The sequence below is a fragment of the Fundulus heteroclitus genome, chromosome 4 (genome assembly GCF_011125445.2).
Source record: "Fundulus heteroclitus isolate FHET01 chromosome 4, MU-UCD_Fhet_4.1, whole genome shotgun sequence".
Classification (NCBI taxonomy): Eukaryota; Metazoa; Chordata; class Actinopteri; order Cyprinodontiformes; family Fundulidae; genus Fundulus; species Fundulus heteroclitus.
The window spans coordinates 4334619-4406707 of record NC_046364.1 but is presented as its reverse complement, the minus strand read 5'-3'; the positions used below and the strand labels follow the sequence as shown (position 1 = coordinate 4406707).

The following is a 72089-nucleotide window of genomic DNA, read 5'->3' as shown; positions in this document are numbered from 1 at the left end:
CTGACACTGATTTTATGAACCAGTATACACAATACAATTTAAGTAATTGTATAATGTTGCAGTGTATTATTTCATATTTTCATTTGAATTTAAAATATCTTTGGGTTTTTTTTAGATACAGCCAATAAATAAGGTGAACCTGTATCATAACGTAATAACCTCTAAGTAAACCTGTTGTGAATTAGGATGATTGTGGACTGGCATTTTGTTTTTTTACTCATTTTTATTCAAAAACAGAAGCTGTTTCAACGTTTTGATTTTACCTGACTTATATCATCTGTTCTGAAACCAGAAACGCTGAGCATGAGAGTGATGTAGAACTACTCAGAGTAGCAGCTTTCTACTCCGGGTAGATAAGTCGTTTTTTATGAAACGATGCTCAGAACAAAGACGCACAGCGCAACCTGCCCAACCATAAAGGCGTCTGCCCAACACATCAATCAGTGCTGAGCTCCGATTGGCACCTGGCAGCGGGGCCGTGGTACACCATCCAGGGGCGGATCCAGGATCTTTCAAAGGAGGGAGCGCACCTAAGGGTCATGGGGTCAAGGATCATGGGGTCGAGACAATGTGAGGCTAAATGACCAAAGAATGCCATCTTTACTCTTTCACACTACCCTAATTATTCATCGAAGGGTTTTTTAATTGATAATTATTTTAATTTTGCAACTCTGGTGTGATGGCATCACACCAGAGTTGCAAAATGGTTAAAAAAAACTTGGTTTATTATTATTATGTTTACAGTTCAGCTTGGATTTTATTTACTGCGCAGCATAGATTTGCTGTGCACGCTGAATCCAGATGCTGTGCGTGAATGCACACGCGTGCCGTTTAGAGGGAACAGAAACAGTTTGGCGCGTCAGTCAGTTCGAAACAGGTGCTGTATTGGTCACGTGACTTTGCCATTGAGATACGCGGTTTGACATGCATCGACACAGGTTTTGCTCTGTGAGCTAGACACATACGCCGACGCGTCGGTGTTGCCAGACCCATCACTAGTGGACAGGCAGGTAAGCTCAGGTAGAAGGGCTTAAGCAGAGAAAGGATCCGAGGCTTACACAGATTCTGGGAGGCAGGCTGGGAGCGTCTCAGACGAGTATCCAGAGTTATGCCGGTTTTGTGAAGGGATCTCAGGCTTGGGAGTTCTAGGAAGGAAGAGACAGAGAGAGGGGTGAGGTTTTGGTTTCACAGAGAGGCAAGACTAGGAATAAGATCGGTCTGTACCACGCAGAAGCTCTAACGAACTGACGCCCTCCTGGTTCCAGCTCCCTATGAAGGGCGGTAATCAGCTCCGATGTAATGCACCTGCCCATTCAGCCCTGCTGAGGAGAGAGAGAAGGAAAACCAGACCTGCACCTAGACCTCGGAGTATGACTCTGTGTGTGTGTGTGTGTGTGTGTGTGTGTGTGTGTGTGTGTGTGTGTGTGTGTGTGTGTGTGTGTGCGTGTGTGTGTGTGTGTGCGTGTGCAGTATATATATATATATATATATAATTTTTGCCTTGTGTATTTATTAGTACGTGTAAATGTCGATATTTTGATATTTTCTTCAAAAATGTTTGGTTTATTTGAACATAGATGTTTGTTATAGTACTGGTTTATTTGCTGTAAGCAGCTGAGCAAAGTTATTTTTCTTTTTTGACTAAAGATGGAAACCATAAGATTTTATTTCATTTGTGCTCCCTTTTGCTCTTGGAAAATGTATGAAAGAAAGTGACTGTTTTCATGATTTTTACCATGGAGCAATAAATAAATAAATCTGAATCATATACAAGCACACTCACAAACACCCACGGGTGCTTGGATCAAGACATAGAAATTACTGTATATTATATTATATAATTATATTTCTATACAGATAAACCCTATAATTAACTTTGGCTGTTACTAAATACATCTTGTATTAAAGAATACTTAATTTTTCAGTTGTGTAATCAAAAACATTGATTGTTTGTACCTGTGATACTTTTTGCTTGGTTTTGCTGTTCTATTTTTATCTCTTTCTGTAGGTGTAGAAGCAGACTCCGAGGATGTTATCTTGCACCCTCTTTTCTGCTGCTCTATTTTTGTCACTGTTTCTCCCCTTTGCCTCATCATTTTATTTTCCTTTCTTTCTCTTTTACCTTTCCGTTTCTGTGTCCATTGAACTTGAAATAATATCCAGTAAAGTTTTTTTGTTTTTTTTGCATATATATCAAGCTGACCGCTATGGCAAAAGCAGTAATGCTCCTCTTGTGAAAGTAAATCTGTTGGGCTTTTTTTAGCATTAAGACAGCAATTCAATTTAACAAAAAATACAAGAGAACTGACAAAGTTAACTAAATGTGTGCACTGCAAATAGTTAACAAAAGAGTCAGACTAATGAAAACAATTTTAAAGATAAGAATCTAAACTACTCGAATCAATATGTAAAGTAATATTAAGAACAGAAAACCATTACCCTTCCTGTCTCTGTGTGACAGTTGGGACAGCTGTCACAGAAACATACATGAAATATCAGAAATAAAAACAGTAGAAACATATAGAACATAAGGAAATAACTAATTAAAGCACAATCTAGGAAACTTAACAGGAAAGAAATAGTCAAAATACAAAAAAAACATGAAAAAATAGAAACTTGGAAACCCAAACATCTAAGAATAAATATATATCCCTATCCCCACAAGAGGGCAAAGTTGGACTGCTAAGACTACTAATTATACCCTGGGGTCCTTACCTGACTACCAAGAGCAATCCTCATTTCAATCTGAAAAACTCACACAGAAAGAAGAGACAATTAGAAGAATTTATTGATACAATATTTCAAGACTTTGGCGCTCAGACCTCGGCAGGAAACATTCACGCTGAATTATACTTCAATATGCATAAGCAGGTGTATGAGAATAGGAATGATCCCCCAGGCCTGAAACTGGTGGTGGAGTGGAGATAGAAGAAGTTTGTTTAGTCCATATGATGATCTGCTTGAGCTAGATGTCCAATTTGATAAACACAGGTTTGCATGATTGTCCATGATGAGCAAGCTTGAAGCGACTGTGGAGAGGAAAAACTCCCCTTTGGGAAGAAACCTCTGGCAGAACCAGGCTCAACATGGCGGTCTTCTGCCGGACCGATTGAGATATGACAGTGAATTCTGTAGAGTCCAGGAGGAATTACACTCTAATAGGAACAAGGTTGTGGGAGCACATAGGAAAGCCAGATGGAGCTGCTATGATGGTGGAGAAGGGGATGGAGGTGGGTTGAAACCGGTCATGGGTTGAGTCCAGATCAGACATCGCACAGCGACTGCTTGCTTGCTGGGTAGAAGTTGAGCTGGATTTAAAGTTCTTTTAAGACGGATCCAGGACACTGGCTTTGAGGAGGAGCAGTTCAAAGCTGATTGGCTTGCGTCGGAGGCGAATGAGTCCCTGATTGATGGAGGTAAGCAATGAGTTTCTTTAGCTCCATTTCAATCTGAAAAACTCACACAGAAAGAAGAGACAATTAGAAGAATTTATTGATACAATATTTTAAGACTTTGGCGCTCAGACCTCGGCAGGAAACATTCACGCTGAATTATACTTCAATATGCATAAGCAGGTGTATGAGAATAGGAATGATCCCCCAAAAATTGCCGAGGTCTGAGCATCTGTATGCTCATAAGCCGGGTGACTATAGCGAAGGATAATAGGATGAATAATTGAACTGCCAAGAAGGTTTGCAAACAGCTTACCAAGTCAGGCCGTGGTTATGAAGGCCTGCGAGCAGGCCGTTGCAGTGAAGGCTTACCCAAGTACAACGAGATGAATGGGAGATGATGATTGGGTGAACGATAAGGTAAAGATGAATTTATCAGGGATGCTTGATGAATGATTTCTTGCGGATGATGCACATAGATAAATGAGTGATCATGAAGAGATCCGAGACAGGTGAAAGGACACATGACAGGATGCAACAAAAATGCATAACGGATGCCTGTCGGTATGCATGAAAGGTATGTGACAGGGTGCATGATAGGAAGAACACAAATAACTGCAAATAATATGAGTGAGTTTTGAACCACCACCAGTATTTGAAGTTGAATTACCTTAAAGCTGATAGAGCAGAGAACTTGAATTGATACCAAAACAGGGCCGTTGCCATGAAGACTTACCAAAGTTCTGTGAGATGAATGGAATGTTTATGATGCGTTTCTTGCTGATGCGTTTCTTGCTGATGCGTTTCTTGCTGATGCGTTTCTTGCTGATGCGTTTCTTGCTGATGCGTTTCTTGCTGATGCGTTTCTTGCAAAGTTATGTGAGATGAATGGAATGTTTATGATGCGTAACTTGCTGATGCGTAACTTGCTGATGCGTAACTTGCTGATGCGTAACTTGCTGATGATGCACATAAATAAACGAGTGATCATGACGAGATGCAAGACAGGTGACAGGACACATCAGAGATGCATGACAGGATGCATAGGAGAATGCATAACGGAATGCATGAAGGGACGTATGACGACGCAGGACCAGACGCGACAAGACGAGTGATCATGACGAGATGCAAGACAGGTCACGGGACACATGACAGGATGCAACGGTATGCATAACAGAATGCATGACGGTATGCATAAGAGAACACATAACAAGACGCAGGACCAGACGCGACACCGAGTGATCATGACGAGGTGCAAGACAAAAGACAGGACACAGGACAGGATGCAACGGGATGCATAACAGCAAGCATATCGGTATGCATGAAAGGACGCACAAACGCAGGACCAGACGCGACACCGAGTGATCATGACGAGATGCAAGACAAAAGACAGGACACAGGACAGGATGCAACGGGATGCATAACAGCAAGCATATCGGTATGCATGAAAGGACGCACAAACGCAAGACCAGACGCGACCCCGAGTGATCATGACGAGATGCAAGACAAATGACAGGACACATGACACGATGCAACGGGATGCATAACATGATGCATGACAGAATGCATGAAGGACGCATGACATGACGCAAGACCAGACACGACCAGACGCACAAGAAATGCATGACAGAATGCATTACAAATACGAAAAGAATGCATGAAAGGGTACTTGACAGAATGCATGATAGAGCACAGGACTACAAATAATATGAATGAATTTTGAACCACCACCAGTATTTGTAGTTGAAATACTTAAAATTAGAGGGCATTGAGCAGCTAAATGAATGGATGCCCAGAATGATATGCGAGGCATGATGGTGACCATGCCCATTTGTTGAAGTGATCAGGAATCTGAGAACCAACAATTATATAGAACTCCCCCAAAACCTACAGATGGCAGCATCCGTAAAATCTTTAAACATATCTTCAACAGAACACATTATAGAAATATATATTTCCGATCCAGGCGAGAAGCAGACCAGACTAGAAGTTCAGAACACAGCTCTCAACCAGAGTATCCTGTTCAAGAAGGAAGAAACAAATTAGTTAACTTGAGCTGCCTGGAAATGAAGCATGCCTCTGGCAATGATGCATCTGCGAGACTGAGCTGAACGAGCGAGGAGGCAGCTAACGGAAACACTGATATGGAATGAGACCAATATCATGTGAATTCGAGAGCTTAAATGCAGGAAGCCATGATGAAACTAGGTTGAAATCCATACCTAGAACTCAATTTGCAGGTTAACAGGTTTAATTTGAGAGGACAACTGGGAATAGTGAAAGAAGATCTATTTGAGGAAAGTGACCATAAGATAAATGGATGAAGACGGGCAACACTTCTTAAGACATAATTATCAAATAATATTTGCTTAACTCATGAATGCGTAGAATGCCGAACACATACTAAATGCTGTCATGAATCGAATAAGCTTATTTAGCTTATTCCATGGCGTTTTAAATGAATTTAATACTTTAACTCAGATTCTGCACTGCATTCTGACAAAACTGATGATCTTCAATGTTTATTAGCTTAATTATCCTCACCAGCCTGCAGACAAGCTCCGTAATTGAAATACTATCGCCAGACAACAGCACCCGCAGTGACGCTCTCCGGATGTTCATCTTAAAATAAATTCTTGAACCTGAAAAAAGAAAATTGTCAATCCCTAAAGCATGAGCAAATGGCTGTTAAAAGATCGCCAATACTCAAATCATTCCCCAACAGCCCAGCTGACGTTCAGACAATACCTACAAGAAAAAGCATAAAATAACTTTAACATGTATAATTTCACACCTGAAGTAATTGATTGGCAAAACTTTGAAATGACCACTGAAATGACAGGAGTGACAAAAGTGGCCTAGTCAGCATAAATAAAAGTCTGAATCCAGTACAGACCGGTCCAAACAGACGCCGAATTGCACCAGAGTTGCAGCAGTTTTAACAATTGGTATTAATTACTGGATTTAAAATGCACTTCTGAAATAAAAATGGGGTAAGTATCAACTCAACCCTACTGTCCGGTTAAACAGAACATAAATAACATTGAAGGTGCTTGCAGAGGATTGCCAATAGTTAGTCTTATGATGACGAATCAGAGGTTTGAAAATGCTGAGACATTTGCTAGTACAGCCTGCAGGTTGATGATAAAGGAGAGACGTGTTACCATATCAAAAGGTAGTAAGAGAACACAGAATGGGAAATTAAATAGAAAAGAGGAGTGATAACAAGGTTAAGATTTAAGCCTACAAACTTAATTTACACTTAAAATCAAAGCATACAATGGCAAGAAATTACTGTAGAAAATATAAACAATGAGTTAAATTAAAATGATATAATTTCGAAATAAGAGAAGATATATGGAGTCCATTACGAACCATACTCCAACCAGTAGGTGGCAGTAATGTTACTACAAGCCTGTTGCCAACCGCCAAAACCAGAAGAAGAAAAACAACAACATTAGAATGGATGGGATACGTTCTGCCTAAATAGACGGACATACAGAAGCGTAATGAGCAAACGTGTGCAATATAAATTAAAACATGAGTGGATACATATTACCCTGAGCTGCTCGGAGCGGGAATGAGAGAGGAGATCCGGCTGAAAGTTGCGGCAGGACGATACGGAAAGGTGGGTCTTGCAAAGCCGATCGAAACCAGAGAGATCCCACGGTGACGCGGAGTCCTCCCCAGCGCGCTACGAAGCGGAGCGGGACCAGAGCCGAAGCAGAGCTGAGACGGCGTCTGCGCCAGGAATCGGATATTATGGGAAACAGAAGTTGGGTGACGGAATGAGATGCCACAGGCGGAAGAAGGCCAGCTAAGAGAGTGAGTCCAGGTCAGCGCTGTTTAAGATATGCTGGAGTGAATATAGCAGTCGGAGATGATGTATGCGCGGCTAGATGCGTTCCCAGAAGCAGGAGGATTTGAGGATAAGTTGTTATCGTCTTGAAACCGGTCATGGGTTGAGTCCAGATCAGACATCGCACAGCGACTGCTTGCTTGCTGGGTAGAAGTTGAGCTGGATTTAAAGTTCTTTTAAGACGGATCCAGGACACTGGCTTTGAGGAGGAGCAGTTCAAAGCTGATTGGCTTGCGTCGGAGGCGAATGAGTCCCTGATTGATGGAGGTAAGCAATGAGTTTCTTCAGACTGAATTTCCGCATTTAGCTCCATTTCTATGCTGCACAGCAAGCAAAGGATTTTGTATGCATGGTTGAGCACAGGTGTAGTGCCATTGAGCCATCATGAGAGCAACATGGGTTGCTCTCATGATAGCTCCCTCTCAGTGGGGTGCTTGCAGTAAATCACCCCCACAGACAAAAGAACAGACCTCCTTCTGACCAAGCTCACTTCTCTCAGAACTTCTCTCTCAGCCTGCTTTTCTCCTGGAGCCCTCGAGGAGAGGGGCTTCCCTGCAGGATCCACACATGGGGCTTGGAAGAGGTCACGGGCTGAGTGAGACCTGAGCCTCTCTGAAACTCAGTTCCTCCGGGCATCGGGAGAAACTGCCAGCCACTACTGATCCAGAGTCCGCTTTGACCAGCAGCCACGTGACTCAAGGACCAAAAAGCCCCAGCTGCGGGCGCTCCCGTGGCAGAGCAGTTAGCGTTTAGCCCTCGACGCGGTCGGCCCGGGAACGACTCCGACCCGTGGCCCTTTGCCGCATGTCTTTCCCCCTCTTCCACCCTCTTCGTGTCAGCTCACTGTCAATAAAACGTGTGCAACTAGAGCCGCCAAAAAAAAAAAGCTCCAGCTGCACGGAAAGTGCTGCAAAACCCATCTGCCATCTTCAATGGCGGAGCTTCCTGGCATCGGAGGAACTGCTGGAATGAAGCTAAGTTGCACTCTGACTTCTGCGCAAACCAGCCGCAAAGTACAGATTGCCAAACAGCTTTGGTTATTTTTGTCAGCCTTTACAGGGAAGCGAACCCCAGACGGAGCTGGAAAGCCGACAAAGCAACCCATTTTCGTGACTGCAAAGCCCAGGCCGCAACCAGGCCGACCCCAACCACATGTTGCTGCTGCTACGCCACTAGCCCACTGCTGAAGAACCAACGGTTCCCTTTTCCCTGCCTTCCTTGGATGACCAAAATGGACTGAACTCACACGAGACATCGACAGATTGGACAGAGAGACCCAAAGGGACAGGTTAAATGGTTAATTTGGAAATGTTGTGCTGCATCCACATGTTTTTAAACAATGAAAGAGCTAACGGAGATAGCTCATTGCTTGGCTTTGGTACCATGTCATTCGTGTGTTTTATGGTTATAACAAACATTCTCTCCACAAGGATTTCATACATTAATTGGAAATGAATGTTTATGTTATTCGGCCCACTCATTATGACAAAAAAAAAGCTGTCTTTAAAGTTAGCGCTGAAAAGTCCGCTAGCCAAAATGCTATTGGCTTCTGTTAACATCCAGTTCTGGACATCAAAAGGAGCTTGTTTTAAAGCATTAAGTTTGATCGTTTTGCTCCGCCATCATTCGATAGTGCTATGAGCCTTATTTCCACATTATTATGGAATATTAATGTTGATTTTTTGGCATTTTGATAACTTTTCGGAGTTACCCAATTTAGCGTCCGATCACTATAGCGACCCCTAGCTCCCGGAGAAAAAATTGTATAAATAAAAGTAAGCGCTCCTTAAGTAATCATTTTACTGAGCAAATCAGTCTTTAGAATGTTATCCACTCAAAATAATGTTCTGGTTAACTTGGAATTTGTATTGTGAATGAGTTGAAACACATACCAAATGTTGTTTTGAATTAATAAAGATAATTTAACCTCAACTTTAAACACGTCCCGAGGGAGGCAGGGGACATTGAGTCTGTATGGACCATGTTCCGCGCCTCTATTGTTGAGGCGGCTAGTCGGAGCTGTGGCCGCAAGGTTGTCGGTGCATGTCGCGGCGGCAACCCTCGAACCCGCTGGTGGACACCAGCGGTGAGGGAAGCCGTCAAGCTGAAGAAGGAGTCCTATCGGGCTTTTTTGGCCTGTGGGACTCCGGAAGCAGCTGATGTGTACCGGCAGTCGAAGCGGCAGGCGGCTCGGCTGGTCGCCGAGGCAAAAACTCAGTCGTGGGAAAAGTTCGGATAGGCCATGGAGAAAGACTTCCTTACGGCTTCGAAGCGATTCTGGTCCACTATCCGGCGTCTCAGGAGGGTGAAGCAGTGCAGTACCAACAGTGTTTACAGTGGGGGTAGTGTGCTGCTGACCTCGACTCGGGACGTCGTGCATCAGTGGGCGGAATACTTCGAAGACCTCCTTAATCCCACCAACACGTCTTCCATTGAGGAAGCTCTGCCTGAGGACTCTGGGTCGGGTTCTCCCATCTCTGGCGCTGAGCATGCTGAGGTTGTTAAAAAGCTCCTCGGTGGCAAAGCCCCGGGGTGGATGAGATTCTCCCTGAGTACCTAAGGCTCTGGATGTTGTGGGGCTGTGTTGGTTAACGCGGCTCTGCAATATTGCGTGGACATCGGGGGCAGTTCCCCTGGATTGGCAGACTGGGGTGGTGGTCCCCCTATTTAAAAAAGGGGGACCGGAGGGTGTGTTCCAACTACAGGGGAATCACACTCTTAAGCCTCCCTGGTAAGGTCTATTCAGGGGTTCTGGAAAGGAGTGTACGTCGGATAGTCGAATCTCGGATTCAGGAAGAGCAGTGTGGTTTTCGTCCTGGCCGTGGAACACTGGACCAGCTCTATACCCTCAGCAGGATTCTGGAGTTTGCCCAACCAGTCTACATGTGCTTTGTGGATCTGGAGAAGGCATTCGACCGTGTCCCCCGAGGGTCACGATTGAAAGAACGAGATCCTGTATACAAGCGGCTGAAATGAGTTTTCTCCGTAGTGTGTCTGGGCTCTCCCTTAGAGATAGGGTGAGGAGCTCAGTCATCCGCGGAGGACTCAGAGTAGAGCCGCTGCTCCTCCACGTCGAGAGGAGCCAGTTGAGGTGGCTCGGGCATCTGGTTAGGATGCCTCCTGGACGCCTCCCTGGTGAGGTGTTCCGGGAACGTCCCACCGGGAGGAGGCCCAGGGAAAGACCCAGGACACGCTGGAGGGACTATGTCTCCCGGCTGGCCTGGGAACGCCTTTGGATTCCTCTGGAGGAGCTGGCCCAAGTGGCCAGGGAGAGGGACGTCTGGGCCTCCCTACTGAAGCTGCTACCCCCGCGACCCGACCCCAGATAAGCGGAAGAAGACGGACGGACAGACGGACGGACAGACGGACGGAATTTAACCTCAATTCACATTCTGTAAGATGAACTCTGGTTCTTTAACTCAAACAAAATGTTATTTAATCAAATAACGTTTTGTTTACTCAGGATTTGCATTGTTATTGGATTGAAAACATGCCAAAGGTTTTTCAAAATTAGTTAAGCTAATTTGAACTCCATTCCATGCTTTTGAATCAGATCTGCAGTGAACCAGGATTTACTGATTTATTCTGATGATGACCAACACTTTTTGTCTTTTGTTTGTTTTGCATGTAAATAGTTCCTTAGCTTAGCTTTCTTTTTATCTTAATTTTGCTTTGTAGTTTAGTTAAGTTTCACTAGCCTAGTAGAGACGATTTATTAATTGAAAGATAATGTTAAGTCAGATAAACAGCATTACATAGTGATGTTCTCTGGATGTTCGTTTAATTTCTGTTAATAAATTCTTGAACTTGAAAAGAAGTTGTCACTTCTTTATTCTGTGTGTGCAGAGTTTGCTGTTAACAGATCGCTAGTGCTCGAATTCATCCCTTTCAACCATTGTCCTGATATCAGCTTAAGAGCTGATTATCACCAGACAATACTTAACAGACAGAGAGTTTTTATGAAACATTAAATAACTTTAAACAGTGTATAACTGCACAACAACGGGTTAATTCAATATTAAGTGATATGGCACATTTAATATGCTGTACTGTTTGGTTTAGGTTGCATTCCTGCACAAATGCTTTTTTACACCTGTTTTATGTACGTTTCTTGTAAAGGTATTCGTCTGATACTGGACTAAAAAAGCTAATTTAAAGGTGTCAGTACTGCATACTTGTGTTTACCCACCCTTTTAAAACACTGGAGCTCATCTAAGAAAATAATTACCCCACAGTCTTTTTTTCTTTGAAATATGCTTCTTTATTAGGCAAATTATTACATTCATGCACAAACAATGTTAATTGCAAAACAGAAATCTCTTAACCTATATTTTTAGTTGGTTTGTTGGTTATGACCAATTATTTTTGTTCCTATAATTGTCTATAATCCCTAAATGTTAAAGAAAAACAGAAAAGGCAAGAAAATAAATGTGATTATAGATGCTTGCTGTTTATATAGCAGTGCTTACCAGTACAAAGGCAGACCTCAAAAGAAAAACATGCAATACAATCCTGATCCAACTGGTGGCCAAAAACGTTCCCAAAAACAAAGAAAACCATGATTTACCCCAGTTCATTTAAAGGAAAGCACAATATGAACTCAGATGCATATTTTCTGCTTCAGGATCATATTTTCTGTTCTAGGTCAGATTTGGTGTTTGATTTCAGGCTCTGTACAGTTGCAGTCCATCTGGAGGCCACCCTCTTCAAACCTTGAAGGTCTTCTGATTGAAGAAAGGCAAAGAAAAACATGAAAATTGTCTAGGTCTAATTTACACATAGACACACTTATTAGATATACTGTAGATATACTGTAGGTTTGTTTACTAACAGCACTCATAAAGCTTGTTGACGCGGTTGATGTCATTATCATCCATTTGTATGCGTTGTCCAAACACCAGATTTGGGTCGCTTTTGGCAACAATGGTTGGTTTCCCATTTTTAGAGAAGGCTTTGCTTTAAAAAGAGAATTATAGTCAAAATAACAACAATGGAGCATTATAGGTAATAACTGCATGAGTGCTGGTGAAGACTCACTTGGCGTATTCCATGACAGAGTCAAAGTCATACGTAGTCCCCAAGTTGTTAGTTTTCTTCTTTTCAAAGTTGCCCCTCTTTCCTGCCCCCGGATTCAGAAGAGAAAATATTAATAGCTGTTTGCAAATAATGGTCAGATGCTACAGTTTAGTTGCTAAAAGTTACAAAATCTGGGATCTATGTGAAGTTGCATCCCAACAGTCTTCAAATTTTACAAAAATGGTGACAAACGTTTGGCCTGGTTAGTGGACCAAATGTTTTCATTTAAAGACATAAAAGTATAAATGTGGCACAAACAATTTTTGCAGGACAAACATAGAATCAATTACACCCTTTAAAGCAACATTACAGCATTTCTAAGATACAAAATTTGCTCAAACTAATCTTGTATATTTGTATCTATGTAAGTCAAGGACTGAACTATGAAACTAATTATTGCCTCGATAAACTTACCTGGCTTGATGTTATCAAAGAGAATTTTAACGTATTTGTCTCTGTCAGAGCGGGACTGTTCATGGTTGAAGCCCAGAGCGTGAAGTATCTCATGTTGTATTTTGCCAAGATGCAAACAGCCCTTATTCGTCAGGGAGATTTTCTGTCCTCCTTTCTGACGTCCGAGGTAGGACCAACACCTGAAAGATACACAGTGTGTGTGACCAGTGGGACCCGACCAAAGTTTAATTATTGTTATACTGGTGTTTGGTGTATATAGGAAACATTTTCTTTTAACCTTCTTTAAGTTGATTTAATTTTTGTAGGCTCTTTGTGAAATTTTGTGATGAAAGGATAGCCATTTATGGTGCAATTTCACGATCATTTCTTAACATTAAAATTTTTCGGTAAAAACGGTGATTGCATTTTAGTTTAATTATCTGTCAGTGATGTTTCCCATATCAAAACCTGGAGAGTATTTTACACAATATAATAGAATTGTGAAGGATTATTTATGGAAGGCCTAGACGACACAGACAAAACTTATATTACAATATATTTCTTCAGTCGATACAATATATTTACAATATTGATATAAACCAAATAAAAGCCCCAGAAAGCCTGCCCACAACAGATACCTCTACAAATTTTTTTGTCATTCCAAAAAAAGTAAAAAACAAAGCAACTGGACTTGTTTTCCGTAGTTGAAGACGTTTCGCTTCCTCTCCAGGAAGCTTTCTCAAATCAAAAAGTCTGGAGTAATGTGCAGTACCAAGCTTTATACTGCTGCCTAACAAAGGCCTTGTAATGGCTTAGATAACATGCAAATACAACCGAAACAGGTCCACGCCTTAGTAATGGCCGATCGTTAAGGACATAAAAGGCCTGTTTACACTACACTTTTTTAACCGAGCCGAGACCAGTCCGAGCTCGGTAACCGAGATAACTCTTATGTGTAAACGGTCAGCAGACTGAACTGGACCGCGCTAAACATAACCGGACCGCGCTAACTGCTGACCAGTTCCTGAGCAGGTCTCGGCCTGTTTTTTTTTTTTCTGGCCCGGTTATCTGATAAAGAGCGCATGAGCAGATCGCGTCATCCCGTTTCAGTCAGCTGACTGTCCGCGTTTTTTCCACCGTGTCTGGCTGCACGTCCCAAAAGCCGACTCTGTCTAACCATAATATCCTGAATATTACGGGCGCAGCCGTTTTGTTTTGCTGCTTCCGCCTTCAATCCAAGAGAGCAGTAGTACCGCAGATCGCCACTAGGAGGCGAGGAGCAACCAAGGAACCGGGATAGTGTGGTGTCTTGGCTTGGTTAACTGATCCAAGCTCGGACTGGTCTCGGCTCGGCTCGGTTAAATAAGTGTAGTGTAAACGGGCCTTAAGCCAGCAGATTGAACCGAAACTGGTCCACTCCTCTGTAACAAGGAGTCGTTAGGGTTGTTATTGGCCTGGCTTAAAGGAGCGATGTTTTAATCACCCATTTGAGGGTGAGAATTGAGGTGATGATTGGTCGGAATTAATCCTATAGCTGTATTGTAAGTTTTTGAGAGTTGGAACCTAAGGCCTCCTCCTCTAAGGCCTTCCTCTCCAAGAAGTGAAACGTCTTCAACTACGGAAAACAAGTCCAGTTGCTTTGTTTTTTACTTTTTTTGGAATGACCATGACTTAGATGACTGAGAACCTTCACCAGCAAATTATTTTGTCATGTTTATAAAACTTTTTTGATATAACATTTTAGAAATATTTTATTTAAAACATAAAACTACATAAAACCCAGTACGCCAGTCAGTGATAAATGTTGTATTCATGCAAATATCGTAAATTTCATATCACTGTTATTGAATAAAGTTATATTGCCATATATATTGATATTGAGTTATTGTCCAACCCTGCTTTATGAAATGGGAGAAGGATAAGGATTAGGCAATAAACTATTAATATAATGAGGGGGGAAGAAGGGGCTCCACTGTGTTGTAGAAAATATTGTTAGTCATTATGTTAATCAGGCATTTGTATGGTGAGTAACAAAAGATACTCCTGGACTCTAAACTGTGTCTCCCCTTTGAGGGCAAAGAAAACACACAGCTGACAGGATGTTTTGAGAGCTAGTTTATGGTTTTGGAGGTCATCTGGCTTGACCCCTGATAGGACGGTTTGACTACTAAATCAAGTTTTACTGAATGAAGACCTTGAGAAGAAAAGCCTCTTTGTTTTGAAAGCAGATAGAGCCTGGAGCCTCAATGTCTGGGCCCCCACCCCCCAAACTAACCAGGAGGGGCAGTCAGTCTTTTAAAAAGATGTGTTCAGGGTAGTGTAAAGCAGACAGAATGGCGTACCGCGAGCGAGCTATTTTTAGAAACATAATGTCACGATGACGTCACATGACGTGGTATGCAGTAGGGCAAGCTTGCATAGTCCGCCGCTGTGTCGCTGTAAAAGAAACGTGCGTTACCCTTAGTTTTACTCGGTAAACGACTGCTTTTTCCAAATCTAAGACCATGGTTTTTAAACATTGTTGCTATGGAACGTGCAACAGCGACTCGAGGTACGCTGATCGGCCGCATATGAAGGATGTTTTCTTCAAGACTGCCAAGGAGAAATGTGTGCGCTGGGTACACCGGTGCGGTCGGCCTACATATGTAGCAAGCATTTTGTTGGAGGAAAGGGCACAACTGAAGAACATCCTGACCCAATTCCAGCGACATCAAGTAGTGAACAGGTAAGAGTATTTTGGTGGTCGACATGTTAATATTGAAGCGCCTGCTACCATGATAGCATATAGGCTATCATGTTAGCAGGCGCTAACATGATACCCTGCTACCAGGATAGCTTACTCAAAAACATTTCAAATAAGACAAACATTAAACATATACCGATCCCTGGACGGTGATTACAAACAAAAGAATGGCCGACGACGCCATGACCACTGCGCAGGAAAAAAAAAAACAAAGCTTACCGTTCGATCAACTCGGCCCGTTTTCGTTTTTTTAAGCCCTCGACACTCAAGCCATCGTTTGAGCTGAAGGTTGGTGTGTTCTTCGACAGTGCGACCAGTAATCCGTGCGCCTGGAACATCGTCTTGGGAAAGTTTAATGGCTGCAAAGTCGGTCATATCGCTGGTTCTGTTGTGCGTGTAATAGCTGGTTGCTACGGGCGTTCTCTACCTGTATGCCCTACCTAAGCGGCAAAAGGGGCGTTGCTCTTGAGTCGGTGACGTCACGTGCGCGGTACGCCATTGCTTGCAGCACCATGGGGTAGGAGGCCGGGTAAATATACTGAATACGGCGAAATGATAAAGTTTTTGTCTCCTTTGGAATTCCAAATGAATTAAATATGCATATTATAAATGTTTGCCTCTGATAATTGTTTCTCCTTTGCTGCCAAATCTTAAACCGAGGTAAGACAGGCCTTCAGAAAGAAGCAGGAGCAGGCCCATATTAATATCAACAACTGCCAGATGAAGACTGATACAGTATTGCCTTTGAGAAGGTTAAACGGGCAAGATGTTGCAATGAAACCTTGGGACGGGTGCCTGGGTAACTGTTTAATCCATTGCTTACATGTGGTAACGTGTTTTTCCGAGCCGTCTTTGAATGCATCATAAGCGAACTCTGTGGTTCACAGAGCAGTTCTTCACAGTGTGTGATTTATAGAAGTGTGTGTGTGTGTGTGTGTGTGTGTGTGTGTGTGTGTGTGTGTGTGTGTGTGTGTGTGTGTGTATGTGTGTGTGTGTGTGTGTGTGTTCATACCCATCGCCTAAAAAGAAATGGATGTAATCACGATGAGATGATGTACGTTGGACAAAGCGAATGCAGGTAGACTTATTGAAGCTCTGTAGGCCATCAATGATTTGATTGCGCTCCTTCACAGCTACAGATGAGTAGAATTGATCAATTAAAACTTTTACCAATCTCAGATAAATTTATTTAATATGAAGGCAATATTGTTTGCTTAATATAAGTCATTATTTGAACTAGTTCTGCTCACAGTAGTCAGAGGAGATCTCGTACGGCACCAAGACAAAGTGTCCATATTTGGGCCACTTGCAGCCCCTGGCAGTGCATGGGTCTGCATTCCTGGTCCGTATATCAGGTATGACAATGTCATCAAGCAGCATCAGCGTTTCTGCAGCAAAACAAAAACAACCCAAAAGAAAACCAACATGAGTATTAAAACAATAATAATAATTTTGAGATTTTAGCACTGTTTTCCAGGATGGGATCTTTAAAAGTTCTGTTTCTGCCAGAACTTGTCTCCCATCAGGGAGATGTTTCCATAAAGCCTCTAAAGTAGGGTTTCTCAACAGGGCCCTTACCGCCCCCTGGGTGGCATTTAGTGGCAGATAAGGGGCACTGAAACCAAAATTTACAAAAGGGGGCACTGCGATCCTTTTGGTGGGTGTATCACTGAAGGTAAAGTTTATACCAAAGATGCACAACAATACCAGTTTAAACTCTTCTTATAGTGAAGCTCCGTGCTGGCTTTAGGAGAACGGAAAGTTTGAGTATCATCTGTGAAGTCTCACCCTCATGGCATTTACTGTGGAAACTGTGGGAAATGACCACTCTATGGAATCCACCGGTGGAAGAGTTTCTTTCTCATAAAGGGGTCAATTTCTCTGAGGGAAACACCGTAGTTACACATTTAAAAGATTGTCCATTGTCTGACTTCCCCTGAGAGCATCCAGCATACAGATCAATATATAAATATATATATATATATATATGTCTGAAAAGGTGATTATTGCGTCCCTCTCCCCAGCCACTTGGGCCAGCTCCTCCGGGGGAATCCCAAGGCGTTCCCAGGCCAGCCGGGAGACATAGTCCCTCCAGCGAGTCCTGGGTCTTCCCCTGGGCCTCCTCCCGGTGGGACGTGCCCGAAACACCTCACCAGGGAGGCATCCAGGAGGCATCCTAACCAGATGCCCGAGCCACCTCAACTGGCTCCTCTCGACGTGGAGGAGCAGCGGCTCTACTCTGAGTCCTCCCTGGATGACTGAGCTCCTCACCCTATCTCTAAGGGAGAGCCCAGACACACTACGGAGAAAACTAATTTCAGCCGCTTGTATCTGGAATCTCAAGACCTTGGGGTCTTGTTCACGAATAAAAGACAATGGGATAGAAAAGAAACATGGAAAACATGGAACAGGAAAGATGTTCCCTGGGAAACTAATGAATGTTTTTCATGCACTGATGTACTTTAACATTTTCACTAACTTCAAACACATCAATAATGATCATAAGAGCAACAGTAATAACATTATTATTATCATCATAGTCATCATAAGCATAATAATAATAATAATAACAACAACAACAACAACAACAACAACAATAATAATAATAATTATTATTATTATTATTATTATTATTATTATTATCATCATCATTATTATTATTATTATCATCATTATTATTATTGTTGTTATTATTATTATTTACAGTGCAAGTATCCGACATCTTATTTGATGGGGGCAGTAAGGGACTGGGATAATAGAAAGGGGTGCACTGGCCCAAACAAGTTGAAATCAATTGCTCTAAAGAGCGATGCCTAGGAGTCATCAGATTTGCCCCCAGTTGCCACAGTTGAGTCCTCTCAAGAGTGAGACACAACAGCTGTAATTTCCCTCTGGGATTATACCCAGAGGGTGGAGCTGCTTGTACTATCTTTAAAGTTTAGCTCTCCAGCCAAAGGAATGAGCTACTTTTATCTAGTCTCTGCCATGCCCCAAGTCTTATTTCCGTTGTATAGTTGTCAGTCAGTAAATTTGGGGACTCACACATTATCAAATTGGCTGGCCAGGTTAACAGTTTGAGGGCACTCCTCCAAATCAAACCCCTCCAAGTGACTCTGTCTTTTCTTCTGAAGTTTCCCAGGAGCACAACAGAAAAAAGCTGACGGTACCTCTTTCAGAACACCAGCTCCAAAAAGGCCAGGTTATCTAAAGCTCCTGTTTGGCTCCATTGCACAGATGTCAGTCATGACCTTAGCTTCTACAAGTTGAAACCACAAAGAAGCAACCGTCAAACTCAATAGAGAGAACTGGCACATCAAGTTTCTCAAAAGGTCTGTCTGTATGCATCCCATAGCCCCCTACTCCAGGATGGTCATCACCCGTTAAGGTCCTTCAATTGCATTTAATCTAACTCCTTCCTAGAGACCAACCTAGGGGCTAAAGCCCCAGCCAATATAGACCCGAGGATCCTCTAACCCATGCAACACAAAAATGTCTTACTTTCTGTTTTGTACATTTTGTATAATCTGGAAGCCTCACAGTGGCTTGTTAAATTTAAAGAAAAATTATGCTCTAAACTATGACGATATTCAATTAATAAGTTGAAATAAAAACTTGGAAATTTTTTAGCAAACCTAAATCATGTATAAAGACAACATTCCACTGGCAAAGCTGAAAAAATATTTTCCTTAAGAGTTTAACTTATTAAAATGTGAAATGTCTAACAGATATTTTTTGACTCACCAGATTTATTGTCATTGTCAAGTGGTGCACTCTGCAAAACATTCAAAACAGTTTTCTTGCTAAAAAATCAGAATCAGAATCAGAGATACTTTAATAATCCCACAGGGAAATTGTTGTTTCAGTATAATCGCCTAACAAACAAACATCACAAACGTTTTCAAGGCAAATAAATATATTTCTACTTTAGCTTCGTTGAGCTAAATCTAAATAAAAAAAATCCTCTAAGTGACTTGTTTATTTTAACATGGGCTATTAATGATTTTCAAGAATTGTAATACTTTTCACTGGGAATAAAGTTGATCTTAACCTTCTTGTCCCAAACTTACCAGTAAGACACTGGTCCCTGAGAGGAAGAGGAGGAAAAGAAAAGCTGGAACCATGATGAAGGTGATCTAAAATTCAAAATACAAACAGTGCTTCATTTATAAAATGCATGTTTGGAATATGATAAACATGTATCAGAAAATATGTAAAAGAGTAAATAAACTTTTAAGAACTTGCCTGATTCAAAGACCTGATGACCCGGGAGTCTGATGCAGGATGGAGTTAAAGTTCATCTCTTCTCTGTTTTTATGCAGCTCACACAGGATGTGGCTTAGCTTGACTGTTTGGTTTGTGCGCCCCTGAACGTTCAGCACATGGAATAAACATCTAAAGTGAAACCTGGACTGGACTGGAAGGTGATGTAAAGCAGACAGAAAATATATATATATATATATATATATATATATATATATATATATATATATATATATATATATATTTATATTTATTTATATATATATTTATATATATATAGATGTTTTGTTATGAGTGGAAAAATATCATTGAGTTAATTTTCAGAAGTTAAATATGTTTTACTTTTGGCTGTCAATGCAGATTCCTAAGGTGTTTCTATTTTGGTCATGTTAACGCGAGATTGCGTTGTTGAAAATGTCCTATGACTTGACCCGTAGTTAGGAAGTAAGCGCTCAACTCACGCATTTCGGCGATTTGTTTTAGATTCATGCATATCCAATCGCATCTCTCAACATCTTGTGTCTGGCATAGCATCGTCGGTATGTATACTTGGTTTTTGAGATTGTGTGGAGATACTTATTATTTTTTCGAAGTTATTTTTATGTTTGAAGAGCCTTTATCCATGTGTGGTCGAGGTTGAATAGCATGGCGTTGATTCGTCTTTGCTGTTTGTATGTTGCAGTTTCACCTTTGGAACCTGTGGAACGAACTAGAATCAATCTTCAGAGTCTTGGTGTGGGGAAAAAGTTACAATGCAGTCCCAGTTTCAACCCATCTATTGAATTTAGTGCACTAGTTTATCTTTTCTTCATAAGAGAACAGCAAGCACTGCAGCCAAAATATGGCCTTTTTAGACCTCCTGTATATTAGCCAGTCCCTAAGTTTGATGTATCATGAAACTGTTGACCTTTCGGGTTTTGTGATTTTTATTTTATTATTAAAATTAAATAATAATAATAATAATAATGTTATGTTCATAGTCTTTTTTTTTCCTAATCCACCTCTTATATCTTTCAATCCTTATTTAATTTTGTCTGTGTTGTGTGCACCTGCCTGTTGCTTTAATCCTATAATTTTCCCCGTCGTGGGACAAATAAAGGATTAGCTAATGTTATCTTATCTTAAATAACACTTTTTAATATATGTACTGGGTTCTTTCAAGGTCTGAATTACATTTTCTGTTTGGGCTCCAGTATCATATGACAGATAATATCTGCTTTGAAAGTTAACATGAACTGCTGCTGAAGATGACCACTCTGATCTACGTGGATGTTCTCTGGAGGACTGAAACGTCTCAGTCAGTGACGTCAGTCTGTTGGTCCGTCGGGGCGATGAGAGAAGTTTTGTCTCCTCTCTCCGTTTCTGTCGCTCCACGTTTTCTTGCTCATGGTTTTCCACATGCTTAGATAGATTTGTTGTGTTTCCACTGAATTTAACCGGCTTTTTACAAAACATACAGCTTGATTTCATTTACGGTATTAAAATATAGCCAAACGGCACTACTTTCCCTCTTCATGGTTTTTCGCTCCTGCGGTCTCTCTCTCTCCAAGTGTGAGCAGCGCACCACGGTTGTTTGTGTGTTGAGTGTAGAGAGAGCTGATTAGCTGGTGCCGCTGAGCCTGCGTGCTGATTGGTTGGTGCTGCTGAGCCATGTACGAGAGGGGAGGGGGAGCAGCAAAGTGCCGTGACATAGACGGGGAGACTTTGGTGAAACTGCGCGCATATATTTATATATATATATATATATATATATATATATATATATATATATAGAGAGAGAGAGAGAGAGAGAGAGAGAGAGAGAGAGAGAGAGAGAGAGAGAGAGAGAGAGAGAGAGAGAGAGAGAGAGAGAGAGAGAGAGACAGAGCGAGAGAGAGAGAGAGAGAGAGACAGAGAGAGAGAGAAAAAACTAGTGGTATGTTTTCTAATTATTAACCTCATATTTGGAGACTATTATAGCTGATCACCTGCCCACTAAAGTGGACATCATAATAACTATAGTCAGTTATTACTCTGACTATAGTTCCAGAATATGCACCATCTTTGACAAGTGATTTTGCAGTATATAAACTGTATTTCCATTAATAAAGTAATATGGCTGCCAGGAACTGAAGAACTGGCAAATGCTTGGAGTAGTGACAGTGAAGACGAGGATGATGAGGAACCTGTGATTCCTGGGGGAGGGACATGACAAAGCTGAGGGCCAAAAAAAGCATTGATTTGAAGTGTTTATCTCAAGGCAGTCATTTAAGAATGGCTGCTGATGTGGTCATGCATTTCTGTGATGATATAGCAAAAAATAGTCACAAAGTGTTTTTTGTGTCCCATACCTCTCACACAGGCACTACAGGAACAATAAATCGTATGGCACCGGCATGTTAGGAAACAGATATTAGAAACAGTGTCTTAAAGGGTACAGTGCAGCTGCCCAACAGGGCAGACGAAGACATGAACCAAGAAACACAGGGAGCTTGATGGACGACTTGACAATTGTAGGTTTAATTAGAGGGGAAGTACCAAGGAGAATTCAGGAGAGCAATCATTGACAGGTGCAAGCAAGCAATGTGACAGGCAGAACACAGAGATCTAAAGGGAACAAGATTACAAGGAATTAATAAATATGGAGGCAGAACAGAGGAAAGCTAACTGGAGACATGATCATAAAATACAAGAAACATAAATAAATAAATACACACATGGACAAAATTGTTGGTACCCTTTGTTTAATTAAATAAAACCCACAATGGTCACAGAAACAATTTCAATCTGACAAAAGTAATAATAAATATATATATTAGGGCTGGGCAACGATTAAAATCTTTAATCGCGATTAATCGTATAATTTGCTTGATTAATCATGATTAATCGCATCGTATGCGCAAACTCCAAGTATGAATTCAAAAGTAGTGTAAAGAGCACTTTTATATTAATGTTCTGCTGCCATATGAACAAAAGTGTTGTAACATTTGGAGCACTTATCAGTAACACATATTTAGTGTAAAGCTCAACTTAAACATGTAAAACAAAAAATAGCAATAATAATAAATTAAAGCTTATTGCCACTGACAGGAAATTCTCTTTATGGGGAAAAAATCTACCAAAAACAGGCAATTTCTGCGGTAACAACAGTGAGCAGCATTTTATGTTCAATACCAAGGTGTGAAGCACAAAAAAGGTCTACTGTAGCTATCCACTTCGCCATTACATTGGTTAGCTTCTCTGAGTCATTGAATTGTTTGGTGATGTCTACAGCGTGTTTGGCACTTAAGTGATATGTTAAGCTCAAGGTGCTCCGGTGAAAAGAAAGTTTAACTTGGCAGTGGTTACAACTAACTTGTTTCTATCATATTCGTTGCTGGAAGAACTTTAAACTGAAATGCTTGCTAACTCGATATGACTTATTTGACTTTAACACTTTTGTGTTGTTGCTTTCTCGCGTGCCCCCCCGCTCCGCCAGTCACAAAACTTGTTCGGGCCGCCAACTCACTGCCTCGCCTAAGCAAATTCCTGTGGGAAACACTGCCTTCCCCATGTCAGCTTTGTTTTTTTCCGAATGTCAGCTTTGTTTTTTTTTCGCGTTTTACTTTTTCCAGCCAGCACCTTTCTTCTTGTTTGAATCCGAGGCTGGGCTGACAGCGAGGTTATTGGCGCATTATCGATAAAGTAAATATCGCCGTTAATAGTCAAATGAATTAACGCGAAATTAACGCGTTAACTTGCCCAGCCCTAGTATATATATATATATATATATATATATATATATATATATATATATATATATATATATATATATATATATATATATTTATATATTTATATATATATATATATATATATATATATATATATATATATATGTGTGTGTGTATGTATATATGAAAATGAACAATTGGAAAACATTTCGTTTTAACTATGCTTCAACAGAATGATTAAAAAAATAATGAAACAGGCCTCGACAATAATGATGGTACCCTTAACTTAATATTTTGTTTCACAACCTTTTGAGGCCATCACTGCAATCACTCTCATGCACAGAAACTGAGGTCCCAGGATTCAACCAGACAGATAGGAGGCGTTTTAAGACGGTTTATTAAAAGGACAGGCAATGGGTCGGAACCGGAGTGACGGACAGGCAGAAGGATGTAAGGGAATAAACAGAGTTCGTAATCCAAAACATAGTCCAAAGACAAACGGGTAACCAGAAGTGCAGGGTAGTCCAAAGCAGAATCCGGGAGCAGAGTCAGAAAATAGATCCAGGTCCGGTAACAGGCAAGTTTGATAATCAGACAGGGGTCAGGCAGGCTCAGATATCCAGAGACAAAACAGGTCAGGCAACAGGCAGGTAATCAGGTCTGACAGGGATCAGGCTGGCAGCATAATCAGCAGGCAGAATTGGGTAAGAATCACAGGTAGGCAGGCAAACAGGAAACGCTGGATTAGACTCACCGAATGGCTCGAAATAATCTGGTACTGAAGAGTGGACTGAGGTAGGTATAAATAGAGGAGTGAACAGGTGACCAGAGTTGAAAACTAATTGCTGGCAACAGGTGGAACGATTGGTTAGTGACTGGTGGCTGAGAGGTGAACAGAACTGACTTGATTACTAGCTGGTGAAGAGGAGTGAACAGGTTCAATAAAGAGAAGTTCAAAACTAAAAACTAAACAAAACCCAAACTATAACAATCACACGATTCCTGTAACTGTCAATGGGCCTTCTGCACCTCTCAGCAGGTATATTGGCCCACTCCTCACAAGCAAACTGATCCATTTGTCTCAGGTTTCAAGGGTGCCTTTTCCAGACAGTGCGTTTCAGCTACTTCCAAAGATGCTCAGTAGGATTTAGGTCAGGGCTCATACAGGGCAACTTTAGAATAGTTCAATGTTTTCCTCTTTGCCATTCTTGAGTGTTTGAAGCTGTGGGTTTTGGGTCATTATCCTGTTGCAAGACCCATGACCTGCCACTGATACCAACCTTTCTGACACTGGGCAGCACATTTCTTTCTAAAATCTCTTTGTGAGGGACCGAGCTGGACAAGCATGAGGACACAGTGGTGATTTTCAAGAAAACTGGGTTTTATTTCGCTCCTGCTCACGAGCAGGCTTATTTCATGTAAACAGGATTAGATCGCAGCTGTATAAGCAGAGGAGATAGGGAAGTCTGTCGTAGCCATGTCCATTTTTATGACTGCAACCTGTTGCGGAAGGTGCAAGAATAATTTGCAGAGCTTTTCGAATTAATTGCGTATTGCGCAATAGACAGGATCCTTTAGCGCAGCGCGACAGTGTAATTGTAGAGAGATTTTTCTTGGTGGCTGTTTTAAACAGACAAACACATCATTTAACAGTGGCTTTTAAAGAGGAAAAAGTGGTGTTTGAGCCATAAATAGAAAATATTTAAGTTATTTGATGATTGTTTGCTTTTTATTTTTATCATATTCAGTAAGAAGATTTGTTCAGGCCATTTTATTGTGAAGTTTAGTTTTACTTTGAAAGGCTTGCTTCCTGTCGAGTCGTATATTGTAACAACAAAGTAAATATCAAATTATTAAAATGCAAAAAAACATACTGTAGAAAGTGATAGAAACATCTACCATGGACAGTATTTATGCATTAATTTGTCTGCTACTTTTTGCCAGCCCTCTCTCCTGGGTTTAACAGTTTTTGAGGTGTTCCCTGACGTTTTAATTAATGACTCAAATTCGGCATAACCTTCCATTATAAGCCCATGTTCTGCGTGGGAGAAAAACTGTGGGCGTTCTTTGGCCATGCTGAACAGCCAATACCAGCGTTGCTGATCATTGTTTCTACTATCGATACATTTCCCCTTTTAAACAAATGCATGAACGCGCAGTTATCTCAGATAACTCAATCCAGCTATACTAATCATAAACAACAGGTGTGTTCGAAGAACCCAATTAGCCGGATCACGAGTAGCCAGATGAAATCATCTTGGATGTATCATTTGATCTTGGATGTTTCAAGCAACGTACGAAGAACAGGGCCTAGGTCTGCCTAACTTTCATCACTACTTCTTAGCAAATAGGCTACAATACGTTTCAGCATGGTTTAAACATAATCCCTCATATGAAGCTTGAGACAGAAAATATGTGATAATATCAAGATCTCTGATTTGCCTATTATTAGCTCAAATAAAAAACAGCATACATGCTTTACAAATATCAACAACAGCTCTTCTCTGGCAGCATGGTGGAAGTTCCTCAAAATGATGGAGTCATCACTTATCCCACGTAGTCATACAACCATCTAGAATTATCCTGACATGCTACAAAAAAAATAATATGATAAACCTTCCATACTGGAAGAATAAAGTATTGAATACCTGGAACATGCATTTGAAGGAACTTAGTTTATCTCATTTGATAGATTAAATATATAATATAGTATTAATAAAAATGTATTCTTTGGATATCAACAAATAAAAACAAATTTAAACTCATTAAAGGTGGTTTACAAATGCCTTGAAATGTATTAGAGTTCCTTGATGTTCAGGCAATAATCCTGACAATTATATTCATGCACTATGGTTATGTACACCTGTTCAGAGGATCTGGGTCCAGATATGTAAGGACTTAAAGTGCCTGAATTGTAAAATTTCACCTTCCCCTCAGTTTCCTTAAAAAATCAGTTTGCATGGCTTTCACTGCCTTATGTATCGCAAAAAAAACATCCTCATGAACTGAAAAACTAAAACAAATCTCAGTATCAATCAGTATAGATATCTTTTGTTGGATCATATTAGTCTTGGGACAGCATCTGCCTCCACTTCAGATCCATCTTTCTGGGCTCCTTCAATCAACTCCATCACCTAGTGGGGGTGGAATTTTGTTGAATTTGTCTTGTGGGGCATTGTGGCTGGTGTGGGGTGGTGCCTGGGTCTTGGGGGCCTGGTGGGTCCCTGGAATGGGGTGTCTTGTGGGTCCGGTGATGGGGTTTTTGGCCTCTGCTGGGTTGGGGCTTTGGGCTTTGGGGACAGCCTCCAGTGGCTACTTGCGATGCTCTTGGAGGGGGTCTCTGCAGGCGGGCGTGGGTTACTGGCCTGTTAGTTGTGCTTCTCCTGGGTGGGTCTGGGGCTCATTGTTCCTGGGGTGTGCCGCCTATGGGAGGGTGTCCTGGTAGGGCCTTGGGGTCTTGGGTCCTGTGGAGTATGTCACTGGGGGTTTGAGCAGGTGCATGCCTGGGTCTCTGGTGTGCCCGCGGGCCTTGGGGCCTCTCAAAATGGAACATCACCATTTTGATGTCTTTATGATGGCTTAATGTTTTCATGATGTAAAGCACTTTCAACTGCCTTGCTGCTCAAATACATCCATCCATCCATCCATCCATCCATCCATCCATCGTCTTCCGCTTATCTGGGGTCCGGTCGCGGGGGTAGCAGCTTCAGTAGGGAGGCCCGGACGTCCCTCTCCCCAGCCACTTGGGCCGGCTCCTCCGGGTGAATCCAAAGGCGTTCCCAGGCCAGAACACCTCACCAGGGAGGCGTCCAGGAGGCATCATAACCAGATGCCCGAGCCACCTCAATTGGCTCCTCTGGACGTGGAGGAGCAGTGGCTCTACTCTGAGTCCTCCCCGATGACTGAGCTCCTCACCCTATCTCTAATGGAGAGCCCAGACACACTACGGAGAAAACTAATTTCGGCCGCTTGTATCTGGGATCTTGTTCTTTCGGTCATGACCCAAAGCTCGTGACCATAGATAATGGCAGGAATGTAGATTGACCGGTAACTCGAGAGGTTTGCCTTTTGGCTCAGCTCTCTCTTCACCACAACGGATCGGTACAGCGCCCGCTTCACAGCAGACGCTGCACCAAACCGCCTGTCGATCTCCCGCTCCATCTTCCCCTCATTCGTGAACAAGACCCCAAGATAGGCAACTAGGGGCAGCACATCCTCCCCAACCCAGAGGAGGCACTCTGCCCTTTTCTGGCTCAAGACCATGGTCTCGGATTTGGAGGCACTGATCCTCATCCCGGCCATTTCACACTCGGCTGCGATCCGCTCCAGTGAGAGCTGTAGATCACGCCCTAATCAGGGCAGTCAAAAGTAGCCGGTCAACGGCGGCAAATCGCCGTCTATAGCAGCTCTTTTTCTAACCTAGGTTATAGTTCTATTTTAGTTCCGATGAATACTGTTAATTTAGTTAATTTACAGTCTAATCGATTCTCTAATCTTTTAAATCTAATTTAGCTATTTATAGTTCTCTTTAAGGAAGTTAAGATTTTAATTTCCTGGTTTAACCATTTCTTATTTCCATTTCTACCCAACAGACAATTTCACATCCAATACACACAAAGGACATTGAATGGGTTTTGGGAAAAGAAAACAATAAAATACAATTCAACAAATTCAGCAAAAGGGCTGAATAATTTGTGTTTAGATCAATGTCTCTTTCCTCTGATGGTCCTGCAGGGTTTATCCCGTTCCCAATGCTAATTCAGCAGGAAACATGGGTAGATCATACCAGTTTGGATGATTGGGATTGTCCAGCGCAATGTGTGGCTCCTGCTAGACGGCAGTTACAGAGTTCCTGGGTTACGGCTCGCCATCTTGTTTCGCTCTCTTCAGCAGAATCCAACTTGGAGATTGACTCGAAGTTCCCTGGTCAAACCTCCAGCAACTTCAAAAAGGCCAAGTCCAGTTCTACAACGTGTACACGCGCAGGAACCAATCCGAGCTCAACTCTGAAAAACTCTTCTCGCGCGACGCTCGCGGAGAAACAGCCAAGCGAGCGCACAGCACAGCTGGTGTTGAGCATGGAATGCGCACGAGCAGAGAAGGAACTGAGGCTACTGTAAAAAAGTTTGACTGCCCTGCCTAATGAAGCCAATAGGACCATCTGCGAATAGCAGAGACGCAATCCTAAGGCCACCAAAACGGATCCCCTCAACACCTTGGCTGCGCCTAGAAATTCTGTCCATAAAAGTTATGAACAGAATTGGTGACAAAGGGCAACCTTGGCGGAGTCCAACTCTCACTGGAAACGAGTCCGACTTACAGCCCGGCAATGCGGACCAGACTCTGACACTGGTCATGCAGAGACCTGACAGCCCCTATTAAAGGGCCCATTCTCCCGGAGTAGCCCCCACAGGATCCCTCGGGGGATACGGTCGAATGCCTTCTCCAGATTCACAAAGCACATGTAGACTGGTTGGGCAAACTCCCATGCCCCCTCCAGAATCCTGCTAAGGGTGTAGAGCTGGTCCAGTGTTCCACGGCCAGGACGAAAACCACACTGCTCTTCCTGAATCCGAGATTCAATTATCCGGCGGACCCTCCTCTCCAGAACCCCTGAGTAGACCTTACCAGGGAGGCTTAAGAGTGTGATTCCTCTGTAGTTGGAACACACCCTCCGGCCCCTCTTTTTAAATAGGGGGACCACCACCTCAGTCTGCCAATCCAGGGGAACTGCCCCCTATTTCCACGCAATGTTGCAGAGCCACGTTAACCAACACAGCCCAACAACATCCAGAGCCTTAAGGTACTCAGGGCGAATCTCATCCACCCCCGGGCAGGAGCTTTTTGACCACCGAGGTGACCTCAGCACCGAGGTGAGAGAACCCGACCCAGAGTCCTCAGGCTCTGCTTCCGTAATGGAAGACGTGTTGGTGGGATTAAGGCGGTCTTCGAAGTATTCCGCCCACCAACACACAAGGTCCCGAGTCGATGTCAGCAGCACACCACCTCCACTATAAACAGTGTTGGTACTGCACTGCTTCCCCCTCCTGAGACGCTGGATACTGGACCAGAATGACTTCGAAGCCATACGGAAGTCTTTCTCCATGGCCTATCCGAACTCTCCCCACGCCTGAGTTTTTTGCCTCGGCGACCAGCCGAGCTGCCTGCCGCTTCAACTGCCGGTACATATCAGCTGCTTCCGGAGTTCCACAGGCCAATAAAGCCTGATAGGACTCCTTCTTCAGCTTAACAGCTTCCCTCACCTCTGGTGTCCACCAACGTGTTCGAGGGTTGCCGCCGCGACATGCACCAACAACCTTGCGGCCACAGCTCCAACTAGCCGCCTCACCAATAGAGGCACAGGACATGGTCCATTCAGACTCAATGTCCCCCGCCTCCCTTGGAACGTGTTCAGAGTTCTCCCGGAGGTGGGAGTTAAAGCTCCGTCTCACAGGGGACTCAGCCAGATGTTCCCAGCAAACCCTCACAATACGTTTGGGACTTCTAGGTCTGACCGCCTTCCTCCCCCGCAATCGGAGCCAGCTCACCACCAGGTAGTGATTGGTGGAGAGCTCCGCCCCTCTCTTCACCCGAGTGTCCAAGACATGCGGCCGCAGGTCATATGAAACAACAGTGAAACAACAAATGCTGCTCAAATGTGCTTAACAAATAACATTGACCTTACTTGACATCTTTGATACTGAGTGGTGATACTGATGATAACCTAATAAACGAATACATCTGATAAGCACTGTTGTAGGAAATAATAATAACTGATTCCTGAGTCACTTATTAAAAGGAAACGGAGGTATGATCAAGTTCCAGCAGTTTATTGTGAAGGAGAGCAAAAGTAAACACACCCTCTGTGTTCAGCTGCACACCATTGCTCTCCAAGTTTGGTTCTGATCTGTTCTGCACCCGCAGTGCTTTACACATTGCTTTAGCAAACTGCAGACACATAACCCGAACATTAATTGTGGTACACTCACAGAATATGCATGACCTTGGTGGTTCCAGGGGAAAGGCAGAAGGCCCTCCTTTCTACAGGGGCTCAGTTGTTTGCAGGGTGTACTGCATTGACGCAGTGGCCGTGACCACAACCCATGTACGGAGGCCTTAGTCCTTGACGTGGCTGAGCCGGGTTCGATTCCGGCCTAAGGTCCTTCGCCGCATTTCTTCCCCCTCCCTCAAAACCCCCTTTCCCGTCAGCCTACTTTGTAAAAAAACAAGTCACTAGTGCTGTTAAAAACCCACACAGAAAAAGAGCTGGTTGCAAGAAGTGGGTCAGACATGATAGGCCTTTAGAACCCAAGGTGTAATTTTCTATAAACAGCTGGATGTAGACCTTAAACAAAATTTAAGAAGTATAACATTAAAAGTATTTCTGAAAATATTTAGGTGCTTGTCAAACAGAGGGTCCATTTGGCCTGATTTTTTTATCCATACTCAAAATTTATTTAGCTTAGTCTCCCCTAATATTCATGACATAACAGGAGCTAAATACGTCATAATTAAAAATACAGGAATACACCTGTGTTTAAGAGGTAATTCAATAAAGGAGACTAATTAACAAGGGCTTGAGAATAACTGGTGGATTCCAAACCAGAAAAGGGTAACTGATAACATCTTGCAATGACAGGAAAGAAAACAAACAAGCCACTTGTGAAACAACACCTTCTGAGAACTGAAAATAAAAACCCACAGATCATAAGAGCACTGTGCTCTGTGTTGTTTTATTGGTTTAAACATGAAAACTGGAAATAAATGCGTTTCTAATTAAATATTTAATAAAATTCCTCAAGCAATCCATTATCAAGGTTCATAAAAGTCAACTAATTTTATTTCAAATGTCTATTTAAACACAAACTTTATGTTCTGATTAGGCAAATGGAAACAAGAAAGTCTAACTGAGAAGATTAGAGTTTGAACAAAAAACTAAACCACAAAGACCAAGAAACCAAAACCTTGTTTGACCCAGCAAGAACTGACTCATCTCTTGGGAAACAGTTAAAGCTCTAACATAAAAAATTAAGAATATATTTAAGTATAAATATTTAACTAAAGTGAACTCAAAACAAATATCTTAAGGCTCTTTACAGTTGATTAAGCAGATGAGGTTTCGGTCAGTTTTCAAGTCTAGTGAATGAAAGAGAGCACATAGTGGCATTAAAAACTCAGCCAATAGTTATGTCTACGAGAGAGCCAGGGCTAGACACTGAAAGACAGGCCAAAGTGTCACCTATAGAAGGAGAACAATAAGTTGTTGGAAGCAGTAGCAGTTTTGTTTTTGAGATTGTCTTATAAATTGGACACAGAATAAACACAGCATTTCAGACTTGGAAGTTATTAGAAATGATGGCGGTATAGGAATACTCATGATAAGCAACAGCAAACATTTTTCTCTGGAGATGGAGAGACATATGTGCATGCAGATCACCTGGCAGCCAAAGGTAAGAAAAATTAGCCAGGTGCAGAGCTTTTTTCAGGTTTTCGCTAGTAATCTGTACCTCCAAATCTGCCCCGACATCTCCACAGTTTATGGCTTGTAGCCTACGCTGATATAAAAAGAATACCACCACCCCACCCCCCCCACCCCCGCCAAAATAAATGAATACAAAACACTGCTTTGGCACACAACACCTGCTGAACTTTTTAACTGGATGCAGGTGTTTCAGCGTGGAGGAACACGGTCACAGCTCTGACATTGACCTGATTTAAAAAGGGCTCAAGAAGACCTAAACTGGAGCCGAGTTGAACGACAGCAGCAGCTCTCTGAACAGCCCTTCACTACACAAATAAGCAGAAGTCAGACTCCACAAGCTAGCATTAGTGCATCCAATGGAGAACCTGGTTCTGCACAAACACCTGAGGCATATTTCCAGATTAAAGGTTAAGATCAGGGCGGTGTTAACTATTTTTGGGGGCCCTGAGCATCAATATTGTGTGGTGCCCTTCACCAGGAAGTGAATAACATTCATCAGTTCATTTCTCTTTATTTCCAAAATAACTTTTGAATATTGATGTTTTGAAAACAGCTGTAATAAGAAATCAAAATCCTGACAAAAAATACTAAACCAATTTTGCATCAATAATGGTGCATATACTTCCACACAAGATAACTGTTTTATCTGTCGTGGAGGAAAAGTTTAAAAGACAACAGATTAAATGGGATTAAAAATGGGAAATAAAGTACAGTGAATGAAAATACAAAAATGGGTGGGGGGGGGATACAGAACTAGGACTCATCCTATAAAGTGCTGTTAGAATAATACTTATTTTTTTGTGCTTTTTTCACATGGTAAATTGCTTGTACTTGTAAAGCACTTTATCACGTACGACGACCCTAAAGCACTTTACACTGCAGTCGTTCACCTTATGAACACCCTCTCGTTGCACTTATGAAGATGTATTATTTTCTCTCTCTCTCTCTCTCTCTCTCTCTCTCCACCATCGTCTCGACTTACAATACACGCCCTAGTCCCCCCCATCGACTCACCCCATTCGTCAGCAGTTAAGGCTGGTTCCCTCCCTGCTTGTACAGAAATGACAGCTCCCCACCAGTCAGAGACATAGTAACAGCAGCCGCCACTCCGCCAGCGTTACAGGAAGAGTAAAATAAATGTGAGGCAGTTGAAACCCTTGTGTGAGCCTTAGAGTGCCTCTGGCTCACTAAAAGTTTATCTTTTTCATGGGAACGACTTATATCAAGAAAAGAGTCCAAAAACATGACTCTCTAAATTCTCCTTACGTGTGAGTGTGTGCGTGGATGGTTGTCTGTCTCTTTGTTGCCCTGCGATAGACTGGCGACCTGTCCAGGGTGAACCCCGCCTCTCGCCCATTGAACACTGGAGATAGACACCAACCCTCGCAACCCCATAAGGGATAAGTGTGCATAGATAATGGATGGATGGATGGATGGATGGATGGATGGATGGATGGATGGATGGATGGATGGATGGATGGATGGATGGATGGATGGATGGATGGATGGATGGATGGATGGATGGATGGATGGATATAGAAACTGCTGTCTCACCTTCCCCTCACCCCTCATACTCCTGAGCAGTCGGATGGTTCTCCATTTCCCAAGCTCAGGTCCTCTACCAGAGGCCTGGGAGCTTTAGGGTCCTTCTTAGAATCTTAGCAGTTCCTAAGCCTGCACTCTTTTGGACTGAGATGTCTGATGTTTCTCCAGGTATCTGTTGGAGCCACTTCTCCAGAGGGGGGGTTACTGCTCCGAGTGCTCCGATGACCACGGACACCACTGTTGTCTTCACCTTCCAGGCTCTTTCTAGTTCTTCCCTGAGCCCTTGGAACAAAAAATTATTGATTCAGTTTCTCGTGGTTTTTTTTTCCCCTGATGTTTCCATCACTCGGGATGGCCACATCGGTCACAACAGCTGTGCTCTGCTGCTTACATTGTAGCCACAGCTGCCCAGGGCCAGACTGACAGAAGCGAAACTGACTGATTAGATATCAGAACGTTATCGCCACCATTTGGTCATAACTTGGCATGACACTTTTTCTCTGTCCTTACAGTCTTCCTGGAGTAATCTGTCAACATCAGCAGCTGCTCTGACTTTTTCAGAAGATGATTTTACTTATTATTCATTATTAATAATATTATTATTTACAACCACGTCTTCTTCATTCTAAGAGTTAGCAAAAAACAGAGTTATTTAATATATTTAGTATGGATATAAACATTGAAACCTCTCTCCATTTAACAAAACTGCTTTTAGGTTAATGGTGTCCTACCTCCAAATGCCTAATAAATATTACATCATGCATGTGTTTTATTATGGTTGTTATAAATATGATAACTGACAAAAAAACTGTTTTCACAGAATTTCTGTTTAGGTCAGGAGTATAAAATACACACCATAATTTAAATATTTTATTCATATCTTATAACAACTGAAATCCACAGTCTCTTAAAAAATGGAATATAATCTATATTTGTACCAAACTTTATACTACGTATAAAATAAAATCTCTTTTCTCCACAGAACAATTCCTGCTTAGATCTCCAAATATCATTCAAAACATTTTTGTCAAATTTTAATGCGGAGTTTTAAAATTAATACCCAGAAAATATTATGAGATCACCTCATATCTGACACAATATTCATAAAAATAAGAAAATTGTTTCCACAAAACAATTCCTGATAACATTAAGAAAATGGAGTCTTCAAATGTTTGTCAGTTAGATCTGATGTAAGCCATCTAAAACCATCTATTAAAACCACATTAATATACCAGTATAATTTACAATTATCAGAATATTCAGAATCACATTAAAGGAGTGAGTTTTGTTTTTTAAAGACTGGATGAGACCTAATTAGGAGTATATAATGTCCAGATGTCTCTCATTCAAAAATGTTATAACACCCAATACTCACAGATCATGCAATAATAATAAATCAACTTTATTGATCTCACATTGGAGAAATTCACTTCTGCATCTTAACCCATCCCCTTGGGGAGCAGTGGGCTGCCGCTGTGCGGCGCCTGGGGAGCAATTGGGGGTTAAGGGTCTTGCTCAGGGACCCATAATGGCTGCTTGAGAGAGTTGAACTCAGAACCTCTGGGACCGAAGCTCTGTGCTCTAACCACTAGGCCATCACCAATCCATCCATCCATCCATCCAACCTTCCATCTTTCAATCCATGCATGGTCACATGGTACATATTTAAAGCAATCCATGGATAAGAACCTGGGTACACCCTGGACAGATAAATATACACTAAGAAACTATAACTTAAACAGCACATTCTGTGTCTGCCATTATTTGCTTAATTTCTGAGATTAGTTAGGTAGTCAGTTAGTCAGTCGGTCAGTTAGTCAGTTAGTTTGTTGAGTTGTTGGTGTTTGAGTTCTAACATACAGTCTTATTTAGTAAATTATAATATGCGTTCCATAGAGTTTCCTTTATCTGATTAAAAGTACCTTTTCAAAATTACCTTTAAACAGGAATTACGCATGCTTTTCACAAAGCTCACGTCTGTATTTTATTATTATTATATTATTATTATTATTATTATTATCATTATTATTATTATTGCTCTGATGTAATATTCTAATCTCAAATGTTGTGTTTTCATTAACTATAAAGGAAAAATCATCATCAACACAAGTAAAGGCTTCAAAACGTCAGTGTATGTGTAATTACTGTATATAATGTGTTTCACTTTGTGAACTGACTTTCATTGTTTGACTGAATTTAAAGCTGCATTGTATTTGTTTCACTCCTCTGCTTAAACCTCCATCTTTCTACCAAAAGGAGGCAGTACAGTTCTACTGTTATCTTTCTGCACAGAGCAGTTTGTCGCTGTTTCTGAAATGTGCTTATTTACTGACATGCACAGCTTTTCCACAAAGTAGAGGACAAAGTAGAGGACACACCACAAACATTTGGTACAAATGCTCAATTTAGACATCTGTCAGAAAAATTTAGTAAATAAACAAAACAAGGTTTTTTGCCCACTACTGGTAGAAGAAAATGAGATTTCTTTGCTACTAAAAAGCACTTCAATGGGAATGTTGTGTTTAAATAAAAGCGGTCACACCTTTCTGAATTTATCTTCTACTTACTTTGTTACTTTATTTCTCCTCCTGGAGTCACACCAGATCCTGTTTTATCACCTTTATTTTCTAGAAGTGAAAATGACTCACTGGTGTTAGGAGTAGCTGCTACAGGGAGGAATTTATAGCGATTTGCATTTGCAAGTTTGTCTTACAGCCAATGGGCCTTTTCATTGTGTGGAGTGCTTTGAAAAATACTTTTGAAAAAAAATTAAGTCACAACCACCAACTTTGGTGAATTTAAAAATAAATTTTATGTGATTGGGATATGCTAATCAATAAAAGTAAATGGATTAATGTTTTTCAACATTTATTACAAGTAAAATCCTAAAAGGTGTACCATACCTTTGTATTCAACCTCATTTATTTTCCATCCATCAATCTGTTATCTCTACCTACTTGTGTAGGAGTCTGTTGCCTATCTCTAACAGGGAGAACATGCAAACTCCACACAGAAAGACCACACAGGGTGCAACCCCTTATTATATCAAGAATTAAATTTAAAATTCTCCTTCTCACGTATAAAGCCCTTAATAATCAAGCTCCATCATATATCAGAGCTCTGATTACTCCGTATGTTCCTAACAGAGCACTTCGCTCTCAGACTGCAGGTCTGCTGGTGGTTCCTAGAGTCTCTAAAAGTAGAATGGGAGGCAGATCCTTTAGCTATCAGGCTCCTCTCCTGTGGAACCAACTCCCAGTTTTGGTCCGTGAGGCAGACACCCCGTCTACTTTTAAGACTAATCTTAAAACTTTCCTTTTAGACAAAGCTTCTAGCCAGAGTGGCTCATGTTACCCTGAGCTACCTCTATAGTTATGCTGCTATAGGCTTAGGCTGCTGGAGGACATCAGGGTCTATTTCTCTCACTCTGCTGAGTTCTCCTACTGCTCTCCAATCTGCATTGTTTGTTGTTATTTCAGCTTTTAACTTTTTATTCTTTGTAATTTTTCTCTTCATAGAAGGTGCACCTGGTCTGGCGTTCTGTTAGCTGTGACATCATCAGGGGAGGCAGATCATCCACTATTACCATCTAACATAGAAAGTACTCCTGGGTCAATGTGAGCTTCTGTGCTTTCTGTGTCTCTGCTCTGTCTTCTCTAAGCCCCAGTGGGTGGAGGCAGATGAGCGTTCACACTGAGCCTGGTTCTGGTTCTGCTGGAGGTTCTCCTTCCTGTTAAAGGGGAGTTTTCCTCTCCACTGTCGCTTCATGCATGCTCAGTATGAGGGATTGCTGCAAAGCCATCAGCAATGCAGACGACTGTCCACTGTGGCTCTACGCTCTTTCAGGAGGAGTGAATGCTGCTTGGAGAGACTTGATGCAACCTGCTGGGTTTCCTTAGAGAGGAAACTTTCTGACCAACCTGGAGGATCTGATGGAGTCTGACTTTGGAAAGAGCCTTCAGATGACATATGCTGTGAATAGGTGCTTTATAAATAAAATTTAACTGAATTGAAAATTGAAAAACCCAGGACCTTCTTGCTGCAAGGCAACAGTACTACCAACTACAACACTGTGCAACATATATTCCTAAATAGAACCGAGAGCAGAGAATCATGGAAAAAGTACCTGAGGTGTGAATACATTTCAGAATTGCCAAGCCCAGAGGTGTTTCTACTGCCAATTTGAATTACCTCTCTAAATGTGAGCTTCCCAAATCTGCCCTGAAACACAACTGAGGTTCTGCCATGGCTCGGGTTTGTTAATAATGAAGTCTACAGTCGTGTTAAAGGTGTGATTTGATGCCAGGAGGAGCCTGCTGGGTTTTTACACTCATGGGATTATCTAAACATCCTTTAGCTGTTTCCTCAGGGTAACCAGAACATAAGCAATGTCAGTCTTGTTAATTGATATAGAATAAACATTGTTCAAATCATTTTTAATTCAGGTTTTTTTTTTAAGGCTTTGTTAACTAACTGCACCAACAAATTTAAGGTTGCAGCTGAGCCAAAAGGCAGAGCTGTCACTGCTCATGTTACCGCATAACTTTACATCTTCTACTTCTGAATAATCAGTTCATTATCATATAACACTGAAGCTTATTCTGCAAAACTGAGCTTAGAAGTTTCTTAGTAAGCTTATATTTCCCCACAAAATGGCCAACGTGGAAGCAGTTCTTGAAAATCTGCTTTGCAGTAACTTCCAGCAACATCATTTATATTAGCTCCTCAAATAGATGGCAGAAGATTGCAGCTCAGATTTATATGCCTGTTCTTTATGCCCAGAAATATAACAAATAGTAGCGCTGCTGAATATTCAGAACAACTGGACTGCTGTTCTTGTGGTTGAAACATTTTGCTCTAGGTAAGCCCTTTATATGGAAAGGGAAACATTTTCAGCTACAAGAACTACCTCTTTTTTTAGATTTCACAAACACTAGACTATACAGAAAACAGGCTTAAATTGCTGCTGCGATGAACAGGGTTTACTGAGAGTTTGCACAGGCACTAGACTTTACTCTGCAATAGATGCCGAGAGGAAATACTTCCACAGTAGCTACATTTTATAGGGTACTCTTATGTTTTCATCAGCATTTTTATGTCCGTATTTATGCACCGCATCATTTGTGCCATATGTAAGGAATTTCAGGTGCAGTGTATGGGAGCTCTGACTTGATTTTAGGGGATCCTGAAGTTCACCTTAATGTGAACAGACCGGTGAATAGATGCATCAGCTGCCCTCAGGTGCTGCCCTGGATCATGACGCTGAAAATAGACTGAAAGGAGAAGAGTATTCCGATGGATTACTAGAAATAGGAATGTCAGCTTTCTCCCCATTTTCCTACAAAACCGTTTTTAGTTTACAACTGAAAAATATGTTACAAGAATCAGATTAATTTACATGTTTCCTGTTGGACCTTTAAAGAACTTGCAGGCAGTAACTGCAGTGTTTCATTTAAGCTGCTGAACCAGCTGATAGACAAACATCAATTAAGGCATGTCTACACTATAAATAGTCAATTCAAATAGACTTCACACACACAATGAGGTTGTAAAAATATGGATGTTGCAAAAGCAGTCTTAGTACACCAACACTAAACTGGAAGGACAGTGAAGCAGTGAAACTGTTGTTATTTAGAAAATATCAAAAATGTATCACTTTAAGTAGTTATTCCTATCGCATTACATCACTATTACACACGATACATTACAGAAAGATATCAAAATATAATTTCAAGCTATTTCAACTCTTCATATAGATGACATGGCTCATCGCCCAGGGTGCTATCATATGAGGGAGTTGCTTTATCTAAAAACATTTATAGTCTTTAGAACAAGATTTTTTACTTTTTAAAAAGCCCACATTTTAATTTTGTTCCATATTTCCAAAAAAATCCCAATGAATGAAGCTAACTGGTTAAGCGTATGTGTGGGTTCTCTCTGGGTACTCCGGCATCCTCCTCTTTGGGTACTCCCACGGTCCAAAAACTTGACAATTAGGTTAATTGGTTTCTTTTGATTGTTCTTGCATATAAGGGTGTGTGTGTGTGTGTGTGTGTGTGTGTGTGTGTGTGTGTGTGTGTGTGTGTGTGTGTGTGTGTGTGTGTGTGTGTGTGTGTGTGTGTGTGTGTGTTGCTGTCTCTCCTGTGTGTCTACAGGTAGGTAGGTACTTAGGTAGGTAGCCTCTCATTCTGCTTTTTCTCATAATCTTAATCTTATACTTGGACTAATTTAAGATGCTAAAATAATTTTTTGGGATAGACAGTAATGGAAGCACTGAAGCCTGTTTACTCTACATTTACATAATTCCACCATGTCTCAGAAGCTATGTTTACAGGCACAAAATTTCACAATTGGATTAAAATGTATTCGGATTAAATAATCTGATTGTACCGTTTATATGGGCACACAATCAATTAATCCGATTATAATGTGTGTTTATATGCACCTGGCTTTATTCAGAATAGAACCACTCTGACATGCCCGGTTATGAAATTTCCCTAAAAAAATACAGAAGAAGAAGTACTTCAGTCTTTGCTAAACTACAAAATTGGTAAACAAAGCCTAATCAAACAAATTTGTTTGTCTTCCGAGCGCCCAGGCTGGACTTGCACCAGGTTCTAATTACGGTTGAAATGTTACTCAGTAAGCAACCATTTTTGAGCTCTTTAAACAGAAAGGTTGTATCAGGAGCACAGACAGTTTTGCTTCCTGACATATTTCTGCGTTGGTGAGTGGCGGAAATACATCATGTCCGCCATGCACACACGGGACAGTTTGCCACGTTCGAAATAACTTGAGCCTGACAGGCATTTATATGCATACTGATCAGATTATCAATCCACATAACCCCCCCCCCCCCCCCCCCCACATTCGTAATTTTTTTCTGATTGAGCTTAATGCCGATCACAATATTCCAATTGGCTTGTTTACATGAAGCATTTTTATTACAATCGGCCCTTTATTACGATTACTTTTGTCCATGTAAACGGAGCTACTGTAGCTTCTCCTTTGACCTTCAGAAGCAAAGAGAAGACTACTTTCTAATTTCACCGTTTGAAGTCTGAAGCATGATTAACCAAGCAGGTTAATCCTCTGACAACCAAACCGGCAGAACTTCTCTAAAAATCTAAACTGCATATTCAAATGAGGAAATATCTCTATCTTCCTGGTTCTTAAACTGTCTGCATAAAAAGTATCTGTCTTTCTTGTTTGCTTGTCAGTCTCTGTGCCTCTCAGCAGTTTATTTGACTCGAGTGAATCATCTCTCAGCGGCATAGACTCCCGTCTTCCAGCTCAGCAAATTCTCATCTCTTCTCTGGCAAAACTAAAATTTGGAGCCTTTTAAAAAGGCAGCAGACAGTTTCTCCTAACAGAGTGGCTTATTTTGAGAGGTGTCACTTTAATATATTATGCTGCAGGCATCCTCGCTTACTTACTAATAAGTACCAGAGTGTACAGGATCGCAGCAGTAATCCCAACCATGTCTGACTGTTTATTGGTGCCTTGATCTGATTACCTTCACACTCTCTGTATGTTTCTTCCACAGATTATGCAGAAGCAAAATTTAAATGTGAATTTAAAACAATAAGCACTGAGTTTACCTTCTCCAATTCTGATTGCAGCGTTTTTCACGGAAACACTTTAGTATAAGAGATATACAGAGTTGTAGGGAGGCTCCATACATGGCACATTAATCAGTAAAATTCTCTAAACTACGCTTAAATAGATGTTGACACAATAGAGAGTATAGAAAGGTTTGAAAGCATCATATGAAAAACATACTCGTAAATTTTGAATTTCTGAGATTTATTATTGGAGCTGTCTTCAAATATCTCCAAAGATTGCAGTATCACAGTCATCTAATCTATTTTCTTGACCTCAATTTTTAAAGGTAAAACAAAAAAAGTGAAATTTCCCTTTAAAACCCTGAGTGTGATGGTGTGAAGGTTGAGATATCTTTATTGCAAGTCTGCAGAATAACACGTTAGTGCCGACATTTTCACCCTCCTGAAGCACTTCTGGCCAATAAACTATAAGGAAGTTTTATTTCCTCACATGGTGTGAAGCTGCATCTCAGCACAGAGATGAATAATACAAACAAACTAAATGCATGATTTAAGACCTTTGCTATAAAAATGCAATCTATTGCACTATTCCCCCTCTTCCTAAGCAACAGCAATTAGTTCGAATGCATCAGTAATACAAATATTTTGTGGTATTCTTACAGTAGAGACGTGTAAGTGGTGCTGCAGACAAAAGCTACAGCATTTCCTAAAACACAACCGCAGATTATTATCACCTGTTGTAGCCAATTACTTCCCATAAATTTCTGTGCAGAACATACTGCGAGCAAAATGCTATAGCTTTAAGTTGCGAGCCCCATTCATGCCAACGCAAGAAGCCAATAAACGGGCAAAAAAACCTGCAAAAGGTTCAATTTAGGGATAAGATGCCCTCGCCTAGTTAATAACCTTTGATAAGATGCAGCCTTTTTCCTCCAAATATAAGGAAAGTCATTGCCTCACAAACTTCAGACCTAGAATCTAAATGCACAGGAGACAAATGTACACAGATTATTTAAATAAATATAAAATTCAGTATGGAAATTATACCTAAAGATGAACAAGAATCATACAGCTGGATTTCTTGACTGATTTCTTTGATTTTTTTTTTTTTTTATGATGTCACACCAGGAATCGTGATATACTTTACAACACACCCACAGGTTAGCCTCTGCTTGACATAAATTCTTTAGATTAGTCTTTAAAGAGATTACAGTTAATCGAATAATATGTTAATGTGAGGACTGTTTTGACTTTTAATCTATTTTCAATGTGAGTTCTGTGGTTTGTTTCTTCATTTGCCAATAAGAGTCTCATAGATTCACGTTTGTCTCCACGGTGCTAACTGCGTACGTGAACGAGACGGCACGTGGCAAGCCATCGGTTTTAACCCTTTCTACACTTTTTTAATCTCAGGGGAAAAGCTGAAAGACGGCCAATGATGATCTTAATTAAAAGAAGTAAGAGATGTTGTTTAAAACATTCCCGCTGCTCTCTGGTTGACACCATCTTTATTTAAATTTTCTGCAGGTTTCAGGAGGCGGGAATAGGTCTGCAGACACATTGCCAAACAGGTGACCTTTTGAGGTGTGAAGCTATGATTTATAGAAGTGTGTGTGTGTGTGTGTGTGTGTGTGTGTGTGTGTGTGTGTGTGTGTGTTTGGGGAAAAGATGTCTCACACATGATCACAGGCTGTTTGTGAGTGGGGGTGTCAGGATCTGCGGCTGGTATCATAGCAACAGCACGTTAACGGAGGAGAGGGGAGGCTGCTTCAGCGATATTAGACAGGATACCAAACTACTGGGACTCTGCACACACACACATTCATTCCTTCATCACAACATGCACATGTAACGGGTCAGTTTGTCGCCAGGGCCTCTCAGCTGCAGACAACATGGTTTCCACTTGAACTTTGTGATGTTATCTTGTATAAATGTTGTACTTTTCTGATCTCCCAAACAGATTTGAAGCATGCCATATTTATTTATTTTTTGTTCTAGATCACAAAATTACATCAACGTTGTGCAAAACTGGAAAGAAATGCATCATGTGTTTCAGAATATACACAACCTTCAGGGCCATGGTGTTGTAGGAATTCTAAACAGTAACTGACTTCCTAGAGTTATCGAATAAGGAGACGGTGGAGTGATGCAGTTCCAGCACTTTTACTGAGAAACACAGCAGAGATCACATAGATGGAAAGTAATCGCACCCCACAGTCCGGCCGGCAGCCCGTCTGCCCTGTTTCTTTCTCCCCTAATACCTGACAGTGGCGTTGGCGTGAGACGAAACAGAGACAGTCTATCCTAGACAGCCATCATCCCGCACAGGAGCTACGCAGCATTTGGCCTTGGCAATCAGCGGATTGTCTCCAGTGCTCACATGTCCGAGTGGCGTAAGGCCATCGTGACTTTAGCGTAATATTCCAATAACACTTAGCAACTGTAAAATATTATATGTACCACAAAAATGATTGAGACTCAGAAGTACAGTCATAGACAAATTGATTCAGTTTAAAATTACATCAGAGTCAGAGAATTGTACCGAGATGGAATAAAGACCTGCCAGTCAGAGAGCAGTGTTTATGAAGATCTGATCTGTTTCTGATTTGTTTTCGGCTCCTGAGTGAGTGAAATGCAAATGATCCCCGTATAGGAGCATTGCTTTTCTTGTTTACGTTGCTGCAGCGCATTTATGAGACTGTTGTTGTTTAGTGTTGCCTGCAGTCCGGGGTAGACTGTGTAATCCTGTTAACAAACTGTGGGCGAAACTGGGGCACCGCCGGTCACTTCTCAAAACAGGTGTAGGAAGCTAAAATATCACTTATTTTCAGCTTGTTTGCAGAGAGAACTGCCTCTGCATTGAGCTTCTTAAAAAGACCAGCAACCCTGTCTATCTGGGACTTGTGGCCGAGGACAATTTGCTCTGATCCACAAGTTCAATCTGCAGTCCTACCAAATCACAATGGAAACCTTTAGACGTCTTGTTTTTTTCATGACCCAACATCACCCCTCAGTGTCTGACTTCATCTCATCCTCACAAACACGTATCTGGCTGAGGTGTTTCTATTTGCAGGGTGTGAATGGGATCGGCGCCACCTGGGAAAAAAAGGGAAGTCTCAGAGGATTGCATGAACAAAGAGAGCTGTGGGTGCCAGGAATCCAGAAGGCATGAAGCCATGTTGCTTGTCTTGAATTTCACCCAATATGGATATTTATAATTTTATCTAATATAGATATTTAACAAGATGGTTAAGCAATAGAAAATTGTAGCTGAGAGGAGACCCTGATAATATAGCATATAAATTCAATTAATTTCAATTCAATTTTATTTATATAGCGCCAATTCATGAAACATGTCATCTCAAGGCACTTTACAAAGTCAAATTCAATCATATTATACAGATTGGGTCAGATTATACAGATTGGTCAAAAATGTCCTATATAAGGAAACCAGTTGATTGCATCAAAGTCCCGACAAGCAGCATTCACTCCTGGAGAAGTGTAGAGCTACAGGGAGAGTCGTCTGCATTGTACATGGCTTTGCTGCAATCCCTCATACTGAGCATGCATGAAGCGACAGTGTGAAGAAAAACTCCCCATTAACGGGAAGGAAAAACCTCCAGCAGAACCAGAACCAGGCTCAGTATGAACGGTCATCTGCCTCGACCGACTGGGGTTTACAGAAGACAGAGCAGAGACACAACAAGAGAGACAAAAAGCACAGAAGCACACATTGATCTAGTAATCTGTTCTACATTAGATGGTAATAGCAGATGAGTCGTCTTCTCTGGATGAGTAGATACCTACTATGAAGAAAAAAAGAGAGAGAACAAAAAGTTAAAAGCTGAAATGACAACAGTCATTTCAATGTAATGCAATGCAAAACTAGAGAACAGTAGAACTCAGCAGTGAGAGAAATAGACCCTGATGTCCTCCAGCAGCCTAAGCCTATAGCAGCATAACTATAGAGGTAGCTCAGGGTAACATGAGCCACTCTGACTAGAAGCTTAGTCAAAAAGGAAAGTTTTAAGATTAGTCTTAAAAGTAGACGGGGTGTCTGCCTCACGGACCAAAACTGGGAGTTGGTTCCACAGGAGAGGAGCCTGATAGCTAAAGGATCTGCCTCCCATTCTACTTTTAGAGACTCTAGGAACCACCAGCAGACCTGCAGTCTGAGAGCGAAGTGCTCTGTTAGGAACATACGGGGTAATCAGAGCTCTGATATATGATGGAGCTTGATTATTAAAGGCTTTATACGTTAGAAGAAGAATTTTAAATTATATTCTTGATTTAACAGGAAGCTAAAATTGGAGAAATATGATCCCTCTTGTTGATTTTCATCAGGACTCTTGCTGCAGTATTTTGGATCAGCTGAAGACTTTGTAAAAATGTTTTTTATAAAATGTATTTCATTGTCCCATTGAGGGGAAATTCAGGTGTACAAGCGGCAGGATGAAACATAAATGGTGCATGGAGATTCACAAAAGGTAGCATATTTAAATGTGGGTGATGGTTCTAAAGTCTAATAGCTGCTGGAAGGAAGAATCTGCGATAACGCTCCTCTGTGCATCTAGGACGCAGCCCTCTGTCACTAAAGGAGCTCTCCAGCTCTGCAACAGCTTCATGCATGGGGTGGGGGGGGGGGGGGGAGTCTGTCCCATAGGGAGCCCTTCTGTCCTCCACCACCTGCACTAGGACAGAGCTGGTGCTCCACATGAGCTTATCTGACTGCTTCCTCTCAGCTGCTCCAGCATACTATACCATGTTTTGCACTTCCAAAGATCCCAGCCTCCTCAGCAGGTATGTCTGCCCTGACCCTTCCTGTACAGAGCATCAGTGTTGTGACTCTGGTCCAGTTTATTGTTCAGGTGTAAGAGTCCACTGTCTCAACGGCAGCTTCCTGGATGTTCACCTGTGTCGGCGAGGCTGGACTGCACCTGAGTAAATCCATCGCCTTCCCCTCGGTTTTCCCTGCATTCATCAGGAGATGGTTCCACTGGCACCAGTCCCCAAAGCTCTATATCTGCTGCATGTACTCTGATCCAATCCTCACCTGTAAAGGGGCCGACTATGTGAGAATTTTTGTTGATGGCAACCTGGGAATAGGGATGGAGAAGGTAGAAACATGATCCTCATTGCTTCCAGGGTTCTCCAGTTGGCTCAGAGGTCGGTGCAGGCCGTAGATGAAGCATCAGCCACCCCGATGCCAGGCTGGCAGGAGAACTGCAGCAGTAGGTGACTCTCATCAGTAGCAGTGTTGAATAAATCCCTTAATCACATATTGCTCTGCTTTGATTTATTTTCTGTTCAGGATTTTTACATTGTGTGTCTATCCATATTTTTTGCTGTATGTACAGACAATTTTATTTATCAGCTTTTATGTTTCCGGACTAAATCATAATAAACCTGATCCTCGTCAGGTGTTGAAAGGGAAAAATTAAACAAACTTTACTTGTCACGATCCCTATGTGCTTCTGATTATTTATTTATGAGTTTAACTCATGGGATCGTCCATTTTTTCTGTTATTGTGTATGTTTTCTTTTACTGTTTCTCACGCCCTTCTAATTCCTCTTCCTATGATTCCTTCCAGCTGTTTGTGATTACGCCACAACTGTGTCTTGTTTAGTCCAATTATCTCCAGTGTATTTAAGTTCCGGGTTTCTGTTTAGTCCTTGCTGGATCCTTTGTTGGTTTAGTTTTGTATCCCTAGTCACTAGTTAGTTAGTATTCTGTCCTGGTCTGTAGCTTACCTGTTTGTAACCACTACCTGATGTTTCTTTGGATTAAAGTCACTTACCTGCCTTGGTCCTTAACAACAAGCGCCAATCATGACATTACTGACATCCTCCATTTCCATAATTATCCGTAAGGATTAATTTTTGTATTTCTGCCAGCAGAAAGTTGGTTAAAACAGAAGTAATTTTACCAGTCAGAGCAGCTTCCTTGATAACCTGACTTGTCTGAGCTTCATCTGCTTCTCTCCTCCTGATGGAAAATGACGACTTGCCTCCGTCTGGATCAAACTGATGCTGCTGGAAATGCAGCAGCAACAGCTTCACTTGCTGTTTAACACTTCTCTGTCAACTTTAGCTGACACATCTAAAAACATTGCTGTAATAATATTGTTGGCATCTGATATTAACATTGTGGTGTGAAGATGCAACCAGCGACAACAACAACTCTGCAATGAAAACCAGAGACGGCTTAGGACGGGTTTGAGTTTGCTTAGCAGGGATACATTTCTTTCTGTATAAAAAAAAATTAAGTGAAGCATAAGTTTTGGTTAGGGCTCAATTATTTACTAATCCTAAGCACCAATATTTGACTTACATATGGCAAAATTTGGCTTTTTATACAAACTGTAGATTCTGAGGTCCTGGTTTGAGGTCGCTATTTTTAAACTTTAACCTCAACTTCAGCTTTTATCGTTATTCTTTATTTCAAGTCTTAGCTCCTGTCATATCTTTTACAAATGTGTGTTTTAGATTGATCTCCTTTAATGTTTATAAGTCGGTTCTTATCCTTCTGTCTTGTCTATTGCCTGTATTGTTTGTGTGATGGCTCCTATTATTACTTGCTGCAAACGAACGGCCCTTCTAGGGACCCAATAATGTAAAGTCTAAAATCAAAACCGTTTCAAGAACCTGATCATCCATCAGCTGTTAACAATTAATTTTATATCAGTATAAACTCCACTCCACATCTATTGGCACCCTGGATAAAGATGTGTAAAGAAATTATTATTGCAAAATTATAATCTTACACAAAAAACCTTGAGGGGATTTTTAGACAAGAGGAGTAAAATCCCCTTATAATAACCAATACATTATAAAGGTATATTTTTATTATGTGTGTTTATTTATTTATTTATTTATTTCCCTGGGGCAAATTGTAGTGTTACCCAAAGACACATTTCCCTTTGGCTCCCTTTAATCGTGCATATTTTGGTCCCAAGATTTGATCCAAGCCATTTTTAAGCATAAGCATTTGCCACACCATTCAAATCAGTGTATATGCTTGTTGAGTGCAGCACCAAACCACAATACATTTCATCAGTATTACACAACCTGCACTAGTACTGTGAGCCCTGCTTTTAATGTTCCAAATGTCACAGAGCCTATTTTCCTTCAGATTGGCTGATATTTTGTCCCAAAAGGGAAATTATGCATTTATTTCACTATGTCACAAAAAGTGTTGTTTTTTTTCCCCTAACATACACAAAAAACCTTAATTATATCCCATTCCTATAGCAAAGAAGCAAAATTTAGTTTTAAATCTATATTTTCCAGGGGTATGAATAATTTTGGCCTTAGTTGCTCCTTCAAGAAGCAGACAATTATTTACTGAATGTCTTGGCAGGAAACCCCAGTGTAAGACAGACTTGTGCTCTGAGTCTCTGTTAATTTGTCAGAAACTTGCTGTGCTATTTGTTAAATTGTGTCTGAGGCATCTGTTAACAGTGATGGAAGCACTGAATGATGAATGCTGTTGGTTGGGATGGAGGAGGGAAAGAGATGCTGTATATCAAAGTGAAAAGGGGGAAGGCGTGGAAGGAGGATGATCAGCAGATGTGTTCAAGGAGGAAGAAGCGTTTTGGCACGGAGCATTATCTTCCTCCCACTGGGTGTCATTACTGCCTCAGCCTCTGATCAGTGGTTTTAAAGACTCCACAGGGCCACACACCGTTAAGCTGAACCAAAAATACACAATGATGACACGTGTATAAAAGAAAGAAAATTAAACCTTTGTTTATCCTTTTATCTTCTGCCACCTTTGTCCCATTTTTTAACATCTGTCTGTTAAAAAAGGTAAAACAAGATATACTGTGGTTATAAAACACAACTTATCAGTATAATTTAGGATTTGATCAGTTTTGAAGGAACATATTTATGTATTACAGATTATATATAGCTTTTTCTCATCGTTCATGCCCCTGGTGTTCACTGTCCTGAGCTCCTCTTCTTAAAAGATCTTTATAGACAAATAAACGCTCAGATCTTCTGACACAAGCTCAAAAGAGACTGGAAATGATGATCTGAGAGACCCAGTTACGGGTCCATATTTAAAAATAAACACTTCTGTCTTTGAAGTAGCAGTGAGGATTGAATAAAAAAACAGAAATAAAAAGCTACCTATGTAGCACCAGACTGTGGGAGATGCATCCTGAGCAAAAACTCCCTTTCCTTGGTTACCTCACCCAGAAGCAGGCGGGGCTTCAAGCAGAGGTCTGGAAATTGACTCAAGTCAAATTTAACTCAAATGAATTCTCACTGATGAATTGAGACTTGACTTGGTTATACTAGAAAAGACTCGTAAAATCCACTTGACGTGGACTTGAGATTCTTGAATTGAAATGGCTCGATGCTCTCATTAAAGCCAAATTGTGTAATAGGGAGCCTAAAAGCAAAGTCCGGGTCCTTCCTGAACAAGTCAGCAGTCCATTGCAAAAAGCTTTCAAGATGGAAGTTAACCATTCATAGAAAACATTTGCTTAGATGCGTTGTATCAAAACCTTTTATAGGTTTTTTGTGTGTAGTGTCTCACTAATGTCTTTAGATTTAAACCACAGGACTCAGACTTTACTTGGGACTTTAGAAGTAGTGATTCGGTCCCACCTCTTACTTCAAGGCATTTTAAAACAATACTGTATCCAAAATCTCTCCAGTGAGTCCTTAGTCTGCCATCCGGCCTTCTTTCCGTGGGGCATGGTTAAAAAAAAAAAAATAAATGTTTTTGGTAGGCATCCAGCAGGATATCTAACAAGATGCTTAAAAAAAACTCAGCCACCTCCTTGCAGTGCAAAAATAGATTTAAAAAAATGATAAAACAATGAATAAAAGTTAGAAATATGCACTGCAATAAATTTTAAAGCTCTTCAACGTATAAACAAACCTGCCTTAAAACTGCAAGTAAAGTCCACTTTCAGATTTGTATTTTCCCAACTTAAGAAAAGTCAGGAAAATTTACAGCCATAAGTTAGACCGTGGATACACACAAACCTAAGCTCTTTGTAAACAACTCATTATAAAAAGTTGAGATTATAGGACCAAAATGGTACATTGAATTTAAGGGGGCTGTCAGTTTTTACAGTGTGGATTAAAATATGACCGTTCTTTGAGTATTAAAAGCTTCCCTGAGTAAAAACATAAGTTTGGATTTAAAAGTCAGTGATTAAGCGTAGATCCAGAGGGAGCTGGAGTCTGGGTGCTGTGACTGTCAGTCCAATGTTTATATTTTGTTCTGGGAACATTCAATAAGAACTGGCTTAATGAGCACACCCACAGAAACTCTATAAATCAGAACTATAGGCTGGGGGCAGACCATTATCAGGTTTAAAATAAAAAATGTTAAATGTTAAATGTTTTCTCTCTCTGTCTCTCTCCGAGGTCGGTCGTGTCTTTCTCTCTCTGCAGCTTTTACCCCCCCCCCCCCCTATCCTGCTTTGCTTTGCTATGTCTTGTCTTCTGAGCACTTTCTTCATATCAACCGAACTCTGAAAAACATGGATCTGGTAAGCTGGTCTCTCAATACTATTGATAAATTTTTTTCGACGGGTAGGCAACGGAAGGGGGACCCGTCTGGTCCTGATTTGACTTATTTTGTGAGATACACCCTAAATTCCTGGAGGAAAACGGTGTGTCTTTCGACCTTGTCATTCCTGGACGTTTGAAATTTTCACATTGGATTAAGGATACTGGGATCTCTACTTATTGGTTTTTGTGGATTTTTGAAGTATCGGCAAATACAGCGGATGTCGGAGCCATTTGGCCTTGATCAGGCTGCCGGCTGCATGACGCGCTCACTCTGGCTGTGAACGGACAAACCTGGCAGGTGAATGGAGCCAAGCCGAAAAGCTGGCTGCGCTGGAACGCAGACTGACTTTGGGGTTGAACTCAAGGGGAGATGGGATAAAATCTGGGAGTGAAGCGCGAAAAAGCCCAATAATTTGGAAAATTGGATTTATGTGGAGCCAGCAAAAGACTTAAAAGCTGACAGGAAAGGCAGTGCAGCTTGTCTCATAACAAATAACATATTTGGATTCCCTCCCTATCTTCTCCTGGATTGTTATGACGGAGTGCCCAGAAAAGCCCCCGGCTACCCCCCTCCCCCGCTGACACCTGAGGATGCTTCTCTGAACTGTGGGCCGGCTGATAACATCAAGGACAATGGCCTCTGGAGAGTGTTCACGGAGATAAAACACTTTCGCCCGTACACACACGCATAACTGATACTCATAAAAACTGATGAATTACACTCACGCGACAGGTCTCAAATGTTTACCTTCTGCATACATGTTGTCTTGTGTTTATTTGTGCTTTTGTGCTATGAGGGTTTTTTTGTGTCGGTTGTTTGTCTCTTTATAGGTGAGAGCATAAATAGGCAAACATCTGTCTCTTTTTTTTTCTCCCTCCCCTCTTTCCCCCATGTTGTTGCTCTTTCTTCGAGAGTTTTCAAGGCAGCGCCTAGGGACCCCGTGTAAAGCGGGGTCTGGGGCAGTTTGGGGAACGCACCTCACGGCTAGCACTCATGTAGCAGCGGCCGACTGTGTGTGTTCCTGGCAACGCAAGGCCTCAGTCAATCGTTCCCCCAAAATGTTTGTTAAGTGTATGTGATGGACGGTTGTACTGGAACTGAAATTTCGATTGTAATGCAAATTGCAGTTGACTAATAAAATTGATTGATTGATTGATGGGCAGGCAGCCAGTGGAGGGTGAATATGATGGGAGAGATGTTTGCCTCTGGATGTGCAGCGGACGCAGCGGTGGTGCTGAGGTAGAGCACGCAACCTATGTTCGGAGGCCTCAGTCCTAGGTTGGAGTCCTGGAGTCCGTGGATCTCTTCCCCTCTCTCAACCCCATTTCCTGTCAACCCACTCTCAAATACAGGCCGCTAAGCGCCACAAGAGGGTAAAAAATTAAATGCAGCTGCATTTTTGACCACTTGAAGCCTGTTGAGGGACAACTGAAACAAAGATATAAAGAGTGCTACAGTAATCAATTCTGGAACTGATAAAACCCGCGTATAGCCTTTAAAAAATGCTTAACTTTAGCTAAAAGATAAAGAAGCTAAAAGTTCAATTTGACAACTGAATTTGAAATCCTTGTCAAAAATCACCCCCAGATTAAAGTGGCACTTAATGTAAAATGCACAGCTTTGAGGTCAACGCTGACATTCTTACCAAACAATTTTTTTTTTTTTCGGTCCACTGTTTTACTACTGATATACCCTTGGGCTGGACGATACAGAAAAAAAGCAGATCAATAAAATGGAAATAATATTGGTCAATATCAATAATTATTAACAAATTCAATACACATATTTTAAGTGCAGCCCTGGCCATTTTATGCTTAAACACACAAACACTGAATTCAAACTCAACCCTTAACCAACTTTTTACCAAAACTGCAAGTTTTTAAAAAAGAATAAAGAACGCGTGCTCTCTGAACTCCTTCAAGGGGTGGAGCTTCCTGGATCTGCGTTGTGATTGGTTGGGAGGATGTAATGACTGTAATATTAACCTACATGACTAGAATGCAAAAGGAAGGAAAAGTGTTATTCTACTGAAAATTTTATTGACCCTTTTTTTTCTATCATCAATATACGTCTATTGATCAATATATATCGTTATTGAATTATTGTTCAGCTTTAATATAGCCTCAAAGCCGGAGGATTGAATGTGTCCGTACCTGGTTAAAGAAAGGTAAATCTGAAAATGATCTTTGTAATAGTGAAAAGACAGATGGTTCAGCGATTTAATTGGCCTGACTGGAAGCTGATAGAGGGAGAAAAGGGAGCGGACCAAGAATGGGACCCTGTGGCACGCCACATGACAGAGGACTACTAGAGGAAGATGCCTTGCTATGCTGTTATTTGATCTCATGTAGCCTTTCTGTCATCTTCAGCCAGTCTGAAAACACTCCTCTGACATCAACATGGCTTCAGCGCATCTTGAGTTGTGGCCCAGTGGCGGCTGGTGCTAAAAAAACTGAGGGGGGCGCACACAAACAAACAAATGAAAAACAAACAAAGCAAATCTTAAAAAATAGCACTATTTGAACATGAATTTTGCCCTCCTTTCCTTCTGCCCAGCAAATTTCTCAATTATATTCTTGTTAAAGTCAGTCATCTCTGTGACTAGTCTTTTCTCCATTGACAACATGGCCAATGCATTCAGCCTGTCCTGAGTCATTGAGTTTCTCAGAAAAGTCTTGATTCTTTTCAGAGTTGAAAAGCACCTTTCAGCTTTCAGCTGTGGTCATGGGTGTGGTGATGAAGATCTTCAAGAGCGGGACAGTTTCTGAAAAGACTTCTTCTAGATTGTTTTCCTGATTTTAATAACATTTGCTGCCATTTTTTAAGGCTGTGTTATGAAATGTGTTACAGCATTTTTGTGGGACAAGATTATACAAAATTCAGTAACCAAATGTTTTATTCCCCATTACCCATAAACTTCAGTACAACTTAAATAATAAAATATCTTGCTGACAAACATTACATCAACATACCTACACAGCATAGACACAACTAAAGGTATTTCTAACTACAAAGCACATCTTCCTAATATTAAATAACATTACTATAAACCAGTGTAACAGTGATTTTCCACAACAACTCACCTCTGCAGCAATCCTTTCATGGTCTTCTACACTGAGTGTCCGACGCTTCTTCACTGGCTGACTACTACCTACACTGCTTTTCCAACCATGGAGTGGAGAGATCACTTGCCTGCTGCTGAATTTGTAAATTAAGACGATCCGGTCCAAGCTCCTTTATCCTGTTTTTTTTTCTTCAAGTGAATGCTTTGTAAAAGCATTTTTTTGTAAAGACAAAACAGAATTTTCTCTCCTTTTGAAACTACTCAACTTTGCAAACTTAAACGTGAATCAACCTAACGAACTGCAGCTGAGCTGGGTCGAATCGGGGATTGTCCAATCACACAATGGTTTTAAAAAAATTAGCCAGTACTGACACTCTACCAGTAATGACGCAACAGAATAGGTGTGTCCGGGACGCAGAGCGCTGCGCCCCTATGCAAAACCCTAGATAACCAATTAAAAGTCAGCCTCAGATCACGTGCTTGCCCAAGTTGCGGCGCCTACATTCACTCACATTAGACCGGCGCCCCGCACATAGGAAAGGAGGAAGTGTGCACAATGTGAGCAATTAAATAGAATTATGTATTTACTATTTTAATAAATTCTAACATGTCTATTGGACACACAGTATGAATAAATAAATTTCTAAGTACTTTGCAGTTCAGAAATCATTTATTATCTAAACGATTTAAAGGGGGCGGCGCCCGAGCGCCCCCTACTGGCCAGCCGCCACTGTTGTGGCCATATGGTCAAATCTGCAGAGCATATTTCTAAACCATAGTGTATTCATTCTTTACAACCAAGAATTACTACATTTGCCCTGATATTTTTGCTGTAGTCCATTGTAGATGGCAAGCATTTTTGTCATCTGTGGTTTTAGCATATTTTAATAATAATAGTAGTCCTTGATAATAAAAGTATATTTACACAGGTTATAGATTGAGGAGATGTTTGCTATCTTAGTGCACAAAACTGAAATGTTAGATGTTGGATTAGTGAAATTTAAAAAAAAAAAGTTGTGGGACACGCCTTACAGGTCAATAACCTCAGCTGAAAAATCTCATCAGAAGGTTTACAGTAGAGAACTCTGAATTAAAAATATTTGTTTTGTTTCTGCAGAGATACGACTGTCGGTTAAGAGGAGGAAGCAATGAATACAAAAATGCAACTGCTGTGGGAGGAATTTCCTGCCTTCAGCCACATGATTAAATAAATTCAGTTTTGTTAATTAGACGTCTGACAGTGTAAACAAAGATGCAGCGGCACACGGCGGCTTGTTAGATTTGAGCAAATCATCTGCCGGGTGCAAGCGTGCGCCCAAGCGTTCCTGAAGCCGAGTATAGGTGAGAGTCAGAGGGTGTCGGAGCGGGGATGGGAGGAGGTGGCTGGTGCTGACTGGATCTGGGGCTAAATCTGCACCACCACCCGTCTGCTCACACAACACTCTGTATAATTGGACTCAGAGGAGCGAGGAGATCTGCCCACAGGCTTCAGCTCATCCTCCTAAAAGGAATATGTTGCCCTACAAACATTTGGTTCTTATACTGAGCCCCAGCAAAGTAAAATAAGGGGAAAAGCTTATCGGCAATTTGTTTGGAGAGGGGGAAAAATATATGACTTGATATTGAAGAAGGTGTGGGATCTAAAACGACAAATCAAATCATGGCACGTTGATTTCGATTGTAAAAAAAAACATATTTATATCACAGCACCAGTAACTCCTCTGGGGCGTAAGGAACACAGAGAAGCAATCAGAAATGACCGACTTTTGATAATAAGCTGTTTTATGTTCATCAGAACCAAAACGGCTACAAAAGGCTTCAATTGTCTGGGATAACTTTAATAATTAGAGCAGTGGCAGCAGGTGAGGAGCAGCACAAAGTCTTCCAGCAGAGCCAAAGGCATGACTGAATAAAAGAAGATCATTATTGACATATCACTTGAGTGAACTGGCTAAATTAATCCCTTTTAAAATGTTTAAAAAAAGATGATGGAGATAAATTGTTCTTATTTGACGTGCAAAAATCATATTTCTTTGGCAAATACTCTTATTTACACGCTCAAATCAAAGAAAACTACACTCATTTCAAGAAATTTTTACTTATTTTTAGTTCCCTTTTTGCAGTGCAATGGGACATAGACAGAAAACCCCCCAAAGGGGCTCAGGGAGCATCCTGATCAGATGTCCAAACCACCTCAACTGGCTCCTTTCGGTGCGGAGGAGCAGCGGCTCTGCTTTGAGCTCCCCTCTGACAACAGAACTGCTAACCCAGGGCGAGCCCGGCTATCCTCCTGAGAAAGCTCATTTGGCCCGCTTGTATCCTATATTCTCACTCTTTTGATAACAATCCAGACCCCATGACCATAGGTGAGGGTCAGAATGTAGACAGACCGGTGAATCAAGAGCTTTAGTTCTTGGCTCAGCTGTATCATTACCACCATAGACTGGATCAGCGCCCGCATTACTGCAGGAGAAGCTCCAATCCGCCTGTCTATCGCCCGTTCCATCCTACCATCACTCATGAACAAGACAAGACACTTAAACCCCTCGGTTTGGGACAGAGACTGACCCACAACCATGACGGGGTAGTCCACCTGTATCCAGTCGAGGACCATGGCCTCAGATTAGAGGAGCTGACTCTCATCCCGGCCGCTTCACACTCAGCAGCGGACCGTTCCGATTCACGATGGAGGCAATGGCCTAAAACTTGGATTATCCTGTAAACCTTCAGTTTTTCTTCTGAGCTTCAGCGCTCTTCTCTTCTAGCTATTCCTGATTACCTTTCAATCTGCAAGAACATGTTCTGTTTGATGAACCCTTTGTTGCTCTGCTGCTCAGAGTTCAACAACTCAGCTGTTAAACTTTACTGAAAAACTTTCCACCCGTCACAGCCTGCAGCTTCAGGAATAATACCAGAACACTCACTGTCATTCTCATCTGTAGGCGTACCTGCCTGTCCACCCTCCGCTGTGTCCTCATCCAGAATAAGGGACAGAGCCTCTCCTTGAGTCTTCAAACAAGTAAAACTCAATTCTCTGTATTTGCTACATGATATTCTACTCAGCAGGAGGATTTCTTTTCTAATCGTCGTACTCCTCTATGAGCTTCCAGTTACTGCTCAGTTTACCTTAATGATCCATTTTACTTGGCATGGAGTTTGTGGTTCTGCATCAAAATCCAAAATGTTATTAACAGATTGTGATCATGACATGATTTATGACTGTTGGGCAAAGGGTATAGCTTCATTTCTGCAGCGAATAATTTAAGAAGATCTTATCTTGTTATTTCTGTTCTTCTTTTGAATTTACAAGGGTAAAGCAAACCTACAATATCCACCTAAACCTATTTTCTACTCACTGAAACCCCGACTAATTGTCTAGAATAGAAAATCTCAGATTTGTATCTCTGCAATTTAGTGCTTGGTACTACAGGGCGTGGCTGGACAAACATGCAATCGTGTGTCTTCTGTAAAGTGTCGATTAGAAGCCAATTTGCTCTTTAATGAGAATTTCAGTGGTTTGGTTTTGCTGCATTTCCACATTAACAGCAGCTCAGGAGCCTGACAGTCTTGATGACCTGACAGGTGAGACTTGCATGTCTGGGAACCGGGGCTCAGCAGCTTTATATGTCGCTGTCAGCTCTGATCAGCGTAATGGAGCAGAACGCTGGCAAACAGGGCAGCAGCGAGCCACGCGGGTTAAAGTAGTATCAGGAAAACCAATATCTGCTTTTGCCAAGTTTCAACTTGAGAATTATTTCTTGTCTCCCGAGAAACGCTCTTTGCATTAGGTGATATTCTGGTTTTATATATATATATATATATATATATATATATATATATATATATATATATATATATATATATATATATATATATATATATATATATGCTTTGCTTGTGCAGGTTTGCTCTTTGTGAGTTGAATAAATAGGTAATTACCTCTTTATATTTAAAATTGCAACCAACGTTGTAACCTGCAATGCTCATTAGAAAGTCGGTGACATGGTTAGAGGGAAAAATAGAGCCAAGAACCGAGTTATTTTTCTCTTGCACCAGATACATATAAACTACCTAACAATAGCTAGAAAGTCAGAATTGTTCATGCTGTAACTTGTTTAAAACGTGTCTTTTGTAGACTTTGTAACAGAATATATTCAGATTGTTGTTGTGAAGCATCTGTAAGGAAATGCCTTTTGTTCCAAGTTCTTTTATTACCAACTGCAGCTCACAGAGAGTGAGAGAAATGATAATAAGAAACATAAAAAGGGATAAAGAAGACATATATAAATGTATGCACGGTGGATGCCTCGGTGTTTTACCTTCAGAAGAACAACTTCTTCAGAGGTTCTCCCAAAAACTCTCAACAAAACACAAAGAAGTTTGTGGTTGTAAAGTTACAAAGAGTGAAAAAACTCAGGGGGTCTCCGTTTCTTTTCAAGGCACTGCAAAAGGTGTCTACCAAGAAAAAAGAATATTTCCCATTCTCTGCATTCAGTGAACATCACACTCCTATCATAAAGGTAGTTATATTATGGATAACATGGATACCATCTAACAATGCTTCTAATCCTGGTCCTACCCTCTATTAATTGGAGCCACACTGCGATCACAAAACGCACCAAGACTTTGATCATATTTCTTGCAGCTTGCATTTTCATATCACTGCACTTCAGACAGTTATTCTTATATTTATTGTATTTTCTCCCTGGAAATCTTCCACATTATATTTATTTTATTTTAAAATCCATGATTTAAGTGCCGCTTATGAACCCATTGGGTTCATATATAGTGACAATAAACGCTGTCTTATGTTGAGTTTGCTACATGATGATAAGTGTGTGTAGTCTAAACGGCAACCAAACACTTTTCCACATTGCAAAATCCAGAAGGAAAACAATAAAATACAAATTCTCAACATTTATGGTGTGTAACAATCATTATGCTCAGATTTGTCCTGGATTCAGACTCTTTCAAGCATCTTTTACCCAATTTTCCTTTTTTAGACATCCAGGTTTTCAAATCTATCCTGAAATCTATTAATTCCATTCAGGAACAAAGAGTTTCTTTTAAGTATGCAAGGTCATCAAAAACTTTAAAACCATCTAATAGGAATATTAATTGCTTTTTGTAGAGTGGGAACCCTTAATGTCAACTGGTTTCAGTATGGCTGCTCTGTATTTGGCAGTGTGTGTCAGCACTCCCATGCTCCCGTTGTTGCACCGTGTTCGTAGCTCTCCGTATTTGCCACCATTAGCTCACATGGTAACACGATGAAGGTGCGCCAGCCTATCAGAGACGCCCTGGAGAGTAGCGTGGGATCTGTGTCTTTGCTCAATAACACTAAGCGACGCGCACGCTCTGACCTTGACAGAATGTGTAAATTTAACTCCTGCTGGATGCTTTCTGTCAGGATCCGCTCGCTTCTCTGCTCTCATGCATTCTGACAAAGCGTCTGAAGGGAAACTGGCTTTGGCATAAAGAAAAAGCAAAATCTGAAACGCTAATATCTAGTAAATTTATCATTCCAGAGTGGATTTAGGCGATACCTGCATTCATTTGTCCATAAATTCCTTTTTCGAATGCATTGTCCGACTGTAGCTTAGCAACCATACCTCTACATGGCAGCTTTATCCAGGCCTGCTTTGATAACAGGCTGGAGCGGCACACGTGGAGCTATAATGAAACTGAATGAAGGTTTACCGAGTCACGCCAAATTGTATACTTGCATGATGACAAAGAAAGTGTGCTTTGTCTTCATTAATTAGCAAGACAACAGTGAAGGAGACATCCCTGTGCAACAAACTCACTGACTGTGTAATTTGGGGAATTAAAGGCTTTGTCATATTATTTTTTCAGGACATATTTCTCTTTAAAATATTTTGGTTTCAGTCTCCTGCACAGCTGGGCCTATTTTCTGTTTTTTTAAGGGACCCAGTGACTACAGCAGCTGTGTTTCTATTTGCTTTGTGGTCCAATACATTTCAGAAGGATGATTTATACCTGTGACTGACTGACTGCTGGAGATAGGCATCAGCCCGCCTGCAACCCTGAACAATATTGCACAGGCAAAGAAACATAACACACGGATGAAAGGATGCTTTATTTTATACTCAATAAGTGCAAAAGTATATCACAGAAAGCTTTTTTGGACTTCGAGGGCTTCATGACAGGAGTGAATCAATGAACAACCTAAAGGTCCATCACCAACATTACTTTATAGTATTTTCTTTTAAATGACTGGTAATTTAGGCCCAGGGACCACAGGGGCTCCAGTCTGTGTGCTGCTGGATTAACAACAAGCCTTCAGCCATCTGCAGCTTAGAGAGCAATGGGTTCAGATCAGCGTCAGGCCATTTAGCCGGGAGCACTGACAACGTTACGGTAGTGTACCTGAGAGCCGTGTCTTTACGTACGCAGCAGGTGAAAACTCAATATATGTTTGTTTCCTGAAATAAGTTTGGTTTAAAAAAATTGACGAATCAAAAAAAAAAGAAAGAAAATTGTATCTTTCTCCATTTCCTGATCAGGAAAACAACAACTCTGTCAACCTCCAGTCATAGATTTGTTTTTAATAATTTATTTCATAGCTACCAATCGTACATAAAATAAATAGGATACAAAGACTAAAACTAAACAGCTCTCCAATGAATGTATCATTCTGTTAATATGATACTGGTTATATTTGTTGCTCTTGACGAGACGAGAGTGAATAAACCAAACAATTTTAAAACATATACCGTATTTTTCAGACTATAAGGACACACCTTAAATCCTTAATTTTTTTCCGAAATTGAAGGTTCGCCTTATAATTCACTGTGTCTTATCTATGATCGCCGTTGTGCTTACAGGTACAATGCGCTCGGAAATCTGTTAAAATGTGCAAGTACGACTTTGGTTAGCAACGAAGCCGCTCCACTCAATGGATATTAGGAGCATTACGGTACACTGTGTCACCACCTTATAGGACCCCAGAGCTGTCTACCAGACTGCCTGACTGTAATGTCTAAACTAGAAGTGCATTCATGTAAATGCAGCCTGGAGTATGCGCTAGCAACAATAAACCTAGTAAGTTATTTAAATATAAAAGTTAAGTTTATTTTGGCCTTATGTTAGAAACAGGGCAGTGTAGTCCAGCTACTCTGTCCTCCTAACAGAGACGGATGGAGAGCTGTGGACGTGGAGGAGTGATATTACACACTTGGGAAGAATATTTAATGCGTTTTATAATCCGGTGCACCTCATGGTCCAAAAAATACAGTACAATTGATTTAAGGGACAAAGAGTCTTTACATAAAAAGAAAAAGTAAAAAAAGAACTTTTTCTAAAAAGTTTAAAACGTTTTAAATAACTAAAGATGAGGATAATATTTATTGACCAATATGTAACCAGACTGGAGTAATACTGGCTGTAACTTTCAGACGTATTAAAATAAGGCTTTACATGATGTTCAGTAATTCAGTCTGACAGAAGAACAGGTCCATAAAATAAACGTAAACTCAAACCGCGATTTGGGAAAGTAGAACCATTTCTTTAAATTTAAATCTGATCTAAATGAGTGTTTTCAGCAGTAGTTAAAGCACAGTCACATGAGGGCATTCACGATGTCCTACCTGATCGTCTGAAGCTGCTGTCTGGCTGGGGCTGGTCTGAGGGCTGTAACATTATTTACACATAAAAATATTTTTCAACACCAAACATTTATATTTTCTGAGCCAGAGTGAGAAGCTGTTTTTTTTTTTTTTTTTGTAAGCCGTCAGAGACGAACACGTTGCGTCAGGCTGTAGACGGTTGAGTCACAGACAACCGGACCAGGCCGGGCTGACGAACCAGAACAACATGAGACGGGTTCGTCTGTGCTGCTGGGTCCAGGCTCCAACACATCTGGAGACTCTGGTTGTTAATTAAGCCTGACGTCTGCTCAAAGGGTGCCTATTAACCTGTAATAAATCCCTACATTTAAAATCCTCCACGTTGTGAACAGTTTTGTGTTTCCTATCAGTCTTTGTTCATTGTGAAGCTGCTTTGCAGATCTTTCAGACGCCGAGCTTCTTTCCTCTCCTCTGTTCCTAACAAGCTGAACACGTCCCTCTTTGGCATTTCCAGCTGACAGTGAGGAGTGAGTTAGTGTAACATGTCTTCAGCAGACTTGGGCAGAATCTTAAATTTTCCACCGAGCGCTCCAAGTCGCTGTTCTTTCTCACGCCTACCTTTTGAAGCTTTGTGCTTTTTTTATCCCTGCTCTTTGCAGCATCCACACAGAAGACAGAACGCACAGATATTAGGAACAATTTACTCACAATGGACAAGGCTAATATTTGTAAAAGTGTCTGTTATTTTCTTCCTCCTTTCAACTAACTTAATTTAAACATCAGTAAAGATTGATAAATTAAAGACTGAAAGACAAGTCTGACCTCTAAAGCCTGTTTTATTTTACATGATTCCTACACTAACTAAAATAGGCCTGCATGCAGACATTGATCATAATTATAATTAAAATTTATTTATCTCTCTGTGCTGTCACAGTGTTGTGCAAAGTTTTAATTTGGGGCCATGTGCCATGATCGGATTCTATCATCTTCGATTTTAATCTTTTATGAATTTAATAAATGCTTTGATATATTAAAGATGACATGCACACCCTGCAGTTTTGCTAAAGTCCTTGTAAACAAGTTCTAAATCCCTTAAATATTCACCTTAATAAAATAAACAAATATCATGTATTACACAAGCATCGTCTAACACCAAAAAATACTGAAAACTCAACCTTCGCCTCTCTTCAAAACAAAAAACACAGGAGAATTTGCCAAATTAGAGAAGTATATTTGCGTAGCTCTTCATTAGACAAGAAATAGGTAAAAGAAAACAGCAAATTAACTAAAATCAGCTACAGTTAAGTTTATAACAGCTGAAAGTGCGACAGACGAGGCTTGAAAAGGACCAGAGTTTCTGTTGTGACTATGCTCAGAGAGGAGGATGGTGAGGGCAGTAGAAACATTAACAGAGCTCACTTTGCATCACCTGGTCTCCATAACAATCATCAGACGCTATCGAAACGTTGGTTACTTTAAGGTGTGCCGGGGAAAAAAAGCCTTTTTCTGTCCTACGATCACAAAGTGTGGGAATTTTCTAAACTCTCTCGGGACTTTATAGAATCGTATGCTTTGGTCAGGTGAGACTAAGACTGAGCTTTTCAGCAACAAATACTGCAGGTGGTTCTGGTGTGAAGAAAACTGAATGTGTGAAGACCGACTTTGTTAATATTGCTAAGTATGGCGCTGGATCTGTGATGCTTGTTTCTCTTCCAAAACCATCAAGTTCATTCCAAGCTTGGATCTCGACGGGTTCTGCAAACCTTGGTGAGCTTCATATAAGGACAGATACACAACATGAGGTCCAGCGTTGTCTCTGAACTTCTCAGGGAGTAAAGTCTGGTTTATGCTTGACGCATCTGCGCGGCCATATTACGTCATTTTGGCTACCAGGCCCCTCGGCGTGGCCAAATGTTTCACCTCCACGTACCTGGGGAAAATTCCTCACTACACGGACAGTCTCAGGTGGAAAAACATGGCGGACGACCAAGTGTTCCTTCTGACGGAGGTTCGTAAATATAGACATCTGTATGATTCGGCCCAAAAAGATCACAGAGAAGTTTAAAGTTTAATCTAATGACGCTTATCATGTAGATCTTGTTTCGTTTGCTTAATTAGTTATTTCAAACCAGATTTTTATGATACTGTCATTCAAAGTCACAAAAAAAAGGGAAAAATGTTTTTTCTCAACTATGTGGCAGAAAACTAGAAAAGTCAGCTCATGATCTTCTGAAAATCTCATTAATATTAATAGTTGCAACTTGCTCAGCTCCAGCACTTTGAACGTCTCGTTTCTAAGTGTGCTTTTCTCCTGAAACCTCACGGAAAGCCTCTTGACAGACTCATTTATGCAGGGCTGTAAATACCTCTTTTAATCTATTCTCCCTTTTCATGCCCCGTCTTCCTGTCTCCCTGCAGGCAGAAGTCGACGTCATTTTCCATCGGCATTACCCTCTGTAATGAAGTCCATCAGCTGGCCGATCCAAATACTCTTTCACCCACTTTGTATAGCTGAGGCCCTGTAGGGGCCGTAGGCCACCCTCATTTTCTTTAATACCCTCATCATCACCGGAGCTCCAATGTGTCTAAGACCATGTGTCTGTTGGAGAGAGGATAATGTTGCCACCAAAATCCCATTTGCCTCTTCACCGGCAGATCGCTCAGAGAGACACAACATAAAAAAAGCAGACTGTTAGAAGAGGCCCAGGGGAAATATGAGACACGTAAACGGATGGAGCGGAGGTGAGAGACAGTCAATGGGGGCGAAACAGAAAGGTGTGAAATAAGAGGACGAGTAACATATTCAAGAAGAAAATGAAGGGACTGAGACGAAGAAGAGGAGGAGGGGATGAGGAGGCGGGGCGAGCACTGATGGAGAAGCGGAGAAATTGCATTTTGATGGAGGCAAATTGAATCCCGTCTGTGATGGAGGCCTCGGGACATACGGGCAGATTGAGGCGGTCGTGTCAGCACACAGAGCTCGCTGCCACCTGTGTGATGTGATGATTGCCTGCCGTCACCATCTCCTGACGCGGCGCGGGGATGTTTGTGCTCACGCTGGGACGGCGACTCCGCCCGATGTCGGGGTGAATGAACACGCTGACTTCACGACAAAGAAGGACAGGAAGAAACTCCAGAATAGAGTCTGTCAAGGACAGGTGGACCAAACCCTCAGGATATTCAGCTGAACCTGCCTCAGCCTGCACTAATGGGATTATGGTCACAGGAGAGAAAAAGCAAAACCGGCACACGTCTCACAGCTCCACGTCTAAGATGAGGGGAATAAAACCTGAAAGTCACATTGAAAACATTTGGAAAGCAACTCTGAGCACGCACGCGGATTCGTCACCCCGCAGAGGCCGTGTTTGGCTGAGGAAACACGTCTCCCTGGATGAGCCCACATAATCTGCTTTTAATTGACACATCCAGTTTTTAAAATGCATGATCTATGACAAACAGCAGATTGCATGTTCCACGGGAACAATTTCCATTTCTGTCAGCTTTTTATTGTCACTCACAGCTCACAGTCACGAATCGGCTCCGCGGCAGGCTTGCTTTTCAGGTCAGGGATTTAAAATCACGTGTAGTCGGTGAGCAAAAAATATCCAAAATGGTTTTCAAGGCATAAACGCTATAAAGTTCATAAACTAGAACTGCTGTCGGACTGAGAAGAAAGCCTGTTTTAAATTGAGTCATTAGTTCAGTCGCTGTTATAAAGGTGTTACAGTTACACTTTTTGTCACGTCAAAACCTCAGCCCTTTTTGGGCAACGTTTTTATTTTAAATACAAAATTTGTTAATTAATGCACAGCAGATGGAACCTACAAGAACTGAGAGGGAGGAGGAGAAAACAAAACGATGAAGGAATGGACAAAGAAACAAAGAAACGGATGAATGTGTGCTCAAAGAATCAAGAATCAAGAGTCTTTATTTAATTGTAATGAAATTTCTGGTGAAACACCGGCTCAGAATTCACATTTAACACACAGACACGAAACAACGATATAAATGTTCAAGTTGAATGTACCAAACAACATTTTCTGAGAAAATAAAAGCGTGCAAATAGTCCTTGGCATCTAATAAGATTTAAATGTTCAATTAAAAAATACAGCAATCACTTTACAGAATGATGTAGAATACTGTGCAATGGCATAAATGTGTTAGAAAAAAGTTTTAAAAAATGTACAAATAGTCGTTTGCATGAGAGAGACGTGTAAATAATTCTTAATTGGATCAAGAACCTGTGGAACCAGCAGAACGTTTGAAAACAGGGCAGCTGGTTTATTTGATTTATTTGCTAAAGACGACGGATGTCCAAAACTGGCAAACAAGTGAGCAACGACGGAAACAAAAGAACAGACAAACAAACAAATGAAAAGGAGAATTAATTGAAAAATGAATGGATGGTCCAACAAATGGACGAGGCAAACAAATGCTCAGTCTGACAGATGAGCGAATGGACGGTCAGACAGAGCGAGAACAATCAAGACAAACAGACAAATGATCAGCCAATAAAAGAATAAATTATTACAAATGACAGAATGAGTGAAAGGACAAACAGATGGGCAAAAAAACAAAGAAATAGATGGACAAATAAAGGAATGGAAAAAGAAACAAACAGAAAAATAGATCGACAGATGGACAAATGAAGAGACAGACAGGCAGAGACATGGATAGCATTAAATGCAGAAACAAAACAAATGAACTCATGCGTGGACAAAGAGATGGACACAACTGTTAGATAAGTGGGATAAGATATAAGATCTGGAAATGCAAAACATTCAAAATTTAAAAAATTAATCTGATCCCACATTTATTTTCATGACAGCATATGAACCTTGCATCACAGGCAGCATCACACAAAGCAAATATTAACAAAACTTTACATTCAAAGCAGTGCAACAAAATACATTAAAACAGCACAGATCACTGGACATTAGGCATATTTTGTTTCTTTTTCTTCCATGCACTGCCCTTTTATGTTAGCAAAATCAAAATGAATAGAAACATAAATGATCCTGAGACTTGCTGCTCATGTGTTTAACCCATTAATATATATTACTGGACTGGACGTCTCGTGACTAAGGCGTGACACACACAGGCGTCATCACTATGCGTTGAGCCAGAACTGCTGCAGAAACAGCAGCAGCACCAGAACTACACAAAACCGGTTCTTTTTAAAGGCCAATAAACTTTTAGAAGTAGAATGACATGTTGATTTGACCGTTTGACATGAATGAAACTGAAATCGAGTTTACGTGGAAAATAACTTCAGAGGAAAAATAAGCGATGTACGAAGGTTTGCCATAAAAAGTAGTACAGTGTTAGAAATACTAAAACTAAACATTTTACCTGGGTAAATAAAGGTTAAATAAAATAATATAAAATCAATATTAATTTCTTGTCATTTATTAGTGGAGTTCATGAAGGGGACACGGAATCTGAATGTCTGGACATTTTAGCATTAAACAAATATGTTTTAACTAGTTGTGCGGGATAAGCTATGCCGGCGCTTTGACTTCAACACTAGTTCTGGTCTTACTTCCTCCTTTATGAACAAATATAAATCTACAGGTGATCAGAGCTGTTTTATTGATATCCTCTCCCTCCCTCTGCTCCTCCTTTCCCCTTCGGCTGTGTCTCTGTGTTGCTGTGACAGCAAGTGGGCAAGAGGATCTCTGCCCTTAGTCCGGGAGCTTCAGCGACGCAGATACTCGACCTGACTGAGCCGTACAGACTGCGTGGATTGTTTTCTTGTTTGTTTTTTTTAATCAAGTGTGACCCGAACCGAGCCTTTGGGGATAACTTAGCCAGTCAAGTCATCTGGAGCACCGTGACACACCGGCAGATGTCCCGATGGCCAGTCCACACCTCTAAAACCTTCTTTTACTGACCGATGTTTTGAAATTCCAGCTTCAAGGCCACAGAAACCAAGACACAGAGATACAATAATGCAGCTTGAGTAAAAACCCATCCATCTTTATAGCACACTCGATATATATATATATATATATATATATATATATATATATATATATATATACTGTAAATATGTATATATATATATAAATAAATAGATAGATAGATAGATAGATAGATAGATAGATAGATAGATAGATAGATAGATAGATAGATAGATAGATAGATAGATAGATACTGTATAACCTGTATACGTCAGCACTACAATAGCACAATTTCCACAAAGTTGAATGAATTTATGTTTAGGGAGAGTACATATGTGCATGAATCGTAACATCTGTATTTTTCCAGCTTTAACTTGAGCCATATTTTATGAAAACATTAAACAATTTCGCCTGTCTGCACACGTCACTACCTACAGAGGCTAACGGGATGTTCTATCTAGTAACATATATATCAATGGTTTTACCCGGCGAATATTAGCAGTGCAAGCTAGGAGCTATCATCAGACCAGCACAATCTTACAGCCAAGCCCATAATACTCAATTCAAACACTCTTTTCCACTTAAATTGTTGATTCACCAGTTCTAGGACGGGCTGCAGATCTCTTTTGGGCTCTATTTGTAGCCACTCGTTAATAGTTTTAATTAGCTTTTTACAAAGCTGATTATGCACAAACATGATTCTAGCATTTTAAGTAGTTGTCGCTCCTTCCCGCTAATGGGTGTTTTTTCTTTCCACTGTCACTTCATGCTTGCTCAGTATGAGGGATTGCTGCAAAGCCATGGACAATACAGACGACTCTCCCTGTAGCTCTACGCTTCTCCAGGAGTGAATGCTGCTTGTCGGGACTTTGAAGCAATCAACTGGTTCCATTATATAGGAGATTTATGACCAATCTGTGTAATATAATTGATTTTGGCTTTGTAAGGTGCCTCGAGATGACATGTTTCATGAATTGGCGCTATATAAATAAAATTGAATTGAATTGAAAATTGAGACAACAGTCAGAACCATCCCTCTTGCAACTTGAAGTCTCACTCACTGGGGAAACTAAAAAATCAAGGCATTCAGCCAGGGGCTTGTGAGTTTCCCCATCTCTGCCTAACACCTCTCACCCTGAGCAACTCCAGAGTAGGAGAGAATCCAGCCCTTCTCCAGGAGCTGGGTTCCAGAGCCCAAGCTGTGTTTTGAGGTGAGTCCAGTTATTTCTAGCTGGTACAGTTCAACCTCACACAACATCTTCGGCTCCTTACCCATCAGTGAGGTGAAATTTCACATCCTTAAAGCCATTTTATGCTGTCAGGGATTAGCATGCCAAGGCCTCCACCCTCATCTGCCACACAACATATGTTCCTCCTGTAGCTTCTTCGGGGTGAGTCCGACCGAGCCCCAGGAGTCAAGGCTTGACCAAAGCAAGGCAAGGCAAATTTATCCGTATATAACATTTCAGTACAAGGACAAAGCAAAGTGCGTTACATGATTAAAAGACAGGAAAATAAAACAGAATATCAGGCAGTTGGACCATCAGATGCTCACCAGCGAACTCCCATTCCCCCCTCGGACTGGCTCCAGGAGGGTGCCCCAGTCTTCCTAATCCGATCGAGGTTCACCTTTTATTGTGGTCTGCCAACACATTGAGATCTTCAAATTGCCCTTAGCCTCCCCAGAGGCTAATTTGCCACAGGAGTCATCTAAGCTGTTGGATAACTGGGGTCCTCAAACCCTCCACCGCCTTAAGGTGGCAATGTGATGAACGGTTTCTTAATATCCCAAATAATATACTAGAGAGATTATTTTGAATTAGTTTAGTATAAAAAAGGGCATTATTTAGAAACCTGGGTTATCGAAGCAATCCTTGCATTCATAAAGAGCAACATAGAGAGTCCCTTTTTGTCATTTCTGCAGGGAATCTAAATCCATTGCAGCTATATTTAATGCCAGCTTGCTCCATAAAAAAACAGACCTAATGATGAAACTAGGGCAACCCACGGCTATAGAGCACTGCACAACCTGAAGCAATGCTCTCTAAAGCCCTTGATGTTAATAATAACAACTGCACATACCAGCAAAAAGGATTTCTGAACAGTATATTATTCAGTGGAGGTTAACCTAAGCTGAAATGTTTTTTTAAACAGAATGTTAGTGAGACACGGTGTAAGAGACATGAAAGGCTGGATCCTTTTCTAATTGAGTTTTCATATATATGAGACAGATGATGATTTATAGCTGCAGCATGACCACTGCTTAGTATGCAGACACAACCCCCAAAGGTTTGCACAGGATGCAGTCTACACCTGCCTGCCATCTGCGTTTGCTAGAACAACAAAATAAAACATTACATGCACGGCCAGGGTTTCTGAAAAGCAATTCACAGTTTTAAAAACATCTTTCAAATGATTATTAAATAAAACGTTAAATGCTACAAATCACCAAACCAAACTAGAACGACTTAGTCTACCTGTAGGAAATTCAAATAATTAAAATATTCAGGGTAGTGGAAGACATGACTTCTCTCCTTAGAGGTCGAGTCTGAAGGCTGCGAGTGCTTGTGGATGGCTGTGATGAATAATTAACCAGAGGGAAATCAGCAACCCTTTAATGAAACCGGACTGTTTCAGCAGAGCCGTGGAGGAATACTCAGTCATTTACCCATCTACTTACATTCTTATTTGCACACGTTTCCACAGAGGCTTCAGTCAACGCTAAGGACAAAAATCTGAGTCACTCACTTCAGTTATATAGACTGCCTCATTATCAAAGTATTCCACATAGTACAGAAGTTAATTAGTCCATGTTCCATTTGGTCATAAATGCCACTGAATAATGCCCAAAAAGAATAAATCTTCTGTTTTTATATAAATTATATAGTATATAGAGATATAAAGAGAACTTCATATAAACTTGTCATGAGTATGAATGCCATATTCATTTTAGTCTTTAATTATTAATAATTTTAAACATTCATTCTTTTTATATCAGAATCAGAATCAGACTTACTTTAATGATCCCAGTGGGAAATTATTTTGTTACATGCTCCAGAATACACACATTGTTATATATATATATATATATATATATATATATATATATATATATATATATATATATATATATATATATATATATATTAGGGCTGGGCAAGTTAACGCGTTAATTTCGCGTTAATTCATTAGACTATTAACGGCGATATTCATTTTATCGCGCATTAACGCATGTTGCTCACATGCTCTCAGTCAGTGTCAGTCAGCAGGCGCGCTGACTGCAGCGCGCTGTCACGGCAGCACTCTCCCGCTCCCCCTCCCCTCTCGTACATGGCTCAGCGGCGCCAGCCAATCAGCACGCAGGCTCAGCCTGGCCCGCCCACTCAGCTCTCACACAAACTTAAAAAACAAACAGCTGAGAGAGACCGCAGCAGCGAAAAAACATGAACAGGGGAAGTAGCACCGTTTGGCTTTATTTTAATACCGTAAATGAAATCAAGCTGTATGTTTTGTAAAAAGCCGGTTCATTTCAGTGGAAACACAACAAATTTATCTAAGCACGTGAAAAAACATGAAAACGTCGAGCCCCAGAAACGGAGAGAGGAGACGAAACTTCTCTCACTGCCCCGACAGACCCACAGACGTCACTGACTGAGGCGTTTCAGTCCTCCAGGGAACATCCAGGTAGATCAGTGGATGGATGGATGGATGGATGGATGTTACTGGAGCCCACACATAACATGTAATTAAGACCTTGAAAGAACCCAGTACATATATTAAAAAGTGTTATTTAAGATAAGATAACATTAGCTAATCCTTTTTTTTATCCCACGACGGGGAAATTTATAGGATTAAAGCAACAGGCAGGTGCACACAACACAGACAAAATTACATAAGGATTGAAATATATAAGAGGTGGATTAGCGAAAAAACACTGAACATAACATTATTATTATTATTATTATTATTATTATTATTATTATTATTATTATTATTATTATTATTTAATTGTAATAATAAAATAAAAACCACAAAACCCAAAAGGTCAACAGTTTCATGATACATCAAGCTTAGGGACTGGCTAATATACAGCAGGTCAAAAAAGACCATATTTTGGCTGCAGTGCTTGCTGTTCTCTTATGAAGAAAAGATCAACTAGTGCACTAAATTCAATAGATGGGTTGAAAATATCCAGTATAAAATAAGTGCTACAAATGTTACAACACTTTTGTTCATATGGCAGCAGAACATTAAAATAAAAGTGCTCTTTACACTACTTTTGAATTCATTCGTGGAGTTTGTAAATACAATGCGATTAATCGCGATTAATCGCGATTAATCAGGGCGATTAATCGCGATTAAATATTTTAATCGTTGCCCAGCCCTAATATATATATATATATATATATTTACAACATTCCACATAAGGTATATTATAGGTATATATTATAGTGGAATGATGAAAACTGAAATGATTTTGGGGTGAACGTTGCACATACATGCAACTACTATTTGGTTAGTAATGTGCAGTTCGACCCCTTTAACAAGCCTCTGGTACAAATTCAGCTTTTTTACTATATTCCCTTACAAAAATGTTAAAGTTAGTTTCTACTGGTTAATTTACAGGCATAAACTGGACTTCCAAATATAGTCCGTACATTTACAACAACCCTAACATTAGCCTGATTTAGCAAATATGATGTGTGTGTGTGCTTAAAAAACATTAACAGACTATTCACAAGAAATGGAAAAACAACTAAATAACAGCAGAGATGAAAGTACTTTGAGTTCGATGGGAGCAGCTGCTGGGAGGAAGGATCTGGGATAAAGCTCCTTTGTGCACGCTGGATGCAGTCTGTCATTGAAAAACTTCTGCAGTTCTGCAACAGCTTCATGCATGGGGTGGGAGACAAAGCATCACCTCCCAGATGACAGAGGGACAAACACTCTGAGCGAGTTACATCAGAGCTGATGTCCTCGGCTTCCACTGC

The 72089-nt window shown here is 40.9% G+C and overlaps 1 protein-coding gene across 1 annotated transcript; it reads right to left on the bottom strand.

The window, feature by feature from the left end:
* Nucleotides 1-12077: 12077 nt before the first annotated feature.
* On the bottom strand, nt 12078-56220 carry LOC118562825 (high choriolytic enzyme 1-like). The gene is made up of 8 exons (XM_036135696.1): nt 56041-56220; nt 19531-19596; nt 19205-19235; nt 16714-16851; nt 16476-16596; nt 12742-12920; nt 12289-12370; nt 12078-12207 (listed from the first exon to the last, which is right to left on the bottom strand). Exons 1-8 carry the CDS (start codon nt 56218-56220, stop codon nt 12078-12080), a joined length of 927 nt encoding a protein of 308 aa, XP_035991589.1.
* Nucleotides 56221-72089: the final 15869 nt, after the last annotated feature.

What these genes read in the sequence shown, in the direction of transcription:
- LOC118562825 (XM_036135696.1), bottom strand. Translation starts at nt 56,220, where the DNA reads ATGGTCCTCGACTGGATACAGGTGGACTACCCCGTCATGGTTGTGGGT. An exon ending in CGAGATCTCCTCTGACTACT is followed by an intron (nt 16,597 to 16,713) that starts GTGAGCAGAACT and finishes ACTCATCTGTAG; the next exon opens with CTGTGAAGGAGCGCAATCAA. An exon ending in CATTTCTTTTTAGGCGATGG is followed by an intron (nt 12,921 to 16,475) that starts GTATGAACACAC and finishes TGTATCTTTCAG; the next exon opens with GTGTTGGTCCTACCTCGGAC.